The sequence below is a fragment of the Triticum aestivum genome, chromosome 7D (assembly GCF_018294505.1).
Source record: "Triticum aestivum cultivar Chinese Spring chromosome 7D, IWGSC CS RefSeq v2.1, whole genome shotgun sequence".
Classification (NCBI taxonomy): Eukaryota; Viridiplantae; Streptophyta; class Magnoliopsida; order Poales; family Poaceae; genus Triticum; species Triticum aestivum.
The window spans coordinates 73,021,402-73,092,391 of record NC_057814.1 but is presented as its reverse complement, the minus strand read 5'-3'; the positions used below and the strand labels follow the sequence as shown (position 1 = coordinate 73,092,391).

Sequence of the window (70,990 nt, the reverse complement as noted above, 5' to 3'; positions counted from 1 at the left end):
AATAACCAGCGACGCAAGGGGAGGCCCCCTCCCCGAGGCGGCGGGTCAGGACCTTCTCTGGAACAGCTGTTGAATGAACCTTGTCCGAGACACGGTTCTAGAGAGAAGCCGGCGACTCATCTGTGGAAGGATTGTGCTATCATGAAGGCCTTTAAAAACTACAATGGTCCGGGTGGCGGCTCAGGCGCCGGCGGCTTTCATGGCCCGGGCGGCGGGTCAAATTCCGGTCCTCAGAACGGTCAAGGGGGCTTTAATCAACAGTCTGGTCAGGGTCATCAACAGCAACAGGGGGGCTATCAGACCAACCCAAAGCAGCTTAGCGGTGGACAGTATCACGTGTTCACCACTAGTTTGTGCAAACGAGACGAGAAGCTTCACAAGAGGGCTGTTAATGCTGTTGAGCCGGCGGTTCCACGCTACTTACGGTGGTCGGAGCAGCCCATAGTGTGGAGTAGGGAGGATCACCCTCCCCGGGTGGATAACCCGGGCCACCTGGCCTTAGTGGTGGCTCCTCAAGTGGGAGGCTATAAGTTCACAAAGGTACTCATGGATGGAGGCAGCAGCATCAACATCCTCTATTATGAGACTTTCCGTCGTATGGGGCTAGTTGATAAGAACCTCAGCCAGTCAAATACTATCTTCCATGGTGTGGTACCCGGTAAATCGGCTTATCCAGTCGGCAAGATCGAACTGGAAGTGGCCTTCGGTGATGAGAACAACTACAGGGTGGAGAAGTTGACCTTTGAGGTGGTCAAGATAAGAAGTCCTTACCACGCCATATTTGGACGGCCGGCTTACGCCAAGTTCATGGCACGGCCGTGTTATGTGTACTTACAACTCAAGATGCCGGGTCACAACGGGACCATTACGGTTCACGGCAGCCGGAAAGTGGCTCTGGAGTGTGAGGAAGGTGACGCGGCTTATGCAGAGTCTGTTTGTGCCACAGAAGAGTTGAAATTTTATAAAGACAATGTTGACCCAACAGATATGACCTCTCTGAAAAAGCCAACCACGGAGAATGAACCAGCAATGAAGTTTAAATCAGCTGATGAGACTAAACTTGTTGATTTTGTTCCAGGTGACTCGTCTCAGCAGTTCAGCATCAGTGCAAATCTGGACCCGAAATAGGAAGGCGCGCTCATCGAGTTCATCCGTGAGAATAGGGACATCTTCGCATGGAAACCTTCTGACATGCCAGGTGTACCTAGAGAACTCGCTGAGCACACTCTCAATGTTGATCCAAAATTTAAGCCGGTCAGACAGTTCCTTCGACGGTTTAACGAAGAGAGGCGGAAGGCTATTGGTGAAGAAGTGGCCCGGCTTTTGGCGGCCGGGTTCATTGTTGAGGTTTTTCACCCAGAGTGGTTGGCTAACCCGGTGCTTGTACTTAAGAAGAACGGCACCTGGCGGATGTGTGTGGACTACACGGACTTGAACAAGGCGTGTCCGGCTGATCCTTTTGCTCTCCCCCGTATTGATCAGATCATTGATGCTACGGCAGGTTGTGCACGCTTAAGTTTCTTGGATGCCTATTCCGGGTATCATCAGATTAAGATGGCAGTTAAGGACCAGGAGAAGACGGCGTTCATCACTCCCTTTGGAGCCTTCTGCTATGTCTCTATGCCCTTTGGGCTCAAGTGTGCGCAGGCGACTTACCAGCGTTGTGTACAGAATTGTCTCCATAAACAGATCGGGCGCAATGTTCACGCTTACGTGGACGATATTGTGGTTAAGTCCATCAAGGAGGAAACCCTGATAGATGACTTAAGGGAAACCTTCGATAATCTCCGGGTCTACAAGATGATGCTTAACCCGGCCAAATGTGTTTTTGGTGTTCCTGCGGGCAAGCTATTGGGCTTCTTGGTTTCTGACAGAGGAATTGAAGCTAACCCGGAGAAGATCAAAGCTATCACTTCTCTAGCTAAGCCGGCATGTATAAATGATGTTCAGCGTTTGGCAGGTCGCATCGCTGCTTTAAGCCGGTTCATAAGCCGCTTGGGTGAGAAGGCTATGCCCTTATATCAGTTGATGAAGAAAACGGATAACTTTGTCTGGAATGATGCAGCTAATACCGCCTTCGAGGATTTGAAAAAGCAACTGGCAGAGCCCCCCGTCCTTGCTGCTCCGGTTGATAAGGAGCCCTTGCTACTGTATGTGGCGGCAAACACACGAGCCGTCAGTGTGGCTATGGTGGTGGAGCGTAAGGAGACGGGTAAGGAGCATCCGGTTCAGCGGCCGGTTTATTATGTCAGTGAGGTGCTTATTGAGTCCAAGCAGCGATACCCGCACTGGCAGAAGCTTGTATATGGTGTGTTCATGGCGAGCCGGAAACTCAAGCATTATTTTCAGGGTCATCCCATCACTGTGGTCAGTTCTGCCCCTCTTGGGGATATTATCCAGAACCGAGAGGCTACAGGGAGAATTGCTAAGTGGGCTATTGAGCTTGGGCCTCATGGCCTCAAATATGTGCCACGCACTGCTGTTAAGTCTCAGGCTTTGGTGGATTTTATTAATGATTGGACAGAGTCGCAAGTGCCTGAGCAGAAGCCGGATAACACCTATTGGACTATTCACTTTGATGGGTCCAGGCAGCTGGAGGGCTCGGGGGCTGGTGTTGTATTGGCTTCCCCTAGGGGTGACAAGTTCCAGTATGTGCTACAATTGATGTTTCCTTGCACTAACAATGCGGCTGAATACGAGGCCTTACTCCACGGTCTTCGGGTGGCTAAGGAGATGAGCTTAAGCCGGGTACGGTGCTTTGGGGACTCAGATTTGGTGGTTCAACAAGTATCAGGCACTTGGGATTCTAAGGATCCCCTCATGGCGGCTTATCGCCGCGAGGTTGATGCCATTGCTGGGCACTTTCAGGGATATCAAGTGGAGCACATTGACCGCAGGAAGAATGAGGCGGCTGATGCTTTAAGCCGGCTCGGCTCTCAGCGAAAGCCGGTGCCGCCTAACACTTTCCTGGATGTCCTATATAACCCTTCGGTTAAGTTGCCTACAGAGGAGGACTTGGCTATCCCTGACCCGGAGGCACGACTGGTGGCGGTTCTTCATGTCATACCAGACTGGACAATGCCGTACTTGGTTTATATAACCCGGGGAGAGTTGCCTGAGGATGAAACTTTGGCCAGGCAAATAATCCGGCGGGCCAAGTCAATGATTGTTATCAACGGCGAGTTGCATCATCGCAGTGTTTCAGGGGTATTTCAGCGTTGTATTTCCCCTGAGGAAGGTCAAGAGATCTTGCGCGAGATCCATGAAGGGGATTGCGGCCATCATGCCGGCTCAAAATCCCTTGTGGCCAAGGCATTCCGTCATGGTTTTTATTGGTTGACGGCTCACGCTGATGCGGAGGACTTGGTCAGTAAGTGTGATGGTTGTCAGAGGTTCTCCCGACGGGCTCATGTGCCGGCTCAGGAATTGAGGATGATCCCGATCACTTGGCCCTTTGCGGTCTGGGGGCTTGATATGGTCGGGCCTTTTAAACGGTCCAAGGATAAGAAGACCCACCTCTTGGTGGCAGTGGACAAATTCACGAAGTGGGTGGAAGCTGAGCCAGTTAGCAAGTGTGATGCAGCCACGGCGGTTCAATTTATGAAAAAGGTGATCTTCCGCTTCGGCTTTCCGCACAGCATCATAACAGACAATGGCACTAATCTGTCCAAAGGCGCTATGGAGGAGTTTTGTCAACGAGAGCATATCCGGCTTGATGTTTCTTCAGTGGCTCATCCCCAGTCCAATGGTCAAGCTGAGAGAGCTAACCAGGAGATTCTGAAGGGCATCAAACCCCGGCTTTTGGTCCCTTTGCAACGGACGCCGGGTTGTTGGGTGGAGGAGTTGCCCTCCGTCTTATGGAGCATCAACACTACTCCTAACAGGTCTACTGGCTTCACGCCTTTCTTCATGGTTTATGGGGCAGAAGCGGTCCTCCCTAGCGACATCCGTCACGATTCACCTCGTGTGGCGGCTTATGTTGAGACGGACAATGAACAGGCGCGCCAAGTTGCTCTGGACTTGTTGGATGAACAGCGTGATGTGGCAGCAGCCCGTTCAGCGATTTACCAACAAGACCTGCGCCGTTATCATAGCCGCCGGGTCAAAACCCGGGTCTTCCAGGAAGGCGACCTTGTGCTCCGGCTCATCCAGGATCAAACAGATGCACACAAATTATCCCCACCTTGGGAAGGGCCCTTTGTGGTCAGTAAGAACTTGCACAACGGGTCATATTACCTCATTGATGTTCGGGAGCGTAAAGATTCGCGTAAATCTGAGGAGGAGACCCGTCGGCCGTGGAATATCGCTCAGCTTCGGCCTTATTACACTTGAGCTACCGGCTCTTGTGGTGTACATATTTATCTCAGACATATATATATTATGATAAGCAATAAAGCAGGACCTCTGTCCTTTTTTCTCCTCCAAATATACGTGTCATACTAATTTGAAAGGAGGATCCGGCTTATGATCGCATTTGAGTCTAGCCGTAAGCAGTAAGATCACTTGGGGGCTTCCTGTTCAAACATGGGTCGTATTCGAACCAAAGAGAACATAGCTGTCGATACCCATTTGATTGGCAAAGTGCCGAGCTCATTGGGAGGTTGCCTTTGGTCATATTTGAATCATAGTGTAACCCCTCTGAGAACCGACGTGGATCGTATTCGAATCAGCGTCGTTAAACAATTTTCAGAATCACTTGGGGGCTTCCTGTTCAAACATGGGTCGTATTCGAACCCAAGAGAACATAGCTGTCGGTACCCTCTTGATTGGCATCGCCACACCCATTGGGGGCTATATGATCGTATCCGAATCTTGGCTTAAACCCCTTTCGGGCCGGGTCTCTGGTCGTATTCGAACTGGAAGCCCCTAAGTTCCGATTTATCGCAAAGTCTACTCTGATTATGACAACGTGTGCATGGCCGGGTTTCGCTTGACCGGCTTAATTTTGGAGTTATCTTGTTAATTGAACATCCTGGATGTCATCAAGACAAGTCCATTAGAGTTAAGATACCAACCATGCTACCCGGGTCATTTAATCCGGAGGGTGGTAAGCCGTCTTGAGACTTGTGATTTACCTTTCTATGCAGATGCTTGAAGGTACTTTTTTAAAGGTTGAGAAGCACGAAGGATAATTATGACCCGGAGGAGCATCAAAAGAATGACTTCAAAGGATTTCAGCATTCATTACGTGCACGATGGCACGGCAGAGATAAATTGTTGCACTTATTCTATTACAAAAATCTTTCAAAGTTTCAAGGGTGGAGCGTTGTTTGGTGAGCCGCTAGCCGGTTTATGACGCCTGCTGAGTCGAAGTCCCCGGCTCATCTTCTGCTCCGGCTGATCCCAAGGCTTCGAAGGTCGACGATTTCCAGTTGATGCCGCTGAGAGCTTCGAACTGAGCTTCTTCGTCAATTAACCCGGCCGGGTCAATCTCGGGGGCGTAGGTGTGTTGGCGAGCCGGAGGAATCAGACTAAGAGCTTCATAGCGAGGGGTTGGAATCCTCTGATTCTCCGCGTTGTACCCCGGCTGATACTTGGTTAAGTCGGTGTCGTTCCCGATGATGGTGGCCACCGGGCGTACAGCCTTCACGCATGCCGCGAAATCCTTCTGGTCGAAGGTGGAGCCGTCTTCCTTCAGGCTGGGGTAACCCAGGGCGATGTCTGCCGGGTCTAGCTCCGGCAGGAAGGCTTTGGCCCGGCTCAGCGCGGCAATTGCTCCGGATCTTGCGGAGGCTCGACGTAGCTCTTGGATTCGCTGTGGCAAAACTGCGAGCCGGCGCAGGACTTCAGCCAGATGGGTTGGCACCTCATTGGATAGGGCCACCACAGCTAAGGCGCGCTGTGACCCGGTGTAGAGTTGTTCCACCAGGGTGTACACGGCCTTTAGCTTGGTGACCACGCTCTGGTTGAGGTTGGCACTCCTGGGACCTGTTTAATAAAGGTCAGGTAAGCCGGTGACAAGGGTGAATCGTAACATGTGCAGACTTGATGAAAGCCGGTGAGGCGACTTACCGAAGATAGCAGCCACCATTTGGGAAACCTGGTGCTTTAGACCGGAGAGCTCAGCGGTCTTCTCAGTGAGGGCCTTCTCCGCCTGTTCTGCCCGGGTCACCAGTGCGGCTTTCTCCTCAGCCCAGGCCTTCCGCTCAGCGTCGAATTCAGTCTTCAATTTCTCCTGAGCGGCGATGCTGGAGACAAACTTGGCATTCGCCTTCCGGGTCTCCATCTCTTGAGTTTTTAACCGGCTCTTGAGACCCGCAAGGTCCGACTCAAATTTCTTGCCAGTAGCCTGTATATATTTCCGGGTTATTAAACAGTCATTATATAAGTCCCAAGCACTTTCCAAGCAAAGACACTTGGCACTTGGGGGCTAATGCATATTGAACGTGTCTATCTACGTACTGCTGGTTCAATTAAGTAAGCCGGACTCTAAGTCTACAACATATGCCAAGTATAAGTTATAGACTTGGGGGCTAGCATGACAAGGATCACTATGCGGAAAGTAAGAAGACAGCAGAAGGTTACCTCAGACTTTTGTTGGATCTGATTGACCATGGCGATCTCCGCGTCCCGGCTCTTGTGAACCTGGCTGATGTAGCCAGAAACGAGCTCTCCAATGCTCAAATCGGGGTAGCCCGAGAGATCCAGATTCGCCCGGTGGGGTCGCAGCAGCTCCCCCTTCGCGGAGCATTGGGCCAGTGCGGTCGGCCTCCCCGGCTCAACATACTCCGTCCGGGTAATTACCACGTCCGGGTCGTTAGCCGGTGGGGTTGAGCCGGAGGCCTCCGGATTAGCTGACGCTTCGGTCGTTGTCTTGGTGGTCGGGGCAGGGGCTTCAGGCGCCGTATCCATGGGAATGGTGGCCTCGGAGGCGGCTGGCGGATCTTGAGCCGTCGTCTCCGGCTCAGGCAAGTCCGGCACTCCGGCTGACCTGGTCTTCTTTGCTCTTTTGGTGAGCTTTGCCTGGGCACTGAAAAGACAGAAGTGTTAGGCATACAAAGAGTAAATACAGACAGGTAATGTAAGGTGATTGTTATTACCCGGGTGCAGTTTTGAAGGCCGGCAGACTTGACTGCATGGAGTCACCAGAAGAAGGGGAGGTCTCCTGGTAATTGGAGTCAGAAGAATTAAGCGGTTGACGGATAACACCCGCCAACGGATGAAAAGGGTACAAGTGAGAAAAGACCTCGGTGCGACGTTTCCTTGTCGCGTCGGGTAACCCGGCGGAGAGGTCGGTGTCCTTGCGGGCCCGGGTGAGACGCCGGCTTTCGTGAACCTGCTGCTTCAAAAGAAATTGAGGGTCTTGATGAGCTAATGGATGAGAAAAGCTTACTTTCCGGGTTACCCTTCGGACTTTCAGCTGTGGCAAAGGCTCCGAGTCGGAGGGGAGTAATGTTACCTCTTCAATCACCGGGTTACTGGCGCCGGTGTCATCCTGTCAATAAGCAAAATGATGGTAAAGTGGACAGCAGCAAACAATAAATATGGCAAGAGTTTAAAGGTTTAAGGGTTACCTCTGACTCGGAGCTATCGCTTAATTGCAGCAGCTCCGAAGCAGTGGGTCTGTTTCCCTTTTTGCGAGGGGCGGCTCTCTTGGCGGCTTTCTTCGCCTTCCTGGCCTTCTTGGCCGCCTCATGGTCATACTTGACCCGCCAGAATTTATCATCAGCCTGAGAAATACAGTAATGAGTTCTTAGTAAGATGACAGGTAAAAAAATGGAAAGGTTAAAGTCAGCGGCTTACCGCTGGGGCTGGATTGGTCTTGCAGAACGGGGCTAGCCCGGTTTTTCCACAGTCTGCCAGGCTCTCGTTTAATAGAGCCTTGGTCTCTTCTTCGGCAACGTCTTCTGGAAGGTCGTTGCGACTGTGCCTCTGCGGGTCATCCTTTCGCCCGGTGTACTCACACATTAAGCCGGGGCGGCGGCTCAATGGGATCACCCGCCATGAGATCCAGACCCGGACCAGGTCTATTCCGTTCAGACCGTTGCCTAGCAGGGCCTTGATCTTATTGATCGTTGGAAGCAGAGGCTGGCGTTCCGCGGCAGTCAGCTTGTCGGATAGCGGATGAGTCGGCTCCAGGCGCGTTGGGCGAAAGCCGGGCAGCGGGCTCTCATCAGCCGGGGACGTGTCTTGGCAGTAGAACCAAGTCATGTTCCAGTCCTTGGGGTGACTTGGCGGTTCTGCGTAAGGAAATAGACAGTCCCTGCGCCGTTGGATGGAGATGCCGCCTAACTCTAGACTTGGACCGTTTGCGCACTCGGTTTGGCGGTTCAAATAAAACAGCTCTCTGAAGAGCAGCAGACTCGGCTCTTCTCCAAGATATACTTCACAAAAAACTTGGAAGTTGCAGATGTTGGATATGGAATTGGGTCCTATATCCTGAGGCCGAAGGTCAAAGAAGTTGAGCACGTCCCGGAAGAATTTTGAGCCGGGCGGTGCGAAGCCCCGGCTCATATGGTCTGCAAAGATCACTACCTCCCCGTCCCTCGGCTGAGGTCTTTCTTCGGACGGGTCAGGGGCACGGTAGGACATCACTTCCTTCTTGGGCAGATATCCGGACTTAACAAAGTTGGCCAGGGTCTCTTCGGTGACGTTGGATTTCATCCAGTTGCAAGTGATGGGAGCCTTGGGAGGCATGGTGACGGTTGGTGGTCTATGAGGAAGAGAAAAGTGTCCGGGTTAATTATAAGCCGGGGATTATCATTCAAACTACAGTGACGGCTTATGAAGGGGACTAATGATATATATTGATATGGTGGGTTATCTAAGCTGTCGGGGCTTTCAGGTTAAGTTGGTCATCTACGGCTTACTGCAGTTAAGTCGGAGGATTTTACAGAGCATGGTTCTCTTTAAACCGGACATGTAAGCCGCCGAGATTCAATGGTTGCGTTTTTACTAAGTGTGGTAAACAGGTTTCACATACTACCGTAACTTTTTTGGATCAAAATAGTCGGAGCAGAGAAAATTTTCTAGACCTAAAAAACAGAGGCAGGAGAAGTTCTTGAGGTTGAACACAGTTCTTATGCAGTAAAAAGAGGATTTCTTGCAGATGAAATGAGTTCCGAACGTCTACCGCAGTGGTTTTACGCAAGGATAAAGATCAACCGACTACAGTGGTGACGAGGACTGCCGAGTTTCTGGGCAAAGGTGACGAACACGAAGAACGGGAGGAACCCTACCACAGATCTGTTCTAGCAAGGCAGAGAAGACTCACCGGAGTTGAGGAAGAGCGAAGGTCGCCGCCGTTATCTGGTCCGGGTCAGGGTGATGCAGCGGCCGGGTCGATGAAGATCAGGGGCGCGACGGCGGCGGCGGCGGCAGAAGCTCGGGCAGAGGAACGACAGCGCGAGGAAGAAGAAGGAGAGTGTGAGAAGAGAGTGCCGGGCCGGCCTATTTATAAGGTAAGTCATAAGTGGGCGCGAGATTCAAGGAGACCACGGCGTGGTTATCTCCCCCTCACGGCGCCTCGATTTTCGCAAAGACAGTAAAAGCAGAGATCCGTTGCGGATCTGGCGGAGTAAAAAACGGACTTAATGGAGGATGACGTCACGGCGGATTATCCGGAGTCCGGAGAATGACGTCACTCCGGGTTATGGCCTTCACACGAACGGTAAGCCGGAGATTTTTCTGTCGGCAGAGTTGAAGATTGACACGAGCCGGCTCAAGTCAATCTGGGGCCTAATGTTGAGGATATAGACCTGGGAGTCACCCGCCAGGAGGGCCGGGTTACACTAAGGGTCATTGCCAGAAGCCCGGAGCTAAGTTTCAAGATAATGGGCCAGAGATGGGCTGAGACCCGGCGATGGCTTATTGCCCATAGTTATCATCATTGTTATAGTAGACTTGTAGTGTAAGGCAAGTATTGTTTAGAGTCCGAGCCGGACACTCTTATGAGCCGGCCGGGACTCTAAGGGCCGCTGGGTGCCAACCTCCCTATAGAAAGGGACGACCCGGCAGCGGTTTAGGGGCGACAACAATCGGATCGAGAGCCGGGCATAGCTGTTTATCTCCCTGGTTATCGAAACCCTGATTAATACCACCTCAACTGGACGTAGGCTTTTACCTTCACCGTAAGGGGCCGAACCAGTATAAACCCTCGTGTTCCTTGTCCCACTTAACCCCTTCAAGCTTCCCAATTGCGATGGCTCCACGACTAAGTCCTAACCCGAGGACATCTGCCGTGACAATTCCACGACATATGGCGTGTTCATGGCGAGCCGGAAACTTAAGCATTATTTTCAGGGTCATCCCATCACTGTGGTCAGTTCTGCCCCCCTTGGTGACATCATCCAAAACAGAGAGGCCACAGGGAGAATTTCTAAGTGGGCTATAGAACTTGGACCTCATGGTCTCAAATATGTGCCACGCACTGTTGTTAAATCTCAGGCCCTGGTAGATTTCATCAATGATTGGACAGAGTCACAAGTGCCTAAGCAAAAGCCGGATAACACATATTGGACTATTCACTTCGATGGGTCCAGGCAGTTGGAAGGCTCGGGGGCTGGCGTTGTACTGGCTTCCCCTAAGGGTGACAAGTTCCATTACGTGCTGCAGTTGATGTTTCCTTGCACTAACAATGCGGCTGAGTACGAGGCCTTGCTCCACGGTCTTCGGATTGCTAAGGAAATGAGTTTGAGCCGGGTACGATGCTTCGGTGATTCAGACTTGGTGGCTCAACAAGTATCAGGCAAGTGGGACTCTAAGGACCCTCTAATGGCGGCTTATCGCCGCGAAGTTGATGCCATTGCTGGGCACTTTCAGGGCTACCAAGTAGAACACATTGATCGCGGGAAGAACGAGGCGGCTGATGCCGTAAGCCGGCTAGGCTCTCAGCGAAAGCCGGTGCCGCCTAACACTTTCCTGGATGTCCTGTATAGCCCTTTGGTTAAGTTGCCTACGGAGGAAGACTTGGCTGTCCCTGACCCGGAGGCACGACTGGTGGCGGCTCTCCATATTATACCAGACTGGACAATGCCATATCTGGCTTACATGACCCGGGGTGAGTTGCCTGAGGATGAAACTTTGGCCAGGCAAATAACCCGGCGGGCCAAGTCAATGATTGTTATTGATGGCGAGTTGCATCATCGCAGTGTTACCGGAGCATTTCAGCGTTGTGTCTCCCCTGAGGAAGGTCAAGAGATCTTGCGTGAGATCCATGAAGGGGATTGTGGCCATCACGCCGGCTCAAAATCCCTTGTGGCCAAGGCTTTTCGTCATGGTTTTTATTGGTTGACGGCTCATGCTGATGCAGAGGACTTGGTCAGTAAATGTGATGGTTGCCAGAGGTTCTCACGACGGGCTCATGTGCCGGCTCAGGAGCTGAGGATGATCCCAATCACTTGGCCCTTTGCGGTCTGGGGGCTTGATATGGTTGGGCCTTTTAAAAGGTCCAAGGATAAGAAGACCCACCTCTTGGTGGCAGTTGATAAGTTCACAAAGTGGGTGGAAGCTGAGCCAGTTAGCAAGTGCGATGCAGCCACGGCGGTTCAATTTATGAAAAAGGTGATTTTCCGCTTTGGTTTTCCGCACAGCATCATAACTTACAATGGCACCAATCTCTCCAAAGGCGCCATGGAAGAGTTTTGTCAACGAGAGCATATCCGACTTGATGTTTCCTTAGTGGCTCATCCTCAATCCAATGGTCAAGCTGAGAGAGCTAACCAGGAGATTCTGAAGGGCATCAAGCCCCGGCTTTTGGTCCCTTTGCAACGGACGCCGGGTTGTTGGGTGGAGGAGTTGCCCTCCGTCTTATGGAGCATCAACACTACTCCTAACAGGTCTACAGGCTTCACGCCTTTCTTCATGGTTTATGGAGCAGAAGCGGTCCTCCCAGTGACATCCGTCACGACTCACCTCGCGTGGCGGCTTATGTTGAGACGGATAATGAACAGGTGCGCCAAGATGCTCTTGACTTGTTGGACGAACAGCGTGATGTGGCAGTAGCCCGTTCAGCGATTTACCAACAAGACCTGCGCCGTTATGATAGCCGCCGGGTCAAATCCCGGGTCTTCCAGGAAGGCGACCTTGTGCTCCGACTCATCCAGGATCAAACAGATGCACATAAGTTATCCCCGCCTTGGGAAGGGCCCTTTGTGGTCAGCAAGAACTTGCACAACGGGTCATATTACCTCATTGACATTCGGGAGCACAAAGATTCATGTAAGTCGGAGGAGGAGACCCATCGGCCGTGGAACATAGCTCAGCTTCGGCCTTACTACACCTGAGCCACCGGCTCTCGTGGTGTACATATTTCTCTTAGCCATATATATATTATGATAAGCAATAAAGCAGGACCTCTGTCCTTTTTTCTCCTCCAAATATGCACGTGTTGTTTTTATTACAAGATTACATGATGACTTAAAGGAGGATCCGGCTTATGATCGTATTCGAATCTAGCCGTAAGCAGTAAGGTCACTTGGGGGCTTCCTGTTCAAACATGGGTCGTATTCGAACCAAAGAGAACATAGCTGTCGATACCCATTTGATTGGCAAGGTGCCGAGCTCATTGGGAAGTTACCTTTGGTCATATTTGAATCATAGTTTAACCCCTCTGAGAACCGACGTGGATCGTATTCAAATCAGCGTCGTTAAACAATTCTTGAAAACACTTGGGGGCTTCCTGTTCAAACATGGGTCGTATTCGAACCAAAGAGAACATAGCTGTCGGTACCCTCTTGATTGGCATCGCCACACCCACTGGGGGCTATGTGATCGTATCCGAATCTTAGCTTAACCCCTTTGGGCCGGGTTTCTGGTCATATTCGAACTGAAAGCCCCTAAGTTCTTATGTTCTATCACAAGTTTATTCTGATTATGTCAAGGTGTGTACGGCCGGGTCTCACTTTGCCGGCTTAACTTTGGTTTACAGTGTTAGTTGAACACCATGGGTGTCATTAAGACAGGTAACTCGGAGTTACCTTACCAACCTTGTTACCCGGGTTATCTAAACCGGAAGTATGCTTACAGGCCGCTAAGGGTGTTATTACGACTGTGTTAAGGATATAATTGAGGACCAGTCTTTTTTTATTCATATTCCGGGTTATCTATCCGAAACACCTGATTCTCAGGGCGGTAAGCCGCCTCGAGACTTGTGATTTTCCTTTATATCCAGGATACTTAAAGGCACCTCTTTGAGGTTGAGAAAAACAAAGGGATGATTATGACCCGGAGAGACATCAAAGAGACAACTTCAAAAGACCTTGGCATTCAATATGTGCACGATGGCACGGCAGAGATAGACTGTTGCACCTACTTTATTACAACACTCATCGAATCTAACAAGGGTGGAGCATTGTTTGGTAAACCGACAGCCGAGTTACGATGCCCGCTGAGTGGAAGTCTCCGGCTCGTTCTTGTCCTCTCCTCCGGCTGATCCCAAGACCTGGAAGGTTGATGACTTCCAGTCGATGTCGCTGAGAGCCTCGAACTGGGCTTCCTCGTCAATTAACCCGGCCGGGTCAATCTCCGGGGCGAAGGTGTGCTGACGAGCCGGCGGGATCAGGTTGAGGGCTTCATAGCGAGGGGTTGGAATCCTCTGATTCTCCGCATCATAACCCGGCTGGTACTTGGTCAGATCTGTGCCATTCCCGATGAGGGTGGCCACCGGGCGTACAGCCTTCACGCACGCCGCGAAGTCCTTCTGATCGAAAGTTGAGCCGTCTTCCTTCAGGCTTGGATAGCCAAGGGCGATGTCCGCCCGGTCTAACTCCGGCAGGAATGCCTTGGCCCGGCTCAGCGCGGCGATCGCTCCGGCTCTCGCAGAAGCCCGTCGCAGCTCTTGGATCCGCTAAGGCAGAACGGCGAGCCGGCGCAGGACTTCTGCCAGGTGAGTCGGCACCTCGTTGGATAGGGCCACCACAGCTAAGGCACGCTGTGACCCGGTGTAGAGCTGCTCCACCAGGGTATACACGGCCTTTAGCTTGGTGACCATGCTCTGGTTGAGGTTGGCACTTCTGGGACCTGTTTAACAGAATCAAGTAAGTCGGCGACAAGGATGAATCATGAGATATAAACATTCTAACATTGATGAAAGCCGGTGAGGCGACTTACCGAAGATGGCGGCCACCATTTGGGAAACCTGGCGCTTTAGGCCGGAGAGCTCGGCGGTCTTCTCAGAGAGAGCCTTCTCCGCCTGTTCTGCCCGGGTAACCAGTGCGGCGTTCTCTTCAGCCCAGGCCTTCCGCTCAGCATCAAATTCTGTCTTCAGCTTCTCTTGAGCGGCGATGCTGGAGACAAACTTGGCGTTTGCCTTCCGGGTCTCCATCTCCTGCGTCTTCAGCCGGCTCTTGAGATCCGCAAGGTCCGCCTCTAGTTTCTTGCCAACAGCCTGTATAAATTTCCGGGTTATGACATGAGCAGTTACTATATAAGTCCCAAGCACTTTCCAAGCAAAGACACTTGGCACTTGGGGGCTAATGCATATTGAACGTATCTATCTACATACAGCCGGCTCAATTGAGTAAGCCGGAACCTAAGTCTACAACATATTCAAATCATAAGTCGTCGACTTGGGGGCTAGCATGGCAAAGGTAACTATGCAGTAAGTAAGAAGATAGCAGAAGGATACCTCAGATTTTTGCTGGATCTGGTTTACCATGGCGACCTCGGCGTCCCGGCTCTTGTGTACTTGGCTGATGTAGCCAGAGACGAGCTCTCCAATGCTCAGGTTGCTGTAGTTGGAGAGGTCCAGATTCGCCCGGTGGGGCTGCAGCAACTCCCCCTTAGCGGAGCACTTGGCCAACACGGTCGGTCTCCCCGGCTCAACAAACTCCGTCCGGGTGATTACCACGTCCGGGTCGTCTGCTGGTGGAGCTGAGCCGGAGGCCTCCGGGTTAACCGAAGCTTCGGTTGTTGCCTTGGTAGTTGGGGCAGCGGCTTCAGGTGCCGTGTCCATTGGAGTGGTGGCTTCGGGGGCGGAGGCAGCTGGCGGTTCTTGAGCCGTCACCTCCGGTTCAGGCAAATCCGGCACTCCGGCTGATCTGGTCTTCTTTGCTCTTTTGGTGAGTTTTGCCTGAGCACTGAAAGGACAGAAGTGTTAAGCACACAAAGAGTAAGTACAGACAAATATAATGTAAGATGGTTGTCATTACCCGGGCGCGGTCTTGAAAGCCGGAAGGCTCGACTGCATAGAGTCGCCCGAAGAAGGGGAGGTCTCCTGATAATTGGAGTCAGAAGAATTGAGTGGCTGACGGATAACACCCGCCAACGGATGAAAAGGGTACAAGTGAGAAAAAACCTCAGTTCGACGCTTCCTTGTTGCGTCGGGTAACCCGGCGGAGAGATCGGTGTCCTTGTTGGTCCGGGTGTGACGCCGGCTTTCATGAACCTGTCGCTTCAAAATAAATTGAGGGTCTTGGTAAGCTAAAGGATGTGAAAAGCTTACTTTCCGGGTTACCCTTCGGACTTTCAGCTGTGGCAAGGGCTCCGAGTCGGAGGAAAGTGACATTACCTCTTCAACCACCGGGTTACTTGCGCCGGTGTCATCCTGTCAATGAGCAAGTATTGATAAGGCGGACAGCAACAAACAGTGAATATAATAAGGACTTAAATGCTCAGGAGTTACCTCTGACTCGGAGCTGTCGCTTAATTGCATCAGCTCCGAAGCAGTAGGCCTGCTTCCTTTTTTGCGAGGGGCGGCTTTCTTGGCGGCTTTCTTCGCCTTCCTGGCTTTCTTGGCCGCCTCATGGTCATATTTGACCCGCCAGAACTTATCATCAGCCTGAAAAATACAATGATGAATTCTTAAAACGGTTCAGATGAAGGTTATATGCAGACGAAGATAAAAAGTTAAAGTCAGCGGCTTACCGCTGGGGCTGGATTGGTCTTGCAGAAGGGGGCTAACCCGGTCCTTCCGCAGTCTGCCAGGCTCTCGTTTAAAAGAGCCTTGGTCTCCTCCTCTGCAACGTCTTCTGGAAGATCATTGCGGCTGTGCCTCTGAGGGTCATCCTTTCGCCCTGTGTACTCACACATTAAGCCGGGGCGGCGGCTCAATGGGATCACCCGCCATGAGATCCAGACCCGGACCAGGTCGATTCCGTTCAGACCGTTGCCCAGGAGGGCCTTGATTTTGTTGATAGTAGGAAGCAGAGGCTGGCGCTCCGCTTGAGTCAGCTTGTCCGACAGTGGGTGAGTCGGCTCTAGACGTGTTGGGCGAAAGCCGGGCAGCGGGCTTTCATCAGCCGGGGATGTATCTTGGCAGTAGAACCAAGTCATGTTCCAGTCCTTGGGGTGGCTCGGCGGCTCTGCGTAAGGGAAAAGACAGTCCCTACGCCGCTGGATGGAAATGCCACCTAACTCCAGACTTGGCCCGTTGGCGCACTCATTCTGGCGGTTTAAGTAAAAAAGCTCTCTGAAGAGCAGCAGACTAGGTTCTTCTCCAAGGTAAACCTCGCAGAAGACTTGAAAATTGCAGATGTTGGATACTGAGTTGGGGCCTATATCTTGAGGCCGCAAGTCGAAGAAGTTGAGCACGTCCCTAAAAAACTTTGAGCCGGGCGGTGCGAAGCCCCGGCTCATATGATCTGCGAAAATCACTACCTCCCCGTCCTTTGGCTGTGGTCTCTCTTCTGACGGGTCAGGGGCACGGTAGGACATGATTTCTTCTTAGGCAGATATCCGGACTTAACAAAATTGGCTAGGGTCTCGTTGGTGACGTTGGACCTCATCCAGTTGCAAGTGATGGGAGCCTTGGGAGGCATGGTGAAAGTTGGCGGTCTATGACAAAAAGGAAAAATGTCCGGGTTAATTATAAGCCGGAGATCTATAGTTAAACTGAGGTGGCAGCTTATGAAGGGGACTAATGATATATACTCTGGTACAGTGGGTTATTTAAGCCACAGGGCCATTCAGAGTAAGTTGTTATCTACGGACTTACCACAGTTAAGCCGGAGGATTCTACGAAGCATGGTTTTCTTTAAAACCGGAGGATTCTACGGCGCGTGGTTTCTTTAAACCGGAATTGTAAGCCGCCAAGGTTCAATGGTTGCAGTTTTTACTAAGTGTGGTAAAACAGGTTTCACATATTGCAGTAACTTTTTTGGATCAAAATGGTCGGGCAAAGGAAAACATTTCTAGACCTAGAAACTGAAGTGAGGGAGTTCTTGGGTTTCGAACAAGGTTCTTATGCAGTACAAGGAAGGCTACTTGCGTGTGAAATGGATCTTAAACAAACTACCGCACTAGTTCTATGCAGGCCTAAGATCAAGCAGGAGCAGCAACTAGGAGAACTACCGAACTTGCGGGCAATGGTGACGAACACGAAGAACGTGGATGAACCCTACTGCAGATCTACTCTACGGGGTAGTGAGAACTTACCGGAGCTGAGAGGTGCGGGAGTCGCCGCCGTTTATCTGGTCCGAGTCAGGGTGATGCAGCGGCCAAGGTTGACGAAGACCGGAGGCGAGACGACGGCGGCGAAGTGCGAGCTCAGGGCAGAGAGGCAGCGGCGCGAGGAGGAAGAAGAGTGGCATGAGAAGCCCGTCGGGCCGGCCTATTTATAAGGCAAGGTCATAAGTGGGCGCGAGATTCAAGGAGACCACGGCGTGGTTATCTCCCCCCCACGGCGCCTCGATTTTCGGGATGACAGTAAAAGCAAAGATCCGTTGCGGATCTGGTGGAGTAAAAAACGGGCTTAATGGAAGATGACGTCACGGCGGATTATCCGGAGTCCAGAGGATGACGTCACGCCGGGTTATGGCCTTCACATGAATGGTAAGCCGGAGATTTTTTCTGTCGGCAGAGTTGAAGATTGACATGAGCCGGCTCAAATCAATCTGGGGCCTAATGTTGAGGATATAGACCTTAGAGTCACCCGCCAGGAGGGGCCAGGTTACTCTAATGGTCATTACCAGAAGCCCGGAGCCAAGCTTGAAGACGGTGGGCCAGAGATGGGCTTAAGACCCGGGTATGGCTTAAGGCCCGTAGTTACAATCGTTATTATGGTAGAACTTGTAGTACAAGGCAAGTATGATTAGAGTCCGAGCCGGACGCTCTTATGAGCCGGCCGGGACTCTGAGGGCTGCTGGGCGTCAGCCTCCCTATATAAAGGGACGACCCGGCAACGGTTTAGGGAGAAGAGCAATCTCATTGAGAGCCGGGCATAGCAGTTTTAGCTTCCTGGTGATCGTAACCCTAATCAATACCACCTCAACTGGACGTAGGCTTTTACCTTCACCGTAAGGGGCCGAACCAGTATAAACCCTCGTGTCCCTTGTCCCACATTAACCCCTTCAAGCTTCCTGGTTGCGATGGCTCTACGACTAAGTCCTAGCTCGAGGACATCTGCCGTGACAATTCCACGACACCTTTCCAACCGGATCTTTGTGAAGCTTTCCGAAAGCTGAATCTCCAAGTTGTTCCTCAAGGCTTTCTTGCCAACCTCATAGTATCTCCTACTTTGGAAGATCAAATTCGTGAGGCACAACTCCTTGATGCCATGGTGAAGGTGAAACATGGTATCGACAAGGGTCTTTCCAAATACAAGTGCTATCGCATTGATGACAGAGACACTTTATTCTTCGAGGACCGGATTGTGGTTCCTAAAGGTGATCTAAGGAATGTCATTATGAACGAGGCACACAATTCTCTCCTGTCCATTCATCCTGGAAGTACGAAGATGTATCATGACCTCAAGCAGTCGTATTGGTGGACTCGAATGAAGCGAGAAATTTCTCAATTCGTGAATGAATGTGATGTCTGCCGAAGAGTGAAAGCAGAACACCAACGACCAGCTAGTCTCCTCCAACCTCTTGCTATCCCAGAGTGGAAATTTGATCATATCGAAATGGACTTCGTGACTGGTTTTCCAAAGTCCAAGCGCGGAAATGATGCTATCTTCGTTGTCATCGACAAGCTCTCTAAAGTGGCTCATTTCCTCCCAATCAAAGAATCCATCACAGCAGCTCAGCTGGCAGAGCTTTACACCTCCAGAATTGTCTCCTTGCACGGCATTCCACAATTGATTTTTTCTGATCGTGGAAGCATCTTTACCTCTAAGTTCTGGGACTCCTTCCAGAAGGCCATGGGCACAAACATTCGCTTCAGCACAGCTTTCCACCCTCAAACTAGTGGCCAAGTCGAGCGAGTCAATCAAATTCTTGAAGATATGCTCAGGGCTTGTGTCATTTCCTTTGGCATGAAATGGGAAGATTGTCTTCCATATGCTGAATTCTCCTACAACAACAGCTTCCAAGCGAGTTCGGGCAAGGCCCCGTTCGAGATTCTCTATGGCAGAAAGTGCCGTACTCCTCTCAATTGGTCAGAGACTGGTGAACGCCAACTTCTTGGCAATGACTTAATCACTGAAGCTGAAGAAATGTGTAAAGTCATCCGTGATAATCTCAAAGCCGCGCAATCGCGCCAGAAGAGTTACTATGATAGTAAGCATCGTGATTTGGCTTTCGAGGTCGGAGACCATGTCTACCTCCGCGTCTCTCCAATGAAAGGCACTCGTCGCTTCGGTATCAAAGGGAAGCTTGCCCCTAGATACGTGGGTCCTTTCAAGATCATTGGCAAAAGAGGCGACCTCGCCTATCAACTTGAGCTTCCTTCCAACTTTGCGAACGTGCACGATGTGTTCCACGTGTCACAGCTCCGCAAGTGCTTCAAGACGCCTGAGTGCTCTATCAACTTCGAAGAGATTGACCTCCGAGAAGATTTGTCTTATCATGAGCACCCCGTTGCTATTCTTGAAGAAACTGAGCGCAAGACTCGCAACAAGTCAATCAAATTCCTGAAAGTGAAGTGGTCGCACCATTCCGACCAGGAAGCCACCTGGGAACGCGAGGACCATCTCCGTTCCGAATATCCGGAGTTCTTTCAGTCCTAGATCTCGGGACGAGATCCTCTCGTAGTGGTGGAGGGTTGTAACACCCCGCATGTAACTTGCCATATTTGTAACTCCGACTCTTGCCATTTTCAGCTATGTGTTATGATATTCCCTCCGTGGTCGGGTTTTGTCTGTCATTTTGCATTTTTTCATGTCATGCATTTTCATATCATGTCATCATGTGCATTGCATTTGCATACGTGTTCATCTCATGCATCCGAGCATTTTCCCCGTTGTCCGTTTTGCAATCCGGCGCTCCTATCTCCTCCGGCGCATCCCTCTTGTTCTCTTTCGTGTGCGGGTGTCAAACTTTCTCGGAATGGACCGAGGCTTGTCAAGTGGCCTTAAAATACCACCCAGAGACCACCGGTCAAGTTTCGTTCCATTTGGAGGTCGTTTGGTACTCCAACGGTTAACCGGGCATCCGCAAAGTCCATTTGATTGTCCAGCAAAACCCCCTCTAAAACCAGCCCAAAACCCACCAAACTCTCTTCCATGCTCTAGGTCGTTCATCACGATCGTGTGGTGCGAAAACCGCACCTACATTTGGCAGTTCTCCAGCATCCTCTATCTATTTATTTGCATCTCCCCCGAAAACGAATCACATATCAAGACCCTAGACAATTTCCTCTCCGCGACGGACCCGCCTCCTCTCCGCGTCCGCGTCGGGCCCCGCGCCCGCGCCTGCCGCCTCCACCGCGCCCTGTGCCGCCGCCTTCTCCTCGCCGTGGCCCCGCCGCCCCGCCGCGCTCGCGCCGCCGCTCCGCCGCCACACTCTGCCGCCGCACTCCGCCGCCATCCGCCGGCCCTCCCCGCCGTCGCCTCGCCCCTCTCCGGCCTCTCCTCTCCTCCCGCCGGCGAGCCGCACCGCCGCCCCGGCAAGCACCCGAGCCCGAGTCGCCGGCCCGTTGCTCGATCCGATATTTTCCTCGAACCCCGTTTTTTTCTCCAAGTCTTTGATTTTTTACTGCATATGCCTCTGTTCATAGTTGCATAACGTCTTGCATGTAGCTCCGATTCGCGTGTGTAATATATCAAATTGTTCGTCTCGTGATGCTCTTCATTTTGTTCAACTGCACCATGTTCATTAGAGGTCATATTGATGCCCAAATATCTGTTGGAAGAGGGCTAGTTGCTGTTATCTGCTGGTTCTTATCAGAACTTAGAGATTTGTCATTTTTGTATCATTTAATCTGTGCATCTTATGGGCATGAGCTCTACATGTGTTTTGAAGTATGCCATGCCATCTTTCCAGTGGTATAGTCCATGTATTTTTGTGTTCTCTATGGTGACTAGCACAAGCATGCAAAGTAGGCCCCGTAATGTTTATGATTTCAGGGACTTAGTGATTTCTCCAAGTCTTTGTCTGCTGTTATTTTGTTGCCATGTAAACTTGATGCTACAGAGAGATCCATGCATATTTTGGGGATGTTCAGTAAGGATGTTTTGTAGCTATAGTTGTAATGATCCATTCCTGCAATTGTTTGCAATTATGGAGTGCCATAGCATGACTCAATCTTGCTCTACTTTTGCTATAAAATATTTCTGGCAGATTCTTAACATGATATGCAATTTTGCCAAGCTTATTGTAGTTGATACATAATGCTATGCTTTTGTTCTTGCCATGGATAGCTTCATAAACATTACATCTGGCTGTAGGTATGCTAGTTTGTCATGCATTGCTCTGTAGTGAGTGCATCAAGCTCACAAAGAGGCCTACATATTATTATTTCTGCCATGCTCTGTTTTCTGCCAAGTCTGAAACCTGTTAACGAAACTTGCTATGTTTACATGCTTGCCATCATATCTTCTGATCCTTTTTGTCTTATGGTCAGTAAGGGACTTGTGACATATGCATTTAGTAGAACACTGCCATGCCTTGTTTTGCTATGTTAAGTTCCTGTAGCATGTTGATTTCGTGCTCTGAACATTGCTACCTGATGCTGATTTCTGCCATGTCCAGTTTTTCATTAAGTCTGTGAACCTGTTATCTTTTGCACTTTTGCCATGCTTGTTTGAGCTTGATATGTTGTGATCTAGCCGTAGCTCAGTGTTCATCTTTTGTCAAGCATCTCCTGTAGATTACTGACATATGCTTTGTTGCTATGTTGGGGTGCTGTAGCATTGTTGCTTGTTGCATTTTAAGTGCTATCATGCTGTTAATCGCAGATTCGTGTCATTATTGTTTTGCTTGCCATTTGCAAACCGTGCATCCGTTTCCGGTGATCTTTATATCGATTTCGACCGAAATCATCTCATCTTTCCAGTGGCATGCTTGGTTTGCCAAGTTACTGCCTTGTTCATCATTTTCCTTCCGGAGCACGCATATGCATCGCATATCATATCTTGCATATCATACATGTTTTGCATCATGTTGCTTGTGCATTTCTCGTTGTTGATTGTGGTTCCGTTTGTTTGTGTTCTTGTCTTGGGTAGAGCCGGGAGACAAGTTCGTGAACGAGGAACCTGTTGAGTATGCTTACGAGGATCAAGCTTTCGACAACTCTGAGAACCTTGCAGGCAAGATGACCACCCCTCGAAATCACTTCTATCTTTGCTTTGCTAGTTGTTCGCTCTATTGCCATGCTCCGCTACCTATCACATGCTACTTCATGCCTCCCATTTTTTCCATGTCAGCCCCTAACCATCCTTTCCTAGCAAACCGTTGTTTGGCTAAGTTACCGCTTTTGCTCAGCCCCTCTTATAGCGTTGCTAGTTGCAGGTGAAGTTGAAGTTGGTTCCATGTCGGAACATGGATATGTTGGGATATCACAATATCTCTTATTTAATTAATGCATCTATATATTTGGTAAAGGGTGGAAGGCTCGGCCTTATGCCTGGTGTTTTGTTCCACTCTTGCCGCCCTAGTTACTGATATACCGGGATTATGTTCCTTGAGTTTGCGTTCCTTACGCGGTCGGGTGATTTATGGGACCCCCTTGACAGTTCGCCTTGAATAAAACTCCTCCAGCAAGGCCCAACTTTGGTTTTTCCATTTGCCGCCTAAGCCTTTTTTTTCCCCGGGTTTTCGCGAGCCCGAGGGTCATCTTTATTTAAACCCCCGGGCCAGTGTTCCACTGAGTGCTGGTCCAAACTAGAGCCACTTGCAGCGCCACCTTGGGGAAACTCGAGGATTGGTTTTAGCTGTACGTAGTGTTCATCCGGTGTGCCCTGAGAACGAGATATGTGCAGCTCCTATCGGGATTTGTCGGCACATTCGGGCGGCTTTGCTGGTCTTGTTTTACCATTGTCTTGTAAACCGGGATTCCGAGACTGATCGGGTCTTTCCGGGAGAAGGTTTATCCTTCGTTGATCGTGAGAGCTTATGATGGGCTAAGTTGGGACACCCCTGCAGGGTATTATCTTTCGAAAGCCGTGCCCGCGGTTATGAGGTAGATGGGAATTTGTTAATGTCCGGTTGTACATAACTTGTCAGATGACCCAATTAAAATACATCAACTGCGTGTGTAGTCGTGATGGTCTCTTCTCGGCGGAGTCCGGGAAGTGAACACGGTCTGAGTTATGCTTGACGTAAGTAGGTGTTCAGGAGCACTTCTTGGTCATTGCTAGATGACGTCCGTTCCGTTGCTTCTCTTCTCGCTCTCATTTGCGCAAGTTAGCCACCATATATGCTTATTGCCGCTGCAGCTCCACCTCACTACACCTTCCTTTCCTATAAGCTTAAATAGTCTTGATCTCGCGGGTGTGAGATTGCTGAGTCCCCGTGACTCACAGATTCTACCAAAACAGTTGCAGGTGCCGACGATGCCAGTGCAGATGATGGGGTCGATCTCAAGTGGGAGTTCGACGAGGAACGTGGTCGTTACAATGTGTCTTTTCCTGATGATCAGTAGTGGAGCCCAGTTGGGACGATCGGGGATCTAGCATTTGGGGTTGTCTTATTTTCATCTGGATTTTGACCGTAGTCGGTCTATATATGATTGTATTTTGGATGATGTATGATTTATATTCATGTAATGTGTGAAGTGGCGATTGTAAGCCAACTCTTTATCCCATTCTTGTTCATTACATGGGATTGTGTGAAGATGACCCTTCTTGCGACAAAACCGCTATGCGGTTATGCCTCTAAGTCGTGCCTCGACACGTGGGAGATATAGCCGCATCGTGGGCGTTACACTTATGAACCGGCGTAAGGCCGCAATACGACCTGCCAAACGTTGAACATCATTGATACACGCCGGCTTAGCCAGAGAGGTGATAGCCTTTATCTTCTCCAGGTTAGCCTCAATGCCCCGTTCTGAAACCAGAAAACCCAAAAGCTTACCAGCTGGTACACCAAAAACACACTTGGCCAGGTTAAGCATCATCTTATAAACCCGGAGATTGTCAAAGGTCTCCTTCAAATCATCAATCAGGGTCTCCTTCTTCCTGGACTTCACCACAATATCATCCACATAAGCATGAACATTATGCCCGATTTGATTACGAAGGCAATTTTGCACACACCGTTGGTAAGTCGCCTGGGCACTCTTGAGCCCAAAAGGCATAGACACATAGCAGAAGGCTCCAAACGGAGTAATGAAAGTTGTCTTCTCCTGGTCTTTGACTGCCATCTTGATCTGATGATAACCAGAATAAGCATCCAAAAAACTCAAACGCTCACAACCCGCCGTAGCGTCAATAATCTGATCAATACGAGGGAGAGCAACGGGATCAGCCCGACAAGCCTTGTTTAAGTTCGTATAATCCATACACATGCACCAGGTGCCATTTTTCTTAAGCACCAGCACCGGGTTAGCCAACCACTCAGGATGAAAAACTTCAACAATGAACCCAGCCGCCAAGAGCCGAGCGACCTCCTCACCAATAGCCTTACGCCTCTCTTCATTAAAACGGCGAAGTAATTGCTTGACTGGTTTAAACTTTGGATCAATATTGAGAGTGTGCTCAGTGAGTTCCCTCGGTACACCTGGCATGTCTGAAGGCTTCCATGCAAATATGCCCCGGTTCTCACGGATGAACTCGATGAGCGCGCTTTCCTATTTTGAATCCAGATTAGCACTGATGCTGAACTGCTTGGATGAGTCGCCTGGAACAAAGTCAACTAGCTTGGTGTCGTCTGCCGACTTAAATTTCAACGGGTCATGCTCTGTGGTTGGCTTCTTCAAATATGTCATATCAGCCGGGTCAACATTGTCCTTGTAAAACTTCAACTCCTCTGTTGCACAAACAGACTCAGCATAAGCAGCATCGCCTTCTTCACACTCCAAGGCTACCTTGCGACTCCCATGCACTGTTATGGTGCCCTTGTGACCTGGCATCTTCAGTTGCAAATAAACATAACAAGGCCTTGCCATGAACTTAGCATAAGCCGGCCGCCCAAACATAGTATGATAAGGGCTCTTGATTTTAACTACTTCAAAGGTCAACGTCTCTGATCTGGAATCATACTCATCTCCAAAAGCAACCTCTAGAGATATTTTACCAACCGGATAGGCCGACTTACCAGGCACCACACCGTGAAAAACAGTGTTCGACGGCTTAAGATTTTTGTCAGTCAATCCCATGCGACAGAAAGTTTCATAGTAAAGGATGTTGATGTTGCTGCCTCGATCCATGAGCACCTTAGTGAATTTGTATCCTCCAACCTGAGGTGCCACCACCAACGCCAAGTGACCCGGATTATCAACCCGGGGCGGGTGATCCTCACGGCTCCAGAGAATGGGGTGTTCGGACCATCGCAGATAACGAGGGACCGCCGGCTCAACCGCGTTCACTGCCCTTTTATGAAGCTTCTGATCCCGCTTACACAAGCTTGTGGTGAAGACGTGGTACTGCCCACTATTCAATTGCTTCGGATTGCTCTGATAATCAGACTGCTGCTGATTCCCTGATTATTCTGTTGGTTGTAACCACCCTCATTGCCTTGGCCTTGAAAACCGGAATTTGAACCGCCACCTCCATGACCCGGACCGTGAGAACCGGATCCCGAACCACCATTCGGGCCATGGTTATTCTGGAAAAGATGGGATTTCTTGAACTCCTTCATGATAAAACAATCTTTCCACAGATGTTTAGATGGCCTCTCCTGTGTTCCGTGCCTCGGGCACAGTTGATTCATTATTGCTTCGAGGTCGATTTCTCCCCCTCCAGACTGAGCCAGCCTCCCCTTGCGATGCTGATAATTATTCCGTGCACCAGTGTTGGCCACGAAGTCTAGATTCCCTTCAGCTCTGCGTTTACCATTGCCACCCTGACTGGCCAGGTTGTGTTGCTACCCTTTCATGCCGCTACTCTTCTTTCCCTTGCCTGTCCTTTCATCATAAGACTCGGCATCCTTGGTACCATCAGAGTCGGCATACTTGGCAAGGGCCGCCATGAGCTCCCCCATGTCACTGCAATGGCGCTTAAGCCGCCCAAGTTTCTGTTTGAGAGGGATGAAACGACAATTTTTCTCCAACATTAAAACTGCTGAGCCAACATTGATACTATGAGTCTTGGTCTTACATTCACCAAATCTTCATCAACTCTTGTCAGTGCTTTTTGATGCTACTCGTCTTCCTCTATCCAACAAGCTTGAGTTTGCTCAATTCGGAGCTCATATGCAGAAGTTATGGCAGTTTTGGTTTCCTACCGGTAGTACCGCTTGGGTGCTACAAGCGGTAGTACCGCTCTAGAGCGGTAGTACCGCTCCAGAGCGGTAGTACCGCTGGTAGCCCCCAGCCGTAGTACCGCTGCGGTCTCGTGCTAGTACCGCCTCGATTCGAGGGGTCTTTTTCGTGTCGGGTTTTATAGTACTAGCCGCAGCAGTGGGGGGCCGTAGTACCGCTCGTTTGCGGTAGTACCGCCCTGCCACCGCGGTAGTACCGCTCTGGGCCCATCGGCAGTACCGCGAGGGGGAGCGGTAGTACCTCTTATAGGGGCAAGCGGTAGTAGCGCTGGCCAAGAGGTAGTACCGCTGGCCAAGCGGTAGTACCGCTCTCTGCTATATAAGGTTGGATTGTTCCCCCCACTATATAAGGGGGTCTTCTTCCCCAATGAACTTTATCCTTTGAGCTCGTGTTCTTCCCCCATTGTTGACCTTCTTCGAGCTTGCTAACTCTCAATCCCTCCATGGATTCTTGCTAGTTTTTGAGGGAAAAGAGAGAGGAGATCTAGATCCACATTTCTACCAATCACTTTCTCCTCTATGTGAGGGGAACCCATTGGATCTAGATCTTGGAGTTCTTGGTGTTCTCCTTCTCGTTCTTCCTCTCTTTTTCCTCCCTAGCATTAGTTGCTTCGGTGGGATTTGAGAGTGAAGGACTTGGGCACTCCGTGTGCCCTTGCCATTGCATTTGGTGCATCGGTTTGAGTTCTCCACGGTGATACGTGGAAGTTACAAGTTGAGAAGCTTATTACTCTTGGGTGCTTGGTGCCCTTGAGCTTGTTCCTCTTGGGTGCTTGGGCGCCCTAGACGGTTGGTAGTGTTCGGAGCTCAATCATTGTGGTGTAAAGCTCTGGGCAAGCTTCGGGGTCTCCAATTAGGTTGTGGAGATCGCCCCGAGCAATTTGACGGGTTCCGGTGACCGCCCCCAAGGGTTGCCATTTGTACGGGTTCGGTGACCGCCCTCAAGGGTCCCTTAGTGGAATCATGGCATCTTGCATTGTGCGAGGGCGTGAGGAGATTACGGTGGCCCTAGTGGCTTCTTGGGGAGCATTGTGCCTCCACACCGCTCCAAACGGAGATTAGCATCCGCAAGGGTGTGAACTTCGGGATACATCGTCGTCTCCGCGTGCCTCGGTTATCTCTTACCCGAACCCTTTACTTATGCACTTTACTTTGTGATAGCCTTATTGTTTCTTGTCATATATCTTGCTATCACTTAGTTGTTTATCTTGCTTAGCATAAGTTGTTGGTGCACATAGGTGAGCCTAGTTGTTGTAGGTTTTGTGCTTGTCAATTTAACCGCTAGGTTTATTCCGCATTTGTTCAAGCCTAAACCGTAATTATTTTAAAGCGCCTATTCACCCCCCCCCCCTAGGCGACATCCACGATCTTTCAGCAGGTTGGGCGGAGTTGGTTGAGTAGGGGCAGGAAGAGAGGAAGCAGCCACAGAAGAGAACTGACGCAGCCAGCAGCATAGCCATCGAAGACGAGGAAGCGACGGTGCGCGAGAGGATCAAGCAAGAGTTGACCATACAAAAAAGAACTAGGGCTCTAATACCATGTTAGTACTATAAGCAGTTGTTTGGCCCTCCAGAGAATAACTGTGTGTCTCTGGATGAGTCCAGGGTTGAGGATGTTCCTCAGCTCACAGCTGTGGAGAATGATATTCTGACGGCTCCTTTCTCCGAGAAAGAGGTACTTGAGGCCGTTTCGCAAATGAAAAATAACAAAGCGCCGGGCCCAGATGGATTTCCAGCGGAGTTCTATAAGAAATGCTGGCATATCATTAAAGGGGATTTGTTGCCTTTGTTCAATGATCTGTTTGCTGGACAGCTTCATCTTTTTCAGCTAAATTTTGGAACGATCAACTTTCTTCCTAAGAAAACAGAGGCTGTGAGAATTGAGCAATTCAGGCCAATCTGTCTTCTTAATGTTAGTTTCAAAATTTTCACCAAGGTCAGGACCAATAGGCTCTCACAGATCGTGCATGCTGTTGTGCAGCCTACCCAAACTGCCTTCATGCCGGACAGGAACATCCTTGAGGGGGTTGTGGTCCTTCATGAAACGCTCCATGAAATCCACACGAAAAAGCTGGATGGGGTTGTTTTCAAAGTGGATTTCGAAAAAGCGTATGACAAAGTCAAATGGCCGTTCCTTCAACAGGCCTTACGCATGAAGGGTTTTGATGAGGCTTGGCGACGCCAGGTAGAATCCTTTACGCAAAAAGGTAGTGTTGGAATTAAAGTAAATGATGATATATGGCATTATTTCCAGACACACAAAGGTCTGAGGCAAGGAGATCCAATGTCCCCTATTTTGTTCAACATTGTGGTTGATATGTTGGCAATTCTCATAGGAAGGGCAAAGGACGCCGGTCAGGTAGGTGGCTTGGTGCCTAACCTAGTTGATGGGGGTGTGTCCATTTTGCTGTACGCTGATGATACAATCATCTTTATGGAGCATGACTTGGCAAAAGCGAGAAACATGAAGCTGGTGTTGTGTTTATTTGAACAATTGTCCGGTTTAAAGATTAACTTTCATAAAAGCGAGCTGTTCTGCTTTGGTAGAGCCAAGGAGGAACAAGAGGCTTATAGGCAATTGTTTGGATGTGAATTAGGGGCTTTACCTTTTACTTACCTAGGTATACCCATTCATCATCGTAAGCTCACGAACAGAGAGTGGAAATGTATCGAAGATCGGTTCGAAAAGAAACTTAGTTGCTGGAAGGGCAAACTTATGTCTTATGGAGTCCGGTTAATTCTTATTAATTCGGTGCTCACAAGTATGCCGATGTTCCTCCTATCTTTCTTTGAGGTTCCAGTTGGGGTTAGGAAAAGGCTGGACTTCTATCGATCAAGATTTTTTTGGCAGAGTGATGATCTTAAGAGAAAGTATAGACTCGCCAAGTGGGATGTTATTTGTCGTCCTAAGGATCAAGGGGGGTTGGGTATCGAGAATCTTGAGGTCAAGAACAGATGCCTGCTTAGTAAGTGGCTATATAAGCTATCAGTTGAGACTGATGCGACTTGGGCACAGATTCTACGTAACAAGTATCTGCAATCCAAAACTTTGTCACAGGTGACAGTGAGACCAACTGATTCGCCATTTTGGAAGGGGCTTATGAGAGTTAAGGCAGCCTTCTTTAATAGAACAAAGTTTATTGTCGGAGATGGCAACAATACTCGCTTCTGGGAGGACACTTGGCTTGGTGATACACCTTTGGCATTACAGTACCCAACTCTGTATCGTATTGTCCATCACCGTGATGCGCTAGTGGCAACGATTATGCAGGCCATTCCCCTTAGTATCCAGTTTAGGAGGGTGCTTGTTGGTGATAGATGGGAAGCTTGGCTTCATCTGGTGCGTAGACTGATGGAGGTCCAGCTACATCATCAGCCCGATCAGTTGTGTTGGAAACTTACTAGGTCTGGACAATTTACCGTTAAGTCGATGTACATTGATGTTATTAACTTGAGTGTCATTCCTAGCTCCAAACATGTTTGGAAAGTCAAAGTTCCTTTGAAAATTAAAGTGTTTATGTGGTTTGTCCATAAACAGGTCATTCTAACAAAGGACAACTTGGTTAAGCGCCATTGGACAGGATCTACTAGGTGTAGTTTCTGTGATCGGGATGAGACCATTAAGCATCTCTTCTTTGAGTGCCCGTTGGCGAGAATTTTGTGGTGCTCCGTGCAAATTGCCTTTAACATTACTCCTCCGAGTTCGGTCGGGTCGTTATTTGGAACGTGGCTGGATGGGATAGAGTCCGTTACAGCTAGACACATTCGTGTAGGAGTTTGTGCGTTGTTATGGGGAATTTGGAACTGCAGAAATGATTTGGCTTTTAACAGAATAACTACTATTCATTTTTTGCAGGTTGTATTCCGTGCTACGGCGCTGATCCGTATGTGGTCCTTACTCACTCCGACGGAGGCCAGGGAGTGTTTGGTTACTGGATCTGTCCGGTGGGAGATGGTAGCGCGGGATATCTTCAACCGGATTGGATGGCGGTCATGTAATAGGATAGGCAATTAGTTTACCTATCTTTATTATGCCAGCCGGTTGTGGCTTTATGGCCTTTTTCTGTTTTAGCATCGAGGTCTATGTGAGCTCGACTTTATTTTGTTTTATGACTCTACGACATTGTTGAACCAATTTTATTTATCTAAGTGGCCATATGCATCGTTCTGATGCAGAGGCCGGGGAGTCCCGCCTTTTCGAAAAAAAGAAAAAAAAATACCATGTTAGTAAATATGCAACTTGTATTTCCTAGGAGCCAAGGGACTATACATGGAACATAATATAACTCTTTCGGTAATGTCATCATAATCTTATCTTATCATTAGGTAAGATGAGAAAAGTCAACATTGTTAGTTGTGTATAATCTTACCTCCCATATTTGTTCATCTAAGAATTGCCCAAGAGGATCTAGATTGTATCTTATTGTACCCTGAAAAAGTGTTGGATCTTGTGGGATGATACCCAAACATGAACGCAGATCATGTAAGCCTATCATAGTGATACCCACATAGTCAATAATTACTTTCCCTTCGGCAGGTTCAACAAGACGAAACAATGCATCAATAAAGGTTGTCTTCCCACTTCCTGTTCGACCAACTATATCAATCTTATCTCCACCTTCAAACTTGCAAGTGATTCCATCTAGTACAAGTGGAAGATCTATCCTATACCTGATCTGTCAAATGAAAATCAATTGCATACATTTGTAAGAAGAGTTAATACAATTTTTTACCTTGTAAGGTGTACATGTAAATATTTATGTCAGATTACCTTCAAATCCCTAATCTCCACATTGCCATTTTGGGGCCAATCTGGTAACGGTCGATTTTCTTCACAACTTCTGTTGCTTCACTTTGTATGTGCATGTACTGTTTCACCCGTTCGACTGATATTATTTGATTCCCAAGGTTGCATTGGAATTGAATAGAGGCAACAAACATAATGTTTAAGGAAAGACCATAGGACAATGCCATTCCTACAAAACCTGTGAAGGCACCAAAGCGAGGAATTAGTTCTACTATTTGTAATATTAATGCCCTTGGAATTAATTCTACTATGATAGTATCAAATACTTTATTTAGTTAATTTCGACACATGAGCATTAGGACTAAAACTGCGTCTTCATAAAAGATACAAGCCTATACATAAAATCATCAGAACAAGTGGTAGCATGAGAACGTATGGTGTTTTATATTCACCTTATTTTACCTGGCAGAATGCAGCAAATGTATTTTTCTTGGAACAATAAATATTATTACCTCAGTTCATATATACAAGGCGTTATAGAACACATTCAGTCGAAAATTTATAACTTTGACAATAACTCCCTCTGTCCCAAAATAAGTGTCACTGATTTATAACAAAGTTGTACTAACTTTGTACTAAATCAGTGACACTTATTTTTGTACTAAATCAGTGACACTTATTTTGGGACAGAGGGAGTATTATATAAGTAAAAAGTATTGGCACTCGTAGGTCAAAATACTATCATTAGATTTTTCATCAATATTATTTTCATACTATAACTCTCTTCTAGTTTTCTACAAACATATATATACATATAAAAGTACCGTTCAAATAAGTTTGCCAGACACCCATGTCATGTGTGAAACGACATCTATTTATGAGTGGAGGAGTCAATGAAAAGGTACCAACATTTACGTGTCAATGCATCAAAGATCGAACACCTTTTGCAAATCAGATACAAGCGATGGCCATAGAATGAGTTGGCTACTCAATTTTGTCCAAATATTTCAATCATCATGGTGTTCATATAATTGCTTACCAGGGCCAAAGGTTCCTTGAGGAAGAAGGGCCATGACCAAGGCAGAAAAAGAAAGAACTACGGCGCTCATTATCTCCAGACGTTGAATCAACCATTCAGTTGCTGCAAAATTATAGAAATATAGACTAGCATTCCTGTCAACAAGATCCAATTTTTTAGCAAAGAAACGATGTTCTTCCTCAAAGGCCCTTATTGTTATAGCCCCTGAAATCGATTCACCCAAGTGATTTGCTAGAGCAGACTTGGTGGTACCATTGATCCGCATCAATTCCTTGGCCGAGGCAAGATAGTACCTCTGCATGACCAAACATAACAGGTTTCGGTTAATGAGAACACTTAATGCAAAACTGTAGGCTCATTCACTCTCGGACTAAAATAGCAGCACAGAACATCAATTGGTGATTGAAATGGAATAATCTTACACATGAGCCTTAGCCACAAAGAAAAAAAGTCAAATCAATTACCTGCAGCCAAATTGCCAAAACTATCATTGGTACGGCTATGAACAGAACTTGCCATGTAATAACAACCAATACCCCTAGATTGCTATATGCAATTAGGCTGCCACCAAGGCTAAGCGCAAAGGCAAATGGAAAATCAAGGTCAATGATACTCAAATCTGAAGAGACCTGTAGTAGAAGAAAAAGAGAACGAGTTAATCTATCGTAAGAAATACCTCTGGTGTAACACCTAACTGAAATTTAATGTATTTTCCATGTGGGAAACGTCGTACCCGGTTCAGGTCGACGGCTGCGTGTTATAAAGACAGGGGCGCAGCTCCCTGATAGCGTACAAGTTGTTGGGATAGAAACTTGAGATACAAGGGATAAGCTACTTGGAGTACAAGGGATAAACTAGAAGGAGAATATTGTTACAGAGAATATCTATCTAGTCTATGCGGTTGCACGAGAATATATGGTTGAACCGAACCACCTTGACACCATAGCAACGATGTTTAACACCCTCCCTTAATCACAACTTGGTCAAGTTGAGATTACGCTTGAATTCTTCAAAAAAATTCATAGGCAATGCTTTTGTGAAGCCATCTGCAACCTGATCTCGTGAATGCACAAAGCGGATATCCAATTGTCTCCTTGCAACTCTTTCTCTGACAAAATGGAAATCTATCTTAATGTGTTTTGTCCTGGCATGAAAAACTGGGTTAGCAGACAGATAAGTAGCACCCAGATTGTCACACCATAAACATGGAGTTTTGGTGTGCTTCACACCCAGCTCTCTCAACATGGACTGAACCCAGATAATCTCAGCAGTGGCATTTGCTAATGCTTTATACTCAGCTTCAGTGCTAGATCGTGATACAGTAGCCTGTTTCTTTACACACCATGATATAAGATTTGGTCCAAAGAAAACTGCAAATCCACCAGTGGATCGTCTGTCATCTATGCATCCTGCCCAATCAGAGTCAGAAAAAGCACTGACAAGAGTTGATGAAGATTTGGTGAATGTAAGACCAAGACTCATAGTATTTTTCACATATCTCACTATGCGCTTGGCAGCAGTCAAATGAACAGTAGTGGGTGCATGAAGAAATTGGCATACTTTGTTGACTGCAAAAGATATATCTGGCCTTGTTAAGGTGAGGTACTGAAGTGCGCCTACTAGACTTCTATATCTAGTACTATCCTCTTGACCCAAGAGATCTCCCTCTTCAAGTGACAATTTTTCTGTGCTAGATAAAGGAGTTGGGGAGGCTTTACATCCTTGCAAGCCAGCTCTTCTTACCAAATCAGCAGCATACTTTTCTTGAGAGAGATGAAGACCATCTTCAGTTTTCTTTACCTCAATCCCTAGGAAAAAATGTAAGTCTCCCAGATCTTTAAGAGCAAACTCAGCACTTAGGTCTTTCAACGATCCCGTTACTGCTTCATTAGATGAACTTGTGACAATAATATCATCAACATAGATAAGAACAAAAATAGATGTTTTTAACTTATTATAGATGAATAGAGATGTATCAGATTTTGAAGGAACAAAACCAAGTGCTTGTAGTTTCTGACTGAGATGAGAATACCATGCCCTGGGAGCTTGCTTCAGTCCATATAGAGCATTATCAAGCTTACACACATGAAAGGGTTTATCCTTGTTCTCAAAACCAGGAGGTTGTTTCATGTATACTTCCTCTTTCAGAACACCATGAAGGAACGCGTTCTGTACATCTAGTTGTCTGAGACTCCATCCCCTGGAAACAGCAATAGACAGTACAAGACGAATAGTAGCAGCCTTAACCACTGGACTGAAGGTGTCCTCATAGTCTATGCCATATCGCTGTTTGAAGCCTTTTGCAACAAGTCTGGCTTTGTAGTGATCTATGGTTCCATCGGACTTTCTTTTGATCCTATAAACCCACTTACAATCAATCAAATTTTTACCTCGCCGTGGAGACACAAGATGCCACGTCTTATTTTTCTGAAGTGTCATGTATTCCTCTTCCATGGCCTTTTTCCAGCGTGTATCCCCGAGAGCTTCATCAAGCGTACCAGGTTCACCTGTGGTACACGCTAAGCCAAACTTAGTTATTTGTTTATAATTGACGGGTTGAATTACTCCCTTCTGTAGCCGTGTACGAGGTTGATCAGAAGAGGCGGCGTCGTTGGCGACCACAGAAGATCTAGCCTCTGGACCAGACAATCCCGAGGCAGATCTCCCTGGCGCTCCCGACGCACCAGCCGCGCCAGCAGCTGTGTCAGCGGGATCTTCTGTGGCGACGGGTGATGCTGAAGCCGTGACGAGAGGCGCAGAAGATCCAGACCGCGTGGAGACCACGGGCTTGACCGGATCCGCCTCGGATCACACGCCTGTCGTGGGCTGGGACGAATCCGCGCCGGAGCGCGCGCCCAGCTGGCGGCGTATGTAGTGGCGGGGTCCGCCCGCGGGCCAGCGGGCCGAGGGCTCCTGCCGCATGGCCTCCAGGGATTGGTGCGGGCCGGACGCCGCTTCTGGCCCAGTTGAGGCGAGCCGCGTGGCCGCCGCTGGGTCGCTGTCGCCACGCCTGGCGGGCGACACGGGATCTGGCGCGCTGGCGCCCTGCTGCGACACAAATCCCGGGGCAGATTTGCTGCCACGCTGCTGGAGCTCCAATCCCGATGAAGATCTGTTCCCCGCTGTGTGACACATGAAATGTGGGCTGTTTGGGTTGATTTCTTCACCATTCTCTGTGATTCCTTCGCCATGTTCTGCACCATTGCCATCTGCATCATCACAAAGCTCAAGTGCACGGTTATGAGGATTAGTCATCACATGATCATTACAGTTATTTCCCCCTTGATCTAGACCGGTAAGACTAGGTGGTAAGAGAAGAATTTCTTGACGAAGTAAGGCACCGGCATTGGGATGAAGGGTGGCAAAGGGAAATTTTGTTTCATCAAAAAGAACATCTCGTGAAATATAGACGCGTCCGGTTGAAACATCAAGGCACTTGACGCCTTTGTGTTGAGCACTATAGCCAATGAACACACATTGTTTGGACCTAAAGCTGAGTTTTCGATCATTGTAAGGACGAAGATTGGGCCAACAGGCGCATCCAAACACACGGAGAGAAGTGTAGTCTAGTTTGGTGTGGAGGAGCCTTTCAGTGGGAGTTTCATTGTTGCTAACACGACTAGGTAGCATATTAATGATATGAACTGCTATGAGAAAGGCCTCGTCCCAAAATTTTAAGGGCATGGAGGCGCTAGCAAGAAGGGAAAAACCAACGTCGACAATGTGTCTGTGTTTGCGTTCAACAGACCCATTCTGTTGATGGGCATGAGGACACGACACGTGATGAGATATGCCAAGTTTTTGAAAAAAGGAGTTTAGCTTCTCGTATTCGCCACCCCAATCAGATTGGAGGGCTATGATTTTGGTGTCGAATTTCCTTTCAACTAAAGCTTGGAAATTAAGGAAAACTTGGCATACATCGGATTTTTTCTTAAGAAGATAGATCCAGGTAAATTTGCTATAGTCGTCAATGAAACTCACGTAGTATGTATGTCTACTAACAGAGGAGGGAGCAGGTCCCCACACATCAGAAAAAATAAGTTGCAAAGGCTTGGTAGGAATACTTGTAGAAATAGGATAAGGAAACTGATGGCTTTTAGCTCTCTGGCAGGAATCACAAATTGTTTCAACATCACGCTCTCCAACATATGGGAGCTTATTTTTTCTAAGCAGACGCTCAACTAAAGAAAAAGATGCATGTCCTAATCGATCGTGCCACCGTGTAGATGAGACTTTGGTGCCACTAAAAACTTGTTTATTGAATCTTCGAATCTCCGGAATCAATGGGTAAAGCCCGCGAACACATCTACCTCGATATAGCACCCTCCTCGTGGCCTGATCCTTGATCAAAAAGAACAAGGGGTGAAATTCAAGAAAGACATGATTATCAATGGCAATGCGATGAACGGAAAGAAGACTCTTGGAAGCACTAGGAACATGCAAAAAAATTCTGAGATGAATTTTTCTAGGAGGGGTTTTAATAACAGAATGACCAATGTGACCAATCTTCATACCTTCTCCACTAGCAGTGTGGATATGATCTTGGCCGCGATACTTCTCGCGCATGGTCACCTTTTCCAGCTCACCGGTGATGTGGTTCGTGGCTCCGCTGTCGACGTACCAGTTCGTGTCAACACCATATGAGGCTTCAGCTGCCCCGGCCACTTTTTCATCTTGGGACGATGCATCGTCATCATCCTCAAACCGGTACCAGCAATCTTTAGCTGAGTGTCCCAGGTTACCACAGATTTGGCATCGAACAGCGTCCGGGCGCGATCTGTTGCTGTTGGAGGAGCTGGTGCGCCGGCCCCTGTTGTTGTTGGAGGAGGGCCGGCCGCCGCCGCGCATGTTGTTGCCGTTCTGGCCGCCGCTGTTGCCCCCGCCAGAGCTCTTGCCCTTGTGGTGAGGGGGTCCACGGTAGCGAGAGCCGCCACCGCCGCGGCCGCGGGTGGCGATGTTTGCCGAAGACTTGAAGCCGCCTCTGGTCCCTGCCCCTTGGAACAAAGCCACCCTTTGATCAAAGTTACTCATCTGAGCAAACAATTCATCAAGGGTGACCGGGGTGGTGCAGGCGTCAAGGGCAGAGACCAGCGGCTGGTAGTCCATGTCGAGGCCGTTGAGGATGTAGGAGATCAGCTCGTCATCCCGAAGTGGCCACTCCGCCGCTGCAAGCTCGTCGGCGAGAGAGCGCATGTGCGCAAAGTACGTGGCCACCGATTGCGTCCCCTTCTGTGCGTTTGTGAGGGCGGCGCGGATGTTGTTGATGCGGGACATCGAGGTTGACGAGAACATCCTCGCCAACGCCATCCACAGCTCATGCGCGTGGGTGATCGCGGTCACCTGTACGAGTACTTCTTTGGACAGATTATTCAGAAGATAACCCAGTACCTGCTGGTCTTCCCTGATCCAAAGTTGATGTAGAGGATTCGGGGTGGTCTCCTCCTTGCCATCCTTGTCCTTGGAGACGACGACCTTGGCTGGCTCCGCCATGCTCCCGTCCACGTACCCGAAGAAGCCAGCACCGCGGAGTTGAGGCGTGATCTGGGCACGCCATAGGATGTAGTTGGTGCGTGTGAGACGCTCGGTGACTTGGCCAGAGAGGGTAGGGTTGGAGGCGCTGGAGGAAGCCATGGTAGGAGGTTTCGGTGGAGGAGAGAAAACCTAGATGTAATGGAAGAGTTAGGCTCTGATTACCATGTGGGAAACGTCGTACCCGGTTCAGGGCGACGGCTGCATGTTATAAAGACAGGGGCGCAACTCCCTGATAGCGTACAAGTTGTTGGGATAGAAACTTGAGATACAAGGGATAAGCTACTTGGAGTACAAGGGATAAACTAGAAGGAGAATATTGTTACAGAGAATATCTATCTAGTCTATGCGGTTGCACCAGAATATATGGTTGAACCGAACCACCTTGACACCATAGCAACGCTGTTTAACATTCCATTCATTGAGAATTCTTACCCGGCTAAGAACCCTTCCTAGAGGAGTAGAGTCAAAAAAGGACATTGGTGCATGGAACAATGAATTGAGCAACTGGGAAAATATGGATCTTGATGTCTGGATCCCAAGAACCACGACCAGCAAATATCTTGATAGCAAGAAGAACATTGTGCAAACTCCGGTAATAATGTACACGGAAATTAACTTCAGCGCACTAACATGAGGATTCTGGACATTAGCAGCCATCCACCAATTCTGTAATATTTGCCCAGCTACAAAAAATGTGTGGGCAATCATTGACAACGAGAAATAAAGGAGGCCTTTGTTCTGGCGCAGGTAAAGCATATAAGGCTTAGCACCTGCACCCCCTGTTTCTCTTTCCTCTTTCTTGATCAGTTGATCTGCCGGCGATAGCTTCCCAGACTCTGTATATCTACTTCGATGAATATCAAGTGTCTCCGTTATTGATACTTCCTTAGGTCTTTGAGTGGGTTTGCTGTTATTAAGATCCGAAACTCCAATAATATCTTTATGGGCACTTACAAGGTCTTTAAATTCTTCACAATCTACCAATAGGTCTTGATAAGGTGCAGACCGAATAACCTCTCCATGTGACATAAACTGCCAAGAATCATCAATAGTTTTAGATGACATCAAAAATTAAATAAAGCTAATTACAGATAAATACCTAATTCTTTGAAGTGGAGAGAGGTACCAAAATGGAGTCAAATATGGGTAGAAAATCCACTTGGTGCGTCACCAAAAGAACAGTCTTCTCTGATAGAGCACTCATGACATATTCCTGTTAGAAAGAGCTTTGTAAAACAGTTCACGATCAAATAGAAATAGAATCTGCATCTGCTGATATGATCCTTACATTGAAAAGACTTGTGGCTGTATGGGCATCAACAGCACTGAAAGGGTCATCAAGAAGATAGATGTCTGCATTTTGGTATAGTGCACGAGCAAGCTGGACGCGCTGCTTCTGACCACCACTAAGATTTACTCCTCTCTCCCCAATTTGAGTGCAATCTCCATATGGCAACATTTCAAGATCCTTGACCAACGAACACCTCATGAGTGTGTTGTGGTATTTTTCCTCATCCATCGATGATCCAAAGAGAATATTGTCTCGCACAGTTCCTGATTGGATCCATGCATTCTGAGAAATATATGCTATCTTTCCGCAGAGTTGGATCTGGAAATTTTATGCAAAGATCATTAATTTTATATAAAGCTGTTATGAAAAAATGAATTCAACATACTTCATGTTGGAAAATATTGTCAAGCATAATTTTCATAAATTGCAAACCAAACATGATGCAGTTGTCAACATAACATGGATGTGGCAGCTATTTCTTTAACATATGAAGTTAGTAAAAAACCATACCATGCCTTCAGTTTTTGGTACCTCTCCGAGTACAGCAGCCAAAAGCGTCGACTTTCCTGATCCTACCTCTCCACAAATCGCAATCTTTTCTCCACCTTTGACAATCAGATTTATATTCTTTAGAGTTGGTTTTGATGTGTTCTCGTCCCACGAGAAGCTACACAGATTCATCTCTATACGGTAATCAATGCCAACAAAGTATTTTTTCCTAACTTGCCCGTTTAGCTCAGGTGCATCAAGGAACTTTGATATCCAAGTGAACGCAACCTTAGCTTGTATCACAACGGCAATAACTTCTGGTACTAACCTTATTGGTTCTTGCACAAGACGTAGAGTTGCCACAAAGGTGAAGACATTGCTAGCATCAAGAGGGATTTTCAAAAGATAGCATGTCAGAAAGGTCGCTGCCGAAACCAAAACAGGTGAAGACCAGAACATGAAACTGTTGTATGCCCTCATAAGCTGAAATGCTGACAACAACTTGTACTCAACCTTTCTCAGCCCCTCGATGACCTTCTTGAAGTGAACTTCCCAAGCATAAAGTTTCAAGATCTTCATATGAACTAATGACTCAGACATGGCTTTCAATCTCACATCTTGTGCTTCCATAAGTTTAGTCTTACATTTGTGTTGCAGTCTAGCCAATGGAACGTTGCACAGTACGGTCAGAATGATGACAACCAAAGATGAAATCATTGCAGCACCAACCGCATTGTATAGAATTGCCAGAGCAATGCAAAGCTGAACACTTGTTGTCCATGTTTGATGGAACCAGTATGGGGATTCTCCAATCCGATATGCATCGACGGTCACATAGTTTATAATGTTTCCAGAAGAGTGCTTCATTTTTGCTGCATTTGATAGCTTCTGTTGTTTCTTATAAATAGCTGCTGACAGGAGTGACCTCACCTGCAATCCTAATCTCCGAGTGCGGAAATACCACTGTCTCTGTGACAAAGATTCACAGCATTTGCAGATGAATAGTAACGCAGCAAGCACATAACCTTCGTGTTTAAAGGTCCCTTTCCCAAGTGATACATTGATGAATGCCTTGAGAATAATTGGGCCTGTTGATACGGCAAGAACCCTGAGCAAAGCAAAGAAACCCGAGACCAAGATGGCACGCCTGTGACAGGAAACAATAGTCCAGAAGAATGATGGTGTGGCGTGTGACGACGACTGCTTCTTTCCATTCAGCTTCTCCATGAACATCGAGTACTGGTTGCATGCTCGATCTGTGGCGCCTAGAAGTGGCATGTCTTTGTCCTCAAGGGGTTTCTTGTAGCCCATCTTCATTAGAGGATTCAACCACCAAAATGACATCTTGCTGAAAACCCCAGCCTTAGCAAAGGGAGTCACCTGACTCTCAGAATCAGCTACCTCTTCGTCTGAAAAAATAATAGCTTTAGCAAAGGTAGCAGAAGTGATGCGGCTAGCTATGTAAGATGAGGAAATTGAAGAGAGGATTTACCTGTGAGGGAACCCATCTGTGTGCGCAATCTCTGTTGCTCCCAGGTGGACAAGCTCCTGTTGCAGCCGTGCACCAACCATGAACAGAGAACTAGTTAGGACTGAGGACAGAGAACAGATACTCTTTCTCTATGAAGGAGCAGACGAGGAACAGATACTACAAATACTGGTACAAGAGCAGCCTCAGAGTCCAAAATCCAAATCCCATGAAATTATCTAGAGGGGACGCGCAGAAATTTGAACGCTCGCTCGGAACACAAAGATCACATTGCCACATAAAAATAAAAGAAACCCAAAGCTGAAGAAGAAAACTGCACTGTTTTGTTTGGCTAAGAAAGATCGACAGGAAAAGCAACAAATTGCGCCCGTATTGAAACCTAACCTATGAAGCAATGGGCCGGTAGTAGCGCCTCAAGTTGGGAATGAGCCGGCCCGCTCCGGCCCAGACCTGGTCCCTGGTGGCCCCTATAATCTACACAGGGATATGGGGCCAACCCAATGGTCTAGGAGTGACTCTGGCCCCATGTCCCATTGTGCGATACGGTCCGACCCAAATAATACATGATAACTTTCATGATCACTATAATTCAAGAATATGTTTCATTACCAGAACATGTCTAATCAACAAAACATGCAGGATTACATCACTAGGGCACACTGAAAAGAAAATCAGGACAAAATCCTCAGCCATGACATGACCACATGACAACAACCTGATGAACATAGATAAACATTTTATGGCTCTAAATCACCCCAAAATGAACATATTCCAACATGAATAAGGTAACACCAGAGCATTAGATAGTTTCCACTACATCTCAAGCAGTAGATCAATCACTATGGAAGAGTCGGCAGTACTGACTTCAGATTAATGAATCTGCTTATGCTTCAAACTAACTGAGATATATATACTTGTGCACAAAGGACTCGGCGCCCTCCTCCTCCTTGCCCCGAGCTTGTTGTTTTTTTGGAACGAAGGCTCAAGAAGAGCCCGGCTTTGAATTAACAAAGCCATCAACCGGCCAGGATTACACAAGGCCACCAAGCATGAGCGACCGAAAGATACATGAGAGCTGGCTGAGCAGCTAACAACGCAACGCACACTACTGCACACCAAGACAACACACGAGAAAATCCTGCAAGTAATGTCGAAGCCTGCTGCACCCCGGGACCAGATACAGGAAAACAAAGAAGCATCGAGGAGCAATCAGTAGCATGGAAGCACCGAGGGTCGCCTGACCATGTAGCATCGGGCAAAAACAAACACTTGTCTTCCAACGCCGAAGAGGAACCCTATCCTCTCGCCTAGGCTCGAAGGCGCCGTACCATCGGATCGTTGGGAGCTCACCCGAGAGCTAGAGCAAGCGTCGGCCGACACATCTGAGCAAGCACGCAATCGGTCCTCGCCACACCGAAGACACACCACATCCGCTGCACTGCCCCCTTCCTTGGACACCGAGAAACGGAAGGAAAGCTGCCAGGAGGATCGTCGAAGAAGCACAACAGAGCACCTGGGGCGAAAAGTGGAAGCACTAGGAGTCGCTCCAGTGACCGCACAAGGGGAGAGGCATCTGCGGTGGGCGTCACGGCTGTCCACAGGACGGGGAACCCTATCCCCCTCCGAACATGGCACAGCCACGACCTTGCCGCCACAGAGCAAGACTCCGTCGAGGCATACACCTGCAGGAACGCACACCCTACACAAAAAAATCACCCCTTGGGCTCGCCGCCGACGAGCGCTCTCCAATCTCACTGCCACTCTCCCGAAGAACCAGAGAGCCCCAGGCGGCGTCTCCAAGGAGAGAACGGCGCGCAGGGCGCCGCCGCCGCCCAACCCCGGGACGGGTTTTGAGCTTTCACCCAGGATCTGGGACGGGGGTGGATAGAGCAGGTCCTCAGCGGCGCCTCCAGGGAGAAAACCACGCGCGCGCGCGCCGTCGCCGCCGTGGCCAGAGAACCGGCCAAGGGATTACCCCAGACGCAGTCATATACCACCGTCACCCCGCCGGCACCGGATCTACTTGCCAAAGCAACAGATCTGACACGGCCAGAGGAGGGAGTGGAGCAGAGGAGGAGAGAGACCCGACCTTCAGATCTAGAGTGGAAGAAGCCCACGCCACGACCACCTCCTGCCGGCTCCTCGCTGCCCAAGCTGCCGAGGAGGCCGTCCGCCGCATCCCGCGCCCGCCACCTGCTGTGAAGGTAGCGCCGCCTCGCCGTCCGGGGCCGCCGCCCCGGCGTCCGGGGTCCTTCGCCAAGGGACGAAGCGACGGAGAGCCTCGCCGCCACCTTCATCGGCAGCCTCCTAGGCAGGCGTACCTCTGGTGGCGGCAAGGGGAGGAGGGGCTGGAGGGGGTGGCGGCGCGGGGGGAAACCCTAGTCGCCCCTGAGTCGCCCTAGGAGGACGACGCGGGAGCCGCGAGAGGGGGAAAAAAATCTGGTCTTGAGTTGTCCCCGAAGAACCCCCCGAGCTTGTTGTCCGTCCAAGCTATATAAGCTGCAGGGCTTGGCGCCGCAAGCTCTTCTATTACCGCGACCTCGAGGACGTCGCTGACAACGTGCGGACTCGATATGTTCGTGTGTGCAAGTTTTGTAATCTCCTGTGATACGTTGAGATCGCAGCTTGAGAATCAAATCTTCTGTAGATGATTCCGGTGGTATCAATATACACCACGCGTAGTGGCCTCCATATTAATATAGGACTATGCAGATTGCACAAGGAATCACCTCACATGCCACATTATGTACTCCTGTTCCATTGCACAGAGACGAAGCAGCATCCACCAGGTCAACTCTTAACAGCCACCCATCAAAACAGAACCTGCTAGTGAAGCACCCATCCATCCATCCATCCATCAGCGGCGCTGGTGCAGAGGAACTTGGCGACGAGGGCAGCTGACGTCGGCGGTGGAGAAGCCGAGGCCGGGCCTTGAGTGCCTGGGCTCAGGTGAGGCCGCATGCAGGTTCGGACGAGGTAGTCATCGAAGGAGGCGGTATGGTGGTGGGAGAAGAGAAGAGGCAGGCCATGATGCAGCTTGGGAGGCGGAGAGGGGAGGTGGGTCGGAGCCGCCGCCGGCGAGGCGAAGGAATGGGGGAAAAGCGAGGAAGATGAACTGTGTGATCTGGTTCAGCCCAAGTGTGACTCCCACTCGTCAGCCTGATGTGATGCTGCTAGTATTATTTCTAGTAGCAGCAACGGCACCGCCTCATACCTCTGCTGCACGCAGCAACCGCTCAGCTCCACCTACTCCTCTCCTTATCAGCAGCAACCGCAGCTCCACCTTCTCGCCGGAACCAGCCAGCCGCCATCGTCCCGTCGCACAGCTGCCACTCCACACACGTCCGCGCCGATGACCCGGTCGATACCATGCTGTGAGAGGAGACATACCAGCAACAGCTCGATGGTGAGCTGCGGCGCGCTGGGGCAGACACACTTGTGCCCTCCAAGATCATCAGAGTCACTTGATAGAAATGGGACTGGGCCTCATGGGCCAATAGGGATACACCAAATACAGTTTCAACTATTCTTTGTGGCTCTGTAGGAACTCGCGGCCCGTTATGCCAGTCGCAACATAAAAGGCGGTTCTTAACACAAACGCAAAGCAAAGCTGCTTCCCATTGATGAAATACATCGAAGCATATCCAAAAATGAAACCAACACAAAGGCAGTTCTTTACATTGCATAATCTTGAACCTCAATCATAAAGCCAATGCATTCAGCATAAACTTGCTAATCAACAAACGACTCGGCCATAACACTGTCAGCAAAACACATATGCTCAACTTGTATCGCAGGCAGAGGTTGCAGATAGCGGGGAAATCTTCAGGGTTTGATTACTGGAGCGCGGAAATCTTCAGGGATTTACTATGTTCAGCTTCACCAATTCCAAAGAGCAGCGGCAGTCCACAATGTATTGCACAGAATTTCTGGTACCAATACATAGCAAAAGAAATCTCCAGACAATAACAACAGATAGTACCGTCTTTAATTCCTATTCCAAACAGATGGATACCTCTGAGGTAGCATAGAGTATCATTATTTTCAAAAGGCTGATTTATCTTTTATCTCTTGGAAAGCTGCAGCAGCTAAACATAAAAATTGGCAGTCTCTTCTAAATATTTCCGTTCGATGTGTATGACCAGTACTCGTTGACCAGATTGCGGAAGAGAGATCCTTCAGTTTCCATGAGCTTTATAGGTTTGTCATACTCCACTACTCTCCCTGGAAGTGTTCATATATACCTCATTAGTATGGGAAAGATCCACAATAAAAATTTGGTTCCAAGTATAATTCAAATATTTCATATTGATTAGTTCGGGTCAATAGGACGATGAGTTCTACAAACATGTCACTATATTTCTTATAAGTTGCCGGATAAGAGCAACATACCGTCGCTCATTGCAAGTACCATATCGCAGTCCATAACTGTTGGTATACGGTGTGCAACTGTAATAACGGTGCAATATTTGAATTCTGTCCGGATCGTTTTCTGAAGGATAGCATCTGTTGCATTGTCTATGGAGGCTGTCGCTTCATCCAGAACTAAGATGCGGCATCTTCTCAAAAGTGCGCGTCCCAGACAGAAGAGCTGCCTTTGACCCATACTCCAGTTCGACCCGTCTTCCACAACTATGAAGATAAGATCTTGATCAGTATCATGAATGAGATAGTTCCAAACATCATGCTAGCAAAAATATGAGAGCCATTAAGATTCCGATTCATTGTTGGAGATAATCCATTGATGGGTCCGAAGTACTTGGGCCTGCACCCTCCTCTATTCGTGGAGAATACGCCTAGGACTAATAACAGTAGACATATTTAGTGGCACATGTGTTATCACACCTATTTCAGTTTCTGAAATGATTAGAGCAAGTTTCTGTTTGCCCATGTTATTAGTTTCGATAAAGGAAGTCCAGAAAAGAAATTATAGATGAAAGTGAAGTTTCCTACCATGTGAATCCAGTCCCTGTTCCTTCTCCTGGACAGCTTCAAGAAGTTGACATTTGTCAAGAACCTGCAGCACAATAATAACGAAACAACCACTTTAGTATTAATTTTGAAATGTTCATGCGCCACAAAATGAGAAAGTGGGACCTAAGCAATCAGTTGGTGGGAGGTGTGTGCTGTACAATCCTACCAGGCGTTAAACCAATGTGTTTGAGTTCTGAACTCGAATTTGTGTGCTTATTATTAAGTTTCATGAACCAACCACTAGAACCAAAAGTCTAAACTGATGAACAAGGTTGGGCAATCCACATATACTTCAACACTTATTACTTCGATCAATGAAAATTTATCTAGTTCCTCTTAGCCAGTCTACCTTTTTTATGAGAAAGGCAACTTGTCTTTTGAGATTCCTCTAATTCACTTTTCGCCCCAATTTGATAATGTGCTGAACTTTCTGAAATCTAAGGTATATATCAAAGTAACTGAACTGCAACAGTACTGCGAGGACTAACTCATGATTAACCAATAAACACACATCAGGTTCTCTCAGTGTGATACCTTTTCATCATTATCTTATCTGATCATTGTGTAAGATGAGAAAAAGCAACATAGATGTGTACATCTTACCTCCCATATTTGTTGATCTGAGAATTTCCCAAGGGGATCTAGATTGTATCTTACTGTACCCTGAAAAAGTGTTGGATCTTGTGGAATGATACCCAAATGCGAACGCAGGTCATGCAAGCCTATCGTGCTGATGTCCACAGAGTCTATAATTATTCTCCCTTCGGCGGGTTCAACAAGACGAAACAATGCACCAATTAACGTTGTCTTGCCACTTCCCATTCGACCAACTATACCAATCTTGTCTCCACCTTCAAGCCTGCAAGTGATTCCATGTAGTACAAGGGGAGCATCTTTCCTATACCTGATCTGTCAGATGAAAATCAATTGCATACATCTGTTAGAAGTGTTAATAGGATTTATTTTTTACCTTGCAAATATTTACATCTGATTACCTTCAAATCCCTAATATCCACATTGCCATTTTGGGGCCAATCTGATAACGGTCGATTTTCTTCAACAACTTCTGCTGCTTCACTTTGTATGTCCATGTACTGGTTCACCCGTTCCACCGAGATTATTTGATTCGCAAGTTTGCATTGCATTTCAATAGAGACAACAAACGCAAAATTTAGGGAAAGACCATAGGACAATGCCATTCCCACAAAACCTGTGCAGGTATGAAAACAAGGAATTAATTCTACTATTTGCAATATTAATATTCATAAACTGTACATCTGTAAAGTATCAAATACTTTATTTAGTTAACTTCGGCACATGAGCATTAAAATTCAGTCAGAAGTCACTGAAAAGGTAGCAACATTTACATGTGAATGCATCTAAGATCATACTTTTTGCAAATCAGATGCAAGCAATGCTGACTACTCAACTTTGTTCAAATATCTGAAGCACCATGGTGTTCATACAATTGCTTACCAGGGCTAAAGGTTCCTTGAGGAAGGAGGGCCATGATGAAGGCAGAAAAAGAAAGAACTGCAGTGCTCAGTATCTCCAGACGTTGAATCAACCATTCAGTTGCTGCAAAATTACAGAAATATGGACTGGCATTCTTGTCAACAAGATCCAAATTTTTAGCAAAGAAACGATCTTCTTCCTCAAAGGCCCTTATTGTTATAGCCCCTGAAATCGATTCACCTAAGTGATTTGCTAGATCAGACTTGGTAGTACCATTGATCCGCATCAATTCCTTGGCTGAGGCAAGATAGTACCTCTGCATGACCAAACACAACAGGTTTCGGTTAATGAGAACATCTAATGCAAAACTGTAGGACAAAAATAGCAGCACAGAACATCAATTGGTGGTTGAAATCGAATAACCATAGACATGAGGCTTAGGGCAACTCCAACGCGGATCACCTAATGGACATCATCAAATGACCGCGGACACGTCCAAACATGCCCGCAAACAGGCCATCCATCCAACCGTAGTCACCAAATCCGGACAGTGGGCTATGACTGGGCCAGGCAGACGGAGAGGAAAAAGAGATGAGTGGACATGGGCTGTGGGAGATGTGGACCAACTAACAGTGGGTCAGGCAGACATCCGGACTCCCCCAAAGCTCCCGCAGTTAGAAAATTCGTACGTCCGCGGATATTTGGTGACTAGCGTTGGATGGCTAAAACTGCCCGGACCGTTCATGTGATCCGCGTTGGAGTTGCCCTTAGCCACAAAGAACAAAGTCATACCAATTACCTGCAACCAAATTGCCAAAACTATCACTGGCACGGATACAAACAGAACTTGCCATGTAATAGCAACCAATACCCCTAGATTGCTAAATGCACTTAAGCTCGCACCAAGACTAAACGCAAAGGAAAATGGAACATCAAGGTCAACAATACTCAAATCTAAAGAGACCTGCAGTAGAAGAAAAAGGGAACGAGTTAATCTATCGTGAGAAAAATCCTTGGGTGTAACACGGAACGGAAATATATTGTATTTACCATTCTATTAATAATTCTTACCCGGCTAAGAACCCTTCCAAGAGGAGTAGAATCAAAAAAGGACATTGGTGCACGGAACAATGAATTGAGCAATTGGGAAAATAAGGATCTTGATGTCTGGATCCCAAGAACAACAACCACAAAAGATCTTAATAGCAAGAAGAACATTGTGCAAACTCCGATAATAATGTAGACAGAAATTAACTTCAGTGTACTGACACGAGGATTTTGGACATTAGCAGCCATCCACGAATTCTGTAATATTTGCCCAGCTACAAACATTGTGTAGGAAATCATACACAAAGAGAAATACAGGAGGCCTTTGTTCTGGCGCAGGTAAAGCATATAAGGCTTAACACCTGCATCCCCTGTTTCTCTTTCCTCTTTCTTGATCAGTTGATCTGCCGGTGATAGCTTCACAGACTCTGTATATCTACTTCCACAAATATCATGTTTCTCCTTTATTGATACTTCCTCAGGTCTTTGAGTGGGTATATTGTTATTAAGATCCGAAACACCAGTAGTATCTTTATGGGCATTTACAAGGTCTTTAAATTCTTCACAATCTGCCAATAGATCTTGATAAGGTGCAGACCGGATAACCTCTCCATCTGACATTAACTGCCAAGAATCATCAGTAGATTTAGATGACATCAACAAATAAATAAATCTAATTACAGATAAATATAGATCATAGAGGCTCGTATATCAGCATATGGTGACTTCTTCGAAGTGGAGAGAGGTACCAAAATTGAGTCAAATACGGGTAAAAAATCCACTTGGTGCGTCACCAAAAGTACGGTCTTGTCTGATAGAGCACTCATGACATATTCCTGTTACAAAGAGCTTTGTAAAACAGTTCACAATCAAATAGAAATACAATCTGCATCTGCTGATACGATCCTTACATTGAAGAGACTTGTGGCTGTATGGGCATCAACAGCACTGAAAGGGTCATCAAGAAGATAGATGTCTGCATTTTGGTATAGTGCACGAGCAAGCTGGACGCGTTGCTTCTGACCACCACTAAGATTTATGCCTCTCTCCCCAATTTGGGTACAATCTCCATATGGCAACGTTTCAAGGTCCTTGACCAACGAGCACCTCGCAATTGTGTTGTGGTATCTTTCCCCGTCCATCGGTGATCCAAAGAGAATATTTTCTTGCACAGTTCCTGATTGGATCCATGCATTCTGAGAAACATATGCCATTTTCCCGCAGACTTGGATCTGGAAAGTTTATGCAAAGATCATGAATTTGATATAAGGCTGTTATGAAAAAATGAATTGATTAACATACTTCATGTTAGCAAATATAGTTGAGCATAATTTTCATAAATTTCGAACCGAACATGATGCTTGTCAACAGGATATATTTCTCTCCGAATATGGCATCTATTTCATTAACATATGAAGTTAGTAAAAGAAACCATACCATGCCTTCAATTTTGGGGACCTCTCCGAGTACAGCAGCCAAAAGTGTCGACTTTCCTGATCCTACCTCTCCACAAATCGCAATCTTTTCTCCACCTTTGACTATCAGATTTATATTCTTTAGAGTTTGTTTTGATGTTCTCTCATCCCACGAGAAGCTACACGAATTCATCGCTATAGGGTAATCAATGCCAACACAAAATTTCTTCCTAACTTGCCCGTTTAGCTCAGGTGCATCAAGGAACTTTGATATCCGAGTGAACGCAACCTTAGCCTGTATCACAGCTGCAATAACTTCTGGTACTAACCTTATTGGGTCTTGCACAAGATGTAGAGTTGCCACAAAGGTGAAGACACTGCTAGCATTAAGGGGGATTTTCAAAAGATAGCATGTCAGAAAGGTCGCTGCCGAAACCAGAACGGGTGAAGACCAGAACATGAAAATGTTGTATGCCCTCCTAAGCTGGAATGCTGACAACCACTTGTACTCAACCTTTCTCAACCCCTCGATGACCTTCTTGAAGTGAGATTCCCATGCATAAAGTTTCAAGACCTTCATATGAACTAATGACTCAGACATGGCCTTCAATCTCACATCTTGTGCTTCCATAAGTTTACTCTTAGATTTGTGTTGCAGTCTGGCCAATGGAACATTGGACAGTACGGTCATAACAATGACAACCAAAGATGAAATCATTGCAGCGCCAACCGCATCGTATAGAATTACCAGTGAAATGCAAAGCTGAACACTTGTTGTCCATGTTTGATGGAACCAGTATGGGGATTCCCCAATCCGATACGCATCGACGATCACATAGTTCATAATATTTCCAGAAGAGTGCTTCATTTTTGCTGCATTTGATAGCTTCTGTTGTTTCTTATATATAGCCGCTGACAGGAGTGACCTCACCTGCAGTCCTAATCTCCTAGTGCGGAAATACCACTGTCTCTGTGACAACGATTCACAGCATTTGCAGACAAACAGCAACGCAGCGAGCACATAGCCTTCATGTTTAAAGTTCCCTTTCCCAACTGATACATTGATGAATGCCTTGAGAATTACTGGGCCAGCAGTTACAGTGAGAACCTTGAGCAAAGCAAAGAAGCCCGAGGCCAAGATGGCATGCATGTGACAGGAAACAATAGTCCAGAAGAATGATGGTGCGGCGTGTGAAGGCGGCCGCTTCTTGGCATTCAGCTTCTCCATGAACACTGAGTACTGGTTGTGTGCTCGATCTGTGGCGCCTAGAAGTGGCATGTCTTTGTCCTGAAGGGGTTTCTTGTAGCCCATCTTCATTAGAGGATTCAACCACCAAAATGACATCTTGCTGAAAAACCCAGCTTTAGCAAAGGGAGTCACCTGACTCTCAGAGTCAGCTACCTCACCGCCTGAAAAAAACCACCGTTAGCAAAGGTGTAGCAGTAGTGATGTACGGTAGCTGCTATGTAACATGAGGAACTTGAGGAGAGGATTTACTTGTGAGGGAACCCATCCCAGCTTTAGCAAAGGGAGTCACCTGACTCTCAGAGTCAGCTACCTCACCGCCTGAAAAAAACCACCGTTAGCAAAGGTGTAGCAGTAGTGATGTACGGTAGCTGCTATGTAACATGAGGAACTTGAGGAGAGGATTTACTTGTGAGGAAACCCATCTGTGCGCGCAATCTGTGTTGCTCCTAGGTGGATAAGCTCCTGTTGAAACCCTGCACCAATCATGAACAGGGGACCATTTAGGACTTAAGACAGAGAAGAGATACACTCATTTTTATGAAGAGGAGAAGGCAAAGAACAGATACTCTTTCTTTATGAAGGAGCAGCCAAAGAACAGATCGTACAAATACTGGTACTGGAGCAACCTCAGAGTCCGAATCCCATGAAATTATTTAGAGGCACGCACAGAAATTTAACGCTCGCTCGGAACACAAATATCACATTGTCGCATAAAAATAAAGGAAACCCAAAGCTGAAGAAGAAAACTGTATGGTTTTGTTTGGCTACAAGAAACTACAAAAACTATTTTGTTTGGTGCCACAAACGAAGCAATGACGCCAGTGTTGACCTCTCTATAGGCTGGTGAGTATGCAGCGCCCTCCTCCTCGTCCTCCTCTGTCCAAGCTAAGTTGCAGGGCTCGGCGCCGCAAGCTCTTTTATAACTACAATGGTGTACTCCATGCCCCCCCCCCCCCCCCCCCCCCTCATAATGGAAAGCAGCTACTTGCTACTTTGAGCCAGCCTGATGACGTGATGTGCGTGTGTACAAGTTTTCTAACATATCCTGTGGTATGCTGATCGAGATCTACGCTTGAGAGTCAAACCTTATGCAACTGACCAATATAGTAAGCTATCAGCAGATTAATAATATACACCACGGGCAGTGGCCTCCATATATGAAATAATACAGACTATAATACATACATACATACATACACTATGCCACATTTTTCTACTCGTGTTGGATAATCAGACGGAATCAATCACCTCTTCCCACATTGATGTGGGTCAAAACTGGGCCAGCTAAAGCAGCATCCATCGGCGGCGCTCGCGCGGACCAACTTGGCAACGAGGGGGGCGACGTCGGCAGCGGAGAAGCCGGGGCCAGGCCTTGAGTGCCTGGGCTCGGGTGAGGCCGCAGGTTGGTTCGGACGAGGTAGTCGTCGAAGGTGGTGGGAGAAGAGAGGAGGCAGGCCATGGTGCGGCTTCGGTGGCGCAGGGGAGGTGGGTCGGCGGCGGCGGCGAGGGAATGGGGAAAAGCGAAGGTGGTGGCGTGAAGAGGAACTTTTTTTTTTTTGAGATCTGGTCGGTCTGGTTCAGCCCAAGTGTGGCTCCCACTCGTCAGCCTGATGCTGCTAGTTTTTTTAGAAGAGAGGCCCAAGAAGCGCTCGCCCACAAATAATTAGGTCTGGTTTCGCCTTCTGGTCTACAACATGGGCCGGCATCTCTTTGGGCCAACTCCGCGATTGTACACCGAGCTCTTCCCTTCTTTTTTACCCCGAATAAAAAAAAAGCTATTCCCTTTATTTTGCTCCTGCTATGGATTCGCGTCTTCCCCCTCCGCCGCCGTAGCCGCTCTTCCAATCTCGCATTGGCTGCATTTAGGTCGCGCTACCCCGCGCGGAGTCTAGGTGCAGTTCGGGGTCGGTGAGCGATGGAGGCGGCGGCCACCGTGAGACGAGGAGCACGACGTTCACGCATCAGCGCATCTCCGACGCTCCCCACGCCAGAGACGAGTGCAGAAGTGGCGGGATGAGGCGCCGACGCCGTCCGGATGCGCTACGGGTAAGACCAACGTGTTCATCCGATTATTATTATTACTGAAATGGAGAGACCTGAGAAGATTGTCGGTGGCTTAACCCCGACAACTGAACCAAATCAGAAAGATGCGCATTAGCCAGGAGGAGTTATATATGCCCGTTTTTCCCCCCGGCTGTTACATGCTTTTTGTGTGGCCTTTATCCCACAAAAATAAGCTCCTTACGCGCCGTGATACCCTGATCAGAAGACAACACATGCATGAGGATTCTTGCTTGTTGTGTTGTGAGAAAGAGACCTGCCAACCAATATCAATTCTCTTGCTGTCATGTGGTACAACTTACAAGTGGCGTGGAAAGAAATTTTCAATGTGCTTCAGCCTTCAATGCTCTGAATTTGTTAATTTTGAATCTATGACTAGAGTTTGGCTCAGCAATGCCAATAATGCTGCTTTGAATGCGATTACTGCTGGTATGTTGTCGACTACCCGGAAATTGCGTAATGACATGCTTTTTTTTCTTGATTACCGTGGTCTGGTTTACAGGTGATGTGGCGGCGACCGTCGGGGTAACTCAAACGCAGGAGACCGTCGTGTCCCAAACTGAACTCGCAGACCCTGGAAAAAGTGCCTGCTCCCTTATGGAGGAAGCAAAGATGGTGGAAGCTCCCCAGCTCAGCTGGCAACGAAGAAATGAAGGACCACACTTCTGCTGGGGCCGATCACCACCGTGGCAACACGCGGTGCTGTTATGCTCAGATTTACCTCTGCCTTTGGCTGTTGGGTTTGTTGTTTCTGCCTATGCATGTGGCTGGTTTTATTTTGATGGATGTAAGAGTGGACTTGGATGTTGTTTCGTTTCTATGAAAGCGAACAGGGCGAAAGGCCTTTCGATCTGCAAAATGTGGCATTGGGTGATTTCGTTTGCATAGTATATTGATCTGGTGGCCGTGCGGTGTATATTAATATGGCCGGCTGACACCGGAGTTGGTTACAGAAAATTTGATTCTCAACATATCACAGAATATTTTCGGACAGAAGATTACAGAACTTGTACACACCAAACATTTGGCACGTTGTTAGCTTGGGGCTACTACTCACCAGCTAGTAGCAGCCTAGAGAGGTTAACACTCAACACTGGCACCATCGCTTCAGAGGGAAAAGGGGCGCCATTCTGGGCAATTTGTTTTTGGATATCTGGCCTTTTCTCTTTGAGGAAATTGTTGAATATGGGTGCGCCCTCTTATAGCAAAACAAAGCAGTTCTTGTAGTTTCTTTTCCTCTGGCTCAACAAGGTACAGTTGATGATCACTGACGAGTACAGTTTCTCCTTCAGCTTTGGGTTTCCTTGATTTTCATGATGCACTATGATCTTTGTGTTCCGAGCAAGCGTTCAAATTTCCGTGTGTCGCTCTAGATAATTTCATGGCATTCAGACTTTCTGATGTTTGCTCCAGTACCGGTATTTGTAGTATGTGCTGTTTGTCTGCTCCTTCATGAAGAAGGGCATCTGCTCATTGTCCTAACTACAGTTTCTTGTTCATAATTGGTGCAGGGCTGCAGCAGGAGCTTATCCACCTTGAAGTGCAATGGGTTCCTTCACAAGTATAATCCTCTCCTCCACTTCCTCATGTTACATAGCTAGCTACTACCTCTGATTAAAATTACTTGGAAGTTGTTTGTCTTAAATCAAACTTCTTAAGTTTGACCAAGTTTATCGAAAAATTTGCTAATATCTCCAACATCAAGTACATAGTATGAAAAATATATTTTATGATGAATTTTACGAAACTAATTAGGTATTGTAGATGTTGGTATATTTTTCTATATACTTCGTGAAACTTAAGTAAGTTTGACTTAGGACAAACCTAGAACTTTCAATAACTTGGAATGCAGGGAGTACACCACTTCCGCTACCTATGCTGAAGCTGATTTTTTCAGATGGTGGGGCAGCTGATTCTGCGAGTCAGGTGACTCCATTCGCTAAAGCTGGGTTTTTCAGCAAGATCTCATTTTGGTGGTTGAATCCTCTAATGAAGATGGGCTACAAGAAACCCCTTCAGGACAAAGACATGCCACTTCTAGGCACCACAGATCGAGCACGCAACCAGTACATGATGTTCATGGAGAAGCTGAATGGCAAGAAGCAGTCGCCGTCACATGACACACCATCATTCTTCTGGACTATTGTTTCTTCTCACAAGCGTGCCATCTTGGTCTCTGGTTTCTTTGCTTTGCTCAAGGTTCTCACGTTATCGACAGGCCCAATAATTCTCAAGGCATTCATCAATGTCTCACTTGGGAAAGGGACCTTTAAACACGAAGGCTATGTGCTCGCTGCGTTAATGTTCGTCTGCAAATGCTGTGAATCATTGTCACAGAGACAGTGGTATTTCCGCACTCGGAGATTAGGACTGCAGGTGAGGTCACTCCTATCGGCAGCTATTTATAAGAAACAACAAAAGCTATCGAATGCAGCAAAAATGAAGCACTCTTCTGGAGAAATTATGAACTATGTGACTGTCGACGCGTATCGGATTGGGGAATTCCCTTACTGGTTCCATCAATCATGGGCAACAAGTGTTCAGCTCTGCATTGCTCTGGCAATTCTATACAATGCGGTTGGTGCTGCAATGATTTCATCTTTAGTTGTCATTATTATCACTGTACTGTGCAGCGTTCCATTGGCCAGACTGCAACACAAATTTCAGAGTAAATTTATGGAAGCACAAGATGTGAGATTGAAGGCCATGTCTAAGTCATTAGTTCATATGAAGATCTTGAAACTTTATGCATGGGAAGCTCACTTCAAGAAGGTCATCGAGGGATTGAGGGAGGTTGAGTACAAGTGGTTGTCTGCATTCCAGCTTAGGAGGACCTACAACGGTTGCCTGTTCTGGTCGTCTCCTGTTTTCGTGTCAGCGGCGACCTTTATAACATGCTATCTTTTGAAAACCCCTCTTGATGCTAGCAATGTTTTCACCTTTGTGGCAACTCTACGTCTTGTGCAAGACCCTGTTATATTGATGCCGGATGTTATTGCTGCTGTGATACAAGCTAAGGTTGCTTTCACTCGGATATCAAAGTTCCTTGATGCGCCTGAGCTAAATGGACAAGTTAGGAAGAAATACTATAGTGGCATTGATTGTCCTATAGCGATGAATTCGTGTAGCTTCTCATGGGAAGAGAATACATCAAAACCAACTCTAAAGAATATAAATCTGGTAGCCAAAGCTGGAGAAAAAATAGCAATATGTGGAGAGGTAGGTTCAGGTAAGTCGACGCTTTTGGCTGCTGTACTCGGAGAGGTCCTCAGAACTGAAGGCATGGTATGTTTTATTAGTAAGTTCATCGTCTAGTGAAATATCTGTCATATTCAAGAATTGAGACATTTAGACATGAAGAACATAGCCAGTTGACAAACGACAGGTGGCTTCGAATCCAGTTTGTTAGTCGTTTGCATCTCGGTTAACAAAAATAAGCTTGAATCCCTCCATTCGTAGATCAATCAGCATCATGTTCAGTTTGCAAAGTTGTTGAAAATTATGCTCGACAATGTTGCCAATATGAATTACGTTAATCAATTCATTTTTTTCATAAGAACTTCATTTCAAACTCTTGAACTTTGCATAAACATTTCAGATGCAAGTCTGTGGGAAAATAGCATATATTTCTCAGAATGCATGGATCCAAACAGGAACCGTGCAAGAGAATATTCTCTTTGGATCGCCGATGGACGGGGAAAGGTACCACAACACAGTCGTGAGGTGCTCGTTGGTCAAGGACCTTGAAATGTTGCCATATGGAGATTGCACACAAATTGGGGAGAGAGGAGTAAATCTTAGTGGTGGTCAGAAGCAGCGCGTTCAGCTTGCTCGTGCACTATACCAAAATGCAGACATCTATCTTCTTGATGATCCTTTCAGTGCTGTTGATGACCATACAGCTACAAGTCTCTTTAATGTAAGGATCATATTCAGCAAATGCAGACAGTATTACTATTAGAGTGTGAACTGTTTTACAAATCTCTTTGTAACAGGAATATGTCATGGGTGCTCTATCAGACAAGACTGTTCTTTTGGTGACACACCAAGTGGATTTTCTACCTGTATTTGACTCCATTTTGGTACCTCTCTCCACTTGAGAAATGTCAACATACGATTACATTTGAGCCCCTATGATTTATATTTATCTGGAAGTAGCTTGATTTATTTGTTGATGCCATCTAACATAGTGGTGTTTTTTGTCAGTTAATATCAGACGGAGAGGTCATTCAGTCTGCACCTTATCAAGATCTATTGGCAGATTGTGACGAATTTAAAGACCTTGTAAATGCCCCATAAAAATACTATTGGTGTTTCAGATCTTAATAGCAGTATATCCCCTCAAGGATCTAAGGAAGTATCAATAAAGGAGGCAGATGGTATTCATACAGAGTCTGTGAAGCCATCGCTGGCGGATCAACTGATAAAGAAAGAGGAAAGAGGAACAGGGGATGCAGGTGTTAAGCCTTATATGCTTTACTTGCGCCAGAACAAAGGATTCCTGTATTTATCTTTTTGTATCATTTCTCACATGATTTTCATTGCTGGACAAATATCACAAAATGCATGGATGGCTGCTAATGTCCAAAATCCTCATGTTGCTGCACTGAAGTTAATTTCTGTGTACATCATTATCGGAGTTTGCTCGATGTTTTTCTTGCTATCAAGATCTTTATCAGTCGTTGTTCTTGGGATTCAGACATCAAGATCCTTATTTTCCCAGTTACTCAATTCATTGTTCCATGCACCAATGTCATTTTTTGATTCTACTCCTCTAGGACGGGTTCTTAGCCGGGTAAAAATTCTTAAACCAATGGCAAATACAACTATTTTCTGTTCTGTTTTACACCAAAAGATTCTTCTGAGGATAGATTAACTCGTTCCCTTTTTCTTCTAATGCAGGTTTCTTCAGATTTGAGTATCGTTGACCTTGATGTTCCATTTGCCTTACTGTTTAGCCTTGGTTCCAGCTTAAATGCATATAGCAATCTAGTGGTATTGGCTGTTGTTACATGGCAAGTTCTGTTTGTATCCATTCCAATGATAGTTTTAGCAATTAGGTTGCAGGTAATTGGTATGAAGTTATTTCTCTGTGGCTAAACTATGTTTCTCTGTGGTTTCTGTTGGATCAAATGGAAATCAGCTTGCTTTCGACATTAAGAACTGCCTATTTATATTGCCATGTAAATATATAGAGTATTTTTATTTGCTTATACACTTACAAAGCACTCTGATCTGTCTGAGATGAAACTGATTCCGCAAACGGGCGCCTAACAGGCGCGTTAGTTCAATCCCCAAAGAACTGTGCGCACACGCAGCAGAGTGATTCTAACCCAGCAGTACGGGATTGAACACTGAACGCACTGACCAACTCACCCACCACAATTGACCTGCAACATTCCTTCTTTTACTTCCTAAATACAGAGATTTTTTTTCAAAACTATGACGTTTTTTTATAGCAAATTCGGAAACTATAGCACGTAATGCAAAAAAACCAGAACTATGACCCGTCGGCCTAGTGTTGGCCGAAGAGGTTCTTTTCGGTCACTGTTTGGCCGAAAAGGGCTTTTCGGCCCGCGGTTGACCAAGGTAGAGTTCTGTAGAACTGTGTAGTGTGCTTGAGACCAAGAATGCCCGTCCCTACATATTATTGAGTCCCCTCCAAGCATGCCTTTTTCAGTCAGTCTCCCCTCATACCGCGGTTGAGGGAGACCAATCTTCTTAAGGCCAGGAATGAAGTCAACACAAAACCCAATGACATCCTCTGTTTGATGGCCCATGGAGATGCTTCCTTCTGGCCTAGCGCGGTTACAGACATATTTCTTTAGGACTTCCATGAACCTCTCAAAGGGGAACATATTGTGTAGAAATACGGGGCCCAGAATGACAATCTCGTCGACTAGATGAACTAGGACATGTGTCATGATATTGAAGAAGGATGGTGGGAACACCAGCTCGAAACTGAGAAGACATTGCGCCACATCACTCCTTAGCCTTGGTAGGATTTCTGGATCGATCACCTTCTGAGAGATTGCATTGAGGAATGCACATAGCTTCACAATGGCTAATCGAACGTTTTCCGGTAGAAGCCTCCTCAATGCAATCGGAAGCAGTTGTGTCATGATCACGTGGCAGTCATGAGACTTTAGGTTCTGGAACTTTTTCTCTGGCATATTTATTATTCCCTTAATATTCGACGAGAAGCCAGACGGGACCTTCATACTGAGCAGGCATTCAAAGAAGATTTCCTTCTCTTCTTTAGTAAGAGCGTAGCTGGCAGGACCTTCATACTGCTTTGGAGGCATGCCGTCTTTTTCGTGCAAATGTTGTAGGTCCTCCCGTGCCTTCGGTGTATCTTTTGTCTTCCCATACACGCCCAAGAAGCCTAGCAGGTTCACGCAAAGGTTCTTCGTCACGTGCATCACGTCGATTGAAGAGCGGACCTCTAGGTCTTTCCAGTAGGGTAGGTCCCAAAATATAGATTTCTTCTTCCACATGGGTGCGCGTCCCTCAGCGTCATTCGAAACAAAATAGTCCGCCGGGACCCTTTCCAAAGATTACGTGTAAATCATTGACCATAGCAAGTACGTGATCACCGATACGCATGGCGGGGCTTCTTCCAGTGATCTGCCCCGCCTTTGAAATGCTTGCCTTTCTTTCGACATTGATGGTTGGTCGGAAGAAATCGACGATGCCCCAAGTACACATTCTTCCTGCATTTGTCCAGGTATATACTTTTGATGTCAGCTAAACAGTGCGTGCATGCGTGGTATCCCTTGTTTGTCTGTCCTGAAAAGTTACTGAGAGCAGGCCAATCATTGATGGTTACAAACAGCAACGCATGCAGGTTAAATTCCTCCTGTTTGTGCTCATCCCGAACACGTACACCGTTTCCATTCCACAACTATAAAAGTTCTTCAACTAATGGCCTTAGGTACGCATCAATGTCGTTGCCGGGTTTCTTAGGGCCTTGGATGAGAACTGGTATCATAATGAACTTCCGCTTCATGCACATCCAAGGAGGAAGGTCATACATACATAGAGTCACGGGCCAGGTGCTGTGATTGCTGCTCTGCTCCCCGAAAGGATTAATGCCATCCGCGCTTAAACCAAACCATACGTTCCTTGGGTCACCTGCAAACTCAGCCCGGTACTTTCTCTCGATTTTTCTCCACTACGACCCGTCAGCGGGTGCTCTCAACTTCCCGTCTTTCTTACGGTCCTCTCTATGCCATCGCATCAACTTGGCATGCTCTTTGTTTTTGAACAGACGTTTCAACCGTGGTATTATAGGAGCATACCACATCACCTTGGCAGGAACCCTCTTCCTGGGGGGCTCGCCGTCAACATCACCAGGGTCATCTCGTCTGATCTTATACCGCAATGCACCGCATACCGGGCATGCGTTCAAATCCTCGTACGCACCGCGATAAGAGGATGCAGTCATTTGGGGCATGCATGTATGTTCTGCACCTTCAATCCTAGAGGGCATACGACCTTCTTTGTTGCGTACGTACTGTCGGGCAATTCATTATCCTTTCGAAGCTTCTTCTTCAATATTTTCAGTAGCTTCTCGAATCCTTTGTCAGGCACAACATTCTCTGCCTTCCACTGCAGCAATTCCAGTACGGTATCGAGCTTTGTGTTGCCATCTTCGCAATTGGGGTACAACCCTTTTTTTGTGATCCTCTAACATGCGATCGAACTTCAGCTTCTCCTTTTGACTTTCGCGTTGTCTCCTTGCATCAACAATGACCTGGCGGAGATCATCATCGGGCACATCGTCTGGTTTCTCTTGATCTTCAGCTTCCCCCGTTTTAGCATCACCGTATTCAGGGGGCACATAGTTGTCATCGTCCTCTTCTTCTTCGCTGTCTTCCATCATAACCCCTATTTCTCCGTGCTTGGTCCAAACATTATAGTGTGGCATGAAACCCTTATAAAGCAGGTGGGTGTGAAGGATTTTTCGGTCAGAGTAAGACTTCGTATTCCCACATATAGGGCATGGATAGCACATAAAACCATTCTGCTTGTTTGCCTCAGCCACTTCGAGAAAATTATGCATGCCCTTAATGTACTCGGAGGTGTGTCTGTCACCGTACATCCATTGTCGGTTCATCTGCGTGCATTATATATAATTAAGCGTGTCAAAAACCATTACAGAACATCATGAATAGATAAGTGACCAAATTAATAGAAGTTCATCATCACATTAAAACCAAAGTACATAGATAGTTCTCATTGAACAACATATAGCTCTCCAGAGCATCTAATTAAACCATACATTGAAACTATGTAAAATATTTTAATGCAACAACAAATGCGATCATAATCGCAACCAAGGTAACAATTGATCCAACGACATAATGATACCAAGCCTCGGTATGAATGGCATATTTTCTAATCTTTCTAATCTTCAAGCGCATTGCATCCATCTTGATCTTATGATCATCGACGACATCCGCAACATGCAACTCCAATATCATCTTCTCCTCCTTAATTTTTATTATTTTTTCCTTCAAGTAATTGTTTTCTTCTTCAACTAAATTTAACCTCTTGACAATAGGGTCGGTTGGAATTTCCGGTTCACATACCTCCTAGATAAATAAAATCTATGTCACGTTGGTCGGCATAATTGTCATAAACAATAAATGAACCAAATAGTTATAAAAGATAATATATACCACATCCGAATCCTAGATAGGACGAGGGCCGACGGGGGCGGATACCAAAACCAAAGCACTATATAATAACAAGCAATAATAAAAGTAAGAAAATTAGACAATTATCTATCTAATCATACAAGTAAGAAAAAACAATCTTTTAGAAAGAAGATAAGAAAAAGAGGCTCACCATGGTGGTGCCGGCGACGAGATCGGCGCAGGCGATCGATGGCGATGAAGACAGGGACGGGACGTGACAGACCGCTAAACCTAGACAAATCTTGAGGAGGTCGAGCTTGGAGAGGAGAAAGCTTAAGTAGTGTGGCTCGGGCATTTCATCAAACACCTCATGTGCATAGGAGGTGAGCTAGAGCACCACAAAGCTCTCCCCTCGCCGGCCGGAGAAACAGAGCAGTGGAGTGCTCTGACCGCGGGCGAGGGGTATATATATGAAGGAAATATGCCCTAGAGGCAATAATAAAGTTGTTATTTATATTTCCTTATATCATGATAAATGTTTATTATTCATGCTAGGATTGTATTAACCGGAAACTTAGTACATGTGTGAATACATAGACAAAACCGAGTGTCCCTAGTATGCCTCTACTTGACTAGCTCGTTAATCAAAGATGGTTATGTTTCCTGACCATAGACATGTGTTGTGATTTGATGAACGGGATCACATCATTAGAGAATGATGTGATGGACAAGAACCATTCGTTAGCTTAGCATAATGATCATTTAGTTTTATTGCTATTGCTTTCATGATGACTTATACATGTTCCTCTGACTATGAGATTATGCAACTCCCGAATACCGGAGGAACACCTTGTGTGCTATCAAACGTCACAACGTAACTGGGTGATTATAAAGATGCTCTACAGATGTCTCCGAAGGTGTTTGTTGGGTTGGCATAGATCGAGATTAGGATTTGTCACTCCGTGTATCGGAGAGGTATCTCTGGGCCCTCTCGATAATGCACATCACTATAAGCCTTGCAAGCAATGTGACTAATGAGTTAGTCATGGGATGATGCATTACGGAACGAGTAAAGAGACTTGCCGGTAACGAGATTGAACTAGGTATGATGATACCGATGATCGAATCTCGGGCAAGTAACACACCGATGACAAAGGGAACAACGTATGTTGTTTTGCGGTTTGACCGATAAAGATATTCGTAGAATATGTAGGAGCCAATATGAGCATCCAGGTTCCGCTATTGGTTATTGACCGGAGATGTGTCTCGGTCATGTCTACATAGTTGTCAAACTCATAGGGTCCGCATGCTTAACGTTCGATGACGATTTGTATTATGAGTTATGTGATTTGATGACCGAAGTTTGTTCGGAGTCCCGGATGAGATCACGGACATGACGAGGAGTCTCGAAATGGTCGAGAGGTAAAGATTCATATATAGGACGATGGTATTTTGACACCGGAAGTGTTCCACTTGATATCGGGCCACCGGAAGGGGTTCCAGGCAAACCCCGGCAAAGATATGGGCTTAATGGGCCAAGTAAGGGAACACACCAGCCCACAAGGGGCTGGTGTGCCCCCTATAAGGCCAGCCGCGTGTGGAGAAAGGGAAAGGAGAGGAGGAAAAGGAAAGTATGAAGTAGGACTCCTACTTCCTTCCTCTCACCCCTCCTTCCTTTCCCCCTTGTCCAAATGTGGTAGGGGGGGCGAATTGGACTAGGGGCCCAAGTAGGATTCCTCCTATTTGGGCGCGCCCTAGGCTGCCTCCCTCCCTCTCCCTCCTTTATATACGTGGGGAGGGCACCGCTAGAACACACATCAATTGTTTCTAGCCGTGTGCGGTGCCCCCTCCACAGTTACACACCTCGGTCATATCGTCGTAGTGCTTAGGCAAAGCCCTGCGCCGCTAACTTCATCATCACCATCACCATGCCGTCGTGCTGACGAAACTCTCCCTCAGCCTCAACTGGATCAAGAGCTCGAGGGACGTCATCGAGCTGAATGTGTGCTGAACGCGGAAGTGTCGGTGCTTGGATCGGTTGGATCGCGAAGACATTCGACTACATCAACCGCGTTACTAAACGCTTCTGCTTTCGGTCTACGAGGGTATGTGGACACACTCTCCCCACTCGTTGCTATGCTTCTCCTAGATAGATCTTGCGTGATCGTAGGGATTTTTTTGAAATACTACGTTCCCCAATAGTGGCATTCGAGCCAGGTCTATACGTAGATGTTATATGCACGAGTAGAACACAATGAGCTGTGGGCGATAATAGCGGGTGTCAGTTTCTCCAACTTTAGTTGAATCAAGTTTGACTACGCCCGGTCCTTGTTGAAGGTTAAAACAGCACACTTGACGAAAAATCATTGTGGTTTTGATGCGTAGGTAAGAACGGTTCTTGCTAGAAGCCCGTAGTAGCCACGTAAAACCTGCAACAACAAAGTAGAGGACGTCTAACTTGTTTTTGCAGGGCATGTTGTGATGTGATATGGTCAAGACGTGATGAGATATAAATTGTTGTATGAGATGATCATGTTTTGTTAAAGTTATCGGCAACTGGCAGGAGCCTTATGGTTGTCTCTTTATTGCATAAGATGCAAGCGCCATATAATTGCTTTACTGTATCGCTATGCGATAGCAATAGCTGCAAAAGAAATAGTTGGCGAGATGACCGTGTGACGACATGTTGATAAAGATCAAGATGATGGAGATCATGGTGTCATGCCGGTGACGATGGAGATCATGACGGTACTTTGGAGATGGAGATCAAAGGCACAAGATGATGATGACCATATCATGTCACATATTTTGATTGCATGTGATGTTTATCTTTTATGCATCTTATTTTGCTTAGTACGACGGTAGCATTATGAGATGATCCCTTACTAAAATTTCAAGGTATAAGTGTTCTCCCTGAGTATGCACCGTTGCGACAGTTTTTCGTGCTGAGACACCACGTGATGATCGGGTGTGATAAGCTCTATGTTCACATACAACGGGTGCAAGCCAGTTTTGCACATGCAGAATACTCGGGTTAAACTTGACGAGCCTAGCATATGCAGATATGGCCTCGGAACGCTGAGACCGAAAGGTCGAACGTGAATCATATAGTAGATATGATCAACATAGTGATGTTCACCATCGAAAGCTACTCCATCTCACGTGATGATCGGACATGGTTTAGTTGATATGGATCACGTGATCATTTAGATGACTAGAGGGATGTCTATCTAAGTGGGAGTTCTTAAGTAATATGATTAATTGAACTTAAATTTATCATGAACTTAGTCCTCATAGTATTTGCATATCTATGTTGTAGATCAATTGCTCGCATATAGCTTCCCCGTTTTATTTATGATATGTTCCTAGAGAAAACTAAGTTGAAAGTTGATAGTAGCAATGATGCGGACTAGGCCCGTGATCTGAGGATTATCCTCATTGCTGCAAAGAAGAATTATGTCCTTGATGCACTGCTAGGTGCCAGAACTATTGCAGGAGCAGATGCAGACGTTATGAACGTTTGACAAGCTCGGTATGATGACTACTTGATAGTTTAGTGCACCATGCTTTGCGGCTTAGAACTGGGACTTCAAAAATGTTTTGAAATGTCACGGAGCATATGAGATGTTCCAAGAGCTGAAATTGGTATTTCAGACTCATGCCCGAGTCGAGAGGTATGAGACCTCTGACAAGTACTTTGCCTACAAGATGGAGGAGAATAGCTCAACCAGTGAGCATGTGCTCAGAATATCTGAGTACTACACTCGCTTGAATCAAGTGAGAGTTAATCTTCCAGATAAGATAGTGATTGACAGAGTTCTCTAGTCACTGTCACCAAGTTACTGGAACTTTGTGATGAACTATAATATGCAAGGGATGATGAAAACAATTCCCCGAGCTCTTCGCGATGCTGAAATCGACAAAGGTAGAAATCAAGAAAAAGCATCAAGTGTTGATGGTTGACAAGACCACTAGTTTCAAGTAAAAGGGCAAGGGAAAGAAAGGGAACTTCAAGAAGAATGGCAAGCAAGTTGCCACTCCCATGAAGATGCCCAAAGCTAGACCTAAGCCTGAGACTGAGTGCTTCTATTGCAAAGGGACTGGCCACTGGAAGCGGTACTGCCCCAAGTATTTGGCGGATAAGAAGGATGGCAAAGTGAACAAAACTATATATGATATACATGTTATTGATGTGTAGTTTACTAGTATTCATAGTAACCCCTGGGTATTTGATACTGGTTCAGTTGCTATGATTAGTAACTTGAAACAGGAGTTACAAAATGAACACAGACTAGTTGAGGGCGAGGTGACGATGTGTGTTGGAAGTGATTCCAAGGTTGATAAGATCACCATCGCACACTCCCTTTACTTTCGGGATTAATATTGGAACTAAATAAATGTTATTTGGTGTTTGCTTTGAGCATGAATGTGATTAGATCATGTTTATTGCGATACGGTTATTCATTTAAGTCAGAGAATAATCGTTGTTCTGTTGACATGAATGGTCTTACATCCAGTGTAAATGGTTTACTGAATCTCGATCGCAGTGATACACATATTCATAATATTGATGCCAAAAGATGCAAAGTTGATAATGATAATGCAACATATTTGTGGCACTGCCATTTAGGTCATATTGGTGTAAAGCGCATGAAGAAACTCCATGCTGATGGGCTTTTGGAATCACTTGATTATGAATCACTTGATGCTTGCGAACCATGCCTCATGGGCAAGATGACTAAGACTCCGTTCTCCGGAACAATGGAACGAGCCACTGACTTATTGGAAATAATACATACCGATGTATGCGGTCCGATGAGTGTTGAGGCTCGCGGCGGGTATCATTATTTTCTGACCTTCACAGATGATTTAAGCAGATGTGGGTATATCTACTTGATGAAACACAAGTCTGAAACATTTGAAAAGTTCAAAGAATATCAGAGTGAAGTGGAAAATCATCGTAACAAAAAAATAAAGTTTCTACGATCTGATCGCGGAGGCAAATATTTGAGTTACGAGTTTGGCCTTCATTTAAAACTGTGGAATAGTTTCACAACTCACGCCACCAGGAACACCATAGCGTAATGGTGTGTCCGAACGTCGTAACCTTACTTTATGAGATATGGTGCGATTTATGATGTCTCTTACCTATTTACCACTATCGTTTTGGGGTTATACATTAGAGACAGCTGCATTAGCGTTAAATAGGGCACCATCTAAATCCTTTGAGACGACACTGTATGAACTATGGTTTGGCAAGAAACCTAAGCTGTCGTTTCTTAAAGTTTGGGGCTGCGATGCTTATGTGGAAAAGCTTCAACCTGATAAGCTTGAACCCAAATCGGAGAAATATGTCTTCATAGGATACCCAAAGGAGACTGTTGGGTACACCTTCTATCACAGATCCGAAGGCAAGATATTCGTTGCTAAGAATGGATCCTTTCTACAGAAGGAGTTTCTCTCAAAAGAAGTGAGTGGGAGGAAAGTAGAACTTGATGAGGTAATTGTACCTTCTCCTGAATTGGAAAGTAGTTCATCACAGAAATCAGTTACAGTGATGCCTACACCAATTAGTGATGAAGTTAATGACGATGATCATGAAACTTCGGATCAAGTTACTACCGAACCTCGTAGGTCAACCAGAGTATGTTCCGCACCAAGTGGTATGGTAATCCTGTTCTGGAAGTCATGTTACTGGACCATGACAAAGCTACGAACTATGAGGAAGCGATGATGAGCCCAGATTCCGCGAAATGGCTTGAGGCCATAAAATCTGAGATGGGATCCAGGTATGAGAACAAAGTATGGACTTCGATTGACTTTCCCGATGATCGGCGAGCCATTGAGAATAAATGGATCTTCAAGAGGAAGACGGACGCTGATAGTAGTGTTACTATCTACAAAGCTCGAATTGTCGCAAAAAGTTTTCGACAAGTTCAAGGTGTTGACTACGATGAGATTTTCTCACTCGTAGTGATGCTTAAGTCTGTCCGAATCATGTTAGCAATTGCCACATTTTATGAAATCTGGCAAATGGATGTCAAAACTGCATTCCTTAATGGATTTCTTAAAGAAGAGTTGTATATGATAAAACAAGAAGGTTTTATCAATCCTAAAGGTGCTAACAAAGTGTGCAAGCTCCAGCGATCCATCTATGGACTGGTGCAAGCATCTCAGAGTTGGAATATACACTTTGATGAGTTGATCAAAGCATATAGTTTTATACAGTCTTGCGGTGAAGCCTGTATTTACAAGAAAGTGAGTGGGAGCACTACAACATTTCTGATAAGTATATGTGAATGACATATTGTTGATCGGAAATAATGTAGAATTTTCTGGAAAGCATAAATGAGTGATTGAAAGGAGTTTTTCAAAGAAAGACCTCGGTGAAGCTGCTTACATATTGGGCATCAAGATCTATAGAGATAGATCAAGACGCTTGATAAGATTTTCAATGAGTGCATACCTTGACAAGATTTTGAAGTGGTTCAAAATGGAACAGTCAAAGAAAGAGTTCTTGCCTGTGCTGCAAAGGTGTGAAGTTGAGTAAGACTCAAAACCCGACCACGACAGAAAATAGAAAGAGAATGAAAAGTCATTCCCTATGCCTCAGTCATAGGTTCTATAAAGTATTCTATGCTGTATACCAGACCTATTGTGTACCTCACCATGAGTTTGGCAAGAGGGTACAATAGTGATCAAGGAGTAGATCACTGGACAGCAGTCAAAATTATCCTTAGAGGACTAAGGAAATATTTCTCGGTTATGGAGGTGATAAAGAGTTCGTCGTAAAGAGTTACGCCGATGCAAGCTTTTACACCGATCTGGATGACTCTGAGTCTCAATCTGGATGCATATTGAAAGTGCGAGCAATTAGCTAGAGTAGCTCCATGCAGAGCATTGTAGACATAGAAAAATTTGCAAAATACATACGGCTCTGAATGTGACAGACCCATTGACTAAGCTTCTCTCACAAGCAAAACATGATCACACCTTAGTACACTTTGGGTGTTAATCACATAGCAATGTGAACTAGATTATTGACTCTAGTAAAACCCTTTGGGTATTAGTCACATGGCGATGTGAACTAATCACATGGTGATGTGAACTATTGGTGTTAAATCACATGGCGATATGAACTAGATTATTGACTCTAGTGCAAGTGGGAGACTGAAGGAAATATGCCCTAGAGGCAATAATAAAGTTGTTATTTATATTTCCTTATATCATGTTAAATGTTTATTATTCATGCTAGAATTGTATTAACCGGAAACTTAGTACATGTGTGAATACATAGACAAAACAGAGTGTCCCTAGTATGCCTCTACTTGACTAGCTCGTTAATCAAAGATGGTTATGTTTCCTGACCATAGACATGTGTTGTGATTTGATGAACGGGATCACATCATTAAAGAATGATGTGATGGACAAGACCCATTTGTTAGTTTAGCATAATGGTCGTTTAGTTTTATTGCTATTGCTTTCATGATGACTTATACATGTTCCTCTGACTATGAGATTATGCAACTCCCGAATACCGGAGGAACACCTTGTGTGCTATCAAACGTCACAACGTAACTGGGTGATTATAAAGATGCTCTACATATGTCTCTGAAGGTGTTTGTTGGGTTGGCATAGATCGAGATTAGGATTTGTCACTCCGTGTATCGGAGAGGTATCTCTAGGCCCTCTCGGTAATGCACATTACTATAAGCCTTGCAAGCAATGTGACTAATGAGTTAGTCATGGGATGATGCATTACGGAACGAGTAAAGAGACTTGCCGGTAACAAGATTGAACTAGGTATGATGATACCGACGATCGAATCTCGGGCAAGTTACACACCGATGACAAAGGGAACAACGTATGTTGTTATGCGGTTTGACCGATAAAGATATTCGTAGAATATGTAGGAGCCAATATGAGCATCCAGGTTCCGCTATTGGTTGTTGACGGGAGATGTGTCTCGGTCATGTCTACATAGTTCTCGAACCCGTCGGGTACGCACGCTTAACGTTCGATGATGATTTGTATTATGAGTTATGTGATTTGATGACCGAAGTTTGTTCGGAGTCCCGGATGAGATCACGGACATGACGAGGAGTCTCGAAATGGTCGAGAGGTAAAGATTCATATATAGGACGATGGTATTTTGACATCGGAAGTGTTCCGGGTGATACCGGGTCACTGGACGGGGTTCCGGGCAAACCCCGGCAAAGATATGGGCTTAATGGGCCAAGTAAGGGAACACACCAGCCCACAAGGGGCTGGTGCGCCCCCTATAGGGCCAGCCACGTGGGGAGAAAGGGAAAGGAGAGGAGGAAAAGGAAAGTATGAAGTAGGACTCCTACTTCCTTCCCCTTCCCCCTCCTTCCTTTCCCCCTTGTCCAAATATGGTAAGGTGGGGGAGCCGAATTGGACTAGGGGCCCAAGTAGGATTTCTCCTACTTGGGCGCGCCCTAGGCTGCCTCCCTCCCTCTCCCTCCTTTATATACGTGGGGAGGGCACCCCTAGAACACACATCAATTGTTCCTAGCCATGGGCGGTGCCCCCCTCCACAGTTACACACCTCGGTCATATCGTCGCAGTGCTTAATTAGGCGAAGCCCCGCGCCGCTAACTTCATCATCACCGTCACCACGCCGTCGTGCTGACGAAACTCTCCCTCGGCCTCAACTGGATCAAGAGCTCGAGGGACGTCATCGAGCTGAACGTGTGCTGAACGCGGAGGTGCCGTATGTTCGGTGCTTGGATCGGTTGGATCGCGAAGACATTCGACTACAACCGCGTTACTAAATGCTTCCTCTTTCGTTCTACGAGGGTACGTGGACACACTCTCCCCGCTTGTTGCTATGCTTCTCCTAGATAGATCTTGCATGATCGTAGGATTTTTTTTTGAAATACTACGTTCCCCAACAATATAGCCACCTCATGGTCCCGGTTCGTGGCTGGAACCGGGACTAAAGGCCCCCCTTTTGTCTCGGTTCCAGCCACGATTCGGGACCAATGGATGTGGGCCAGGAGCGAGGCCCATTGGTCCCGGTTCGTGTCTGGAACCGGGGCCAAAGGGTCCAGACGAACCGGGACCAATGCCCATGAGGCCCGG

General features: G+C 46.8%; 3 protein-coding genes and 1 pseudogene across 4 annotated transcripts; 1 reads left to right on the top strand and 3 right to left on the bottom strand.

Moving 5' to 3' along the window:
* Positions 1–37,256: 37,256 nt before the first annotated feature.
* Positions 37,257–37,394, bottom strand: LOC123171731 (uncharacterized; annotated as a pseudogene).
* A 543-nt stretch (positions 37,395–37,937) lies between these two features.
* LOC123170833 (ABC transporter C family member 10-like) lies at positions 37,938–43,303 on the bottom strand. Its single transcript, XM_044588572.1, has 6 exons — positions 43,132–43,303; positions 41,046–41,101; positions 39,575–40,962; positions 39,062–39,382; positions 38,900–38,986; positions 37,938–38,805 (listed from the first exon to the last, which is right to left on the bottom strand). Exons 2-6 carry the CDS (start codon positions 41,059–41,061, stop codon positions 38,110–38,112), a joined length of 2,508 nt encoding a protein of 835 aa, XP_044444507.1. The 5' UTR covers positions 41,062–41,101; positions 43,132–43,303; the 3' UTR covers positions 37,938–38,109.
* Positions 43,304–44,540: 1,237 nt separating this feature from the next.
* LOC123164011 (ABC transporter C family member 10) lies at positions 44,541–52,719 on the bottom strand. Of its 2 annotated transcripts, XM_044581424.1 has the most exons (14): positions 52,431–52,719; positions 51,589–51,655; positions 51,432–51,500; positions 49,956–51,343; positions 49,430–49,750; positions 49,268–49,354; positions 48,543–49,142; positions 48,271–48,435; positions 47,493–47,787; positions 47,012–47,226; positions 46,620–46,925; positions 45,996–46,059; positions 45,435–45,674; positions 44,541–45,266 (listed from the first exon to the last, which is right to left on the bottom strand). In XM_044581424.1, exons 2-14 carry the CDS (start codon positions 51,602–51,604, stop codon positions 45,157–45,159), a joined length of 3,876 nt encoding a protein of 1,291 aa, XP_044437359.1. In that variant the 5' UTR covers positions 51,605–51,655; positions 52,431–52,719; the 3' UTR covers positions 44,541–45,156. The 2 variants fall into 2 exon arrangements, with proteins under 2 accessions (XP_044437359.1, XP_044437360.1); XM_044581425.1 differs by lacking the exons at positions 44,541–45,266; positions 45,435–45,674; positions 45,996–46,059 and having other exon boundaries at positions 46,783–46,920.
* A 550-nt stretch (positions 52,720–53,269) lies between these two features.
* On the top strand, positions 53,270–58,032 carry LOC123164013 (ABC transporter C family member 10). The gene is made up of 6 exons (XM_044581433.1): positions 53,270–53,672; positions 53,746–54,030; positions 55,096–56,528; positions 56,842–57,162; positions 57,239–57,325; positions 57,450–58,032. Exons 1-6 carry the CDS (start codon positions 53,330–53,332, stop codon positions 57,540–57,542), a joined length of 2,562 nt encoding a protein of 853 aa, XP_044437368.1. The 5' UTR covers positions 53,270–53,329; the 3' UTR covers positions 57,543–58,032.
* The last annotated feature ends 12,958 nt before the right edge of the window (positions 58,033–70,990 follow it).

Bases quoted from the DNA above. Each gene is read 5' to 3' on its own strand.
- LOC123170833 (XM_044588572.1), bottom strand. The intron at 39,383-39,574 runs GTATGGTTTTTT...TAAAATTTCCAG, and splicing joins TACCAAAAACTGAAGGCATG to ATCCAACTCTGCGGAAAGAT. The intron at 38,987-39,061 runs GTAAGGATCATA...TCTTTCTAACAG, and splicing joins CAGCCACAAGTCTTTTCAAT to GAATATGTCATGAGTGCTCT.
- LOC123164011 (XM_044581424.1), bottom strand. The intron at 48,436-48,542 runs GTAAGAATTATT...CTTCTACTGCAG, and splicing joins TTGGAAGGGTTCTTAGCCGG to GTCTCTTTAGATTTGAGTAT. The intron at 47,227-47,492 runs GTAAGCAATTGT...ATACCTGCACAG, and splicing joins TCAAGGAACCTTTAGCCCTG to GTTTTGTGGGAATGGCATTG.
- LOC123164013 (XM_044581433.1), top strand. From the start codon at position 53,330: ATGCGCATTAGCCAGGAGGAGTTATATATGCCCGTTTTTCCCCCCGGC. The intron at 57,163-57,238 runs GTAAGGATCATA...TCTTTGTAACAG, and splicing joins CAGCTACAAGTCTCTTTAAT to GAATATGTCATGGGTGCTCT. The intron at 57,326-57,449 runs GTACCTCTCTCC...GTTTTTTGTCAG, and splicing joins CTGTATTTGACTCCATTTTG to TTAATATCAGACGGAGAGGT.